This window comes from Ipomoea triloba, chromosome 9, assembly GCF_003576645.1.
Source record: "Ipomoea triloba cultivar NCNSP0323 chromosome 9, ASM357664v1".
Taxonomy (NCBI): domain Eukaryota; kingdom Viridiplantae; phylum Streptophyta; class Magnoliopsida; order Solanales; family Convolvulaceae; genus Ipomoea; species Ipomoea triloba.
The window spans coordinates 24,825,675-24,895,026 of record NC_044924.1 but is presented as its reverse complement, the minus strand read 5'-3'; the positions used below and the strand labels follow the sequence as shown (position 1 = coordinate 24,895,026).

The window sequence follows — 69,352 nt, the reverse complement described above, 5'->3', positions numbered from 1 at the left end:
AATTACAAACTTTTTTTTTTTAATTTAAAAATATATCGTGGGGACAAAGTCCCCCACTTTATGCAAAGTAGCAGCCGAAAGCTGCTGCTACTTTTGCTTTTATTTTTTTTTTTTTTTTTTTTAAATGATAATAAGTTAGTGGGAGCATTGTTCCCCACTATATAATATATACATATAATAATATTATTATTATAATAATAATAATAATGAAGAAGAATAATTATGAAGAAGAGGAAAACAGTTCTGTCATCTTCGTTTTGCTTCTTCACACCAGAGAGAGACGTCGCCGGCGATTGCATATCCTTCCGGTGGTGTCTACCGGCGACCTTGGCTCCTTCCATCTCCTTCTTCATCAAGGGCGTCGGGAGTGGGAGAGCTAGACCGCTCGCGGGAGAGGAGAGGACGTCGCCGGCAGTAGAGAGGGCGGTTGTGGCGGCTAAGATGGCGTTCGCTTATGCTGTTGTCGGACCGGAGAACCATGGCTCGTCGTCGCTGCTCGTCTTCTCATTCTCCGATCTATCATAAGCAGGAGGTCGAGATTGCGAACGGTAGTGAAGGGTATCATAAGCAGGAGGTCGAGATTGCGAACGGTAGTGAAGGGTTGCGGTATGCTGTAATTTCCCTTCGTTTTTCTTCTTCTTTGACTGATAGCTAACCACGATGTCCGACGGTTGATGGCAGTGTCGGCGGAGGCCGGTGGCCGGTGTTAGTGCACTTCTTCTTCTTTTTCATTCTCGCCCGGACTGGAGCTGGAGAGGACAATCTTTCCCCGTGTCGAGCGCATGCATTGGAAAAAGTTTTCGGTCACGGTCGCCGGCGTTTGGTTCGTAATTCGTTTTTGTTGTTGTTGATGGTGCTTGAGGATGGTGATTAGAGGAACACGGCATTTCGTCGCATTCCCCACAGACGGCGCCAATGATGGTGTAAATGTAAACGGGGGTACGGATTTACACCACGTGTGTTTGATTGTGTATGATGTAGTGTATGGAGTGTGTATGCTTGGGGAGGAAAGCTATGGTTTCCTCCCTGGAGAAGATGAGCCAAGAACGAGAGAGAGAGAGTGAAGGATGGACATGATGAAAGGATCAAAGTGATCCATGCATTTTCCCCATCCCAATACAAGGAGGGTCAGGTCCTTTATATAGAAATAGGACCTGACCCTTCAGGAATATAATATTACATTTGACCCTTAACAATTTCTAAGGGACACCCGACCTTTTAAGGGTACAACAATACCCGGACTATACATTATATTTCTACAGTAGTCCCTGGGGTATTTACCCATCACTATCTACTACTCCATATCTACTAAAATACAGAGTATATAAAAGTCGATGAGAGTAGGGCTATACCAAAAATATGAAATATATTAACGTAAGTAAATAGAGAACGAAAGTAAACAGACCCTAAAAGTTGGAAGTAGATTTTGAAAGCACAAGTAGTATTTTCATATCTATCTACTACTTCATATCTACTAAAATACAGAGTATATAAAAGTCAATGAGAGTAGTGCTATATCGGTTGGACGCTTTTTTTGCATGATGCGCACAATCTAGGTAACTTTTTATTTTAATAGAGAATAGAAAACAAAGAACAGAAGTAAACGGACCCTACAAGTTGGGAGTAGATTTTGAAAGCACAAATAGTATTTTCATATCTATCTACTACTCCATATCTACTAAAATACAGAGTATATAAAAGTCAATGAGAGTAGTACAGGTGGGCACTTCGTGATTCGATTCGGTTTTTTTTTTTCGGTATTTCGGTATTACAAAAAATGATATCATTCGGTTTTACAATAAAGTTCGGTTCGGTATGAAACGGTTCGGTTTCGGTTTAGGATGTTCAATTTTCAACATTTACTAATTTTCAACATAATCGAAAGTCTAAAATATAAATATTACATAACAACCAAACAATTCAAACACAAAATTAACATAACAATCCAAATTGTAGAGAAGAGTTGAGGAGAGTTAGACTGAGCAAGAATAGAGCCAGAAACACTCGAGGGGTCGACGTATCACGTATCTGTTTGATTGTTTGCACTTTGCATGCGTTAGGGTTGAGGGGTTATTAATTATTATTATTTAATATTTATTTATTTATTATATATAATAAAAAAAAAACCGAACGGTTTTCGGTTCGATTCAGTAAAAAACCGAACCGTTCGGTTTCTCTACAGTAAGTACCGATCGGTTCTTTCGGTTTATACCGAACCGAAACCACTTCGGTTCGGTTCGGTACGATTCGGTTAGGTAAAACCGAACCGAACTGCCCACCCCTAGAGAGTAGGGCTATACTAGCTGGACGCTTCTGTTTGCCTGATGCGCACCATCTAAGTAACTTTTTTTAAAAATAGAGAATAGAAAACAGAGAACGGAAGTAAACATACCCTAATGGCATGTTTGGTTCATGGAATATGTTATGAATGGAATAGCATTCCTTGGAATGACCTATTCCATTGTTTGTTTTGTTCATTTTATCATGGGAATGACATTCCAAGGAATGAGCTATTACATTTGTAAAGGGAATAGCCATTCCTTGGGGGGGAAGGGGGGGGGGGGTTTGGTATTAGCTATTCCCATGCTCTTGGGAATAGCTTTTATAGTATAAATATCAAAAATACCCTTTGTACATTATTTAATATTTATATTTAATAAATATAATGTATTATATAAATGTATATATTTAATTAATTATAATTTTTAGCTATCAATATATATATATACACACACACACACACAAATAATAATAATAATAATAATAATTATTATTATTATTATTATTATTATTATTATTATTTTGTTTATATATGAGTTGTCCTTTATTATTATTATTATTATTATTATTATTATTATTATTATTATTATTATTGTATAAGGGTATTTATGTCTTTAAAACCTATTACATTTCTATTCCTTTAACCAACTAAACAATGGAATACAATTCCTAAAGTCTATTCATTCAACGAACCAAACAACATTATATAATTCATATTCTATTCCTTATCTATTCCATTGCCTGTGGAATAACATTCCTATTCCCTCCAAATTCATTCCGTGAACCAAACGTGCTGTAAAAATTCGAAGTAGAATTCGAAAGCACAAGTAGTATTTTTAATATCTATCTATTACTCCATATCTACTAAAATATAGAGTATATAAAAGTCAATGATAGCAGGGCTATACAAAAAATATGAAATATATTAACGTAATTATTTACAAGATAAATTTTCACTTTTGGTCCTCTCACTATTATACATTAATCATATTTACTCATTGATTAATAAAATTTTCTAATTAGTTGCATGGCTATGTAATTTGTACCACATCTGGTCATGCTGTCTAATTTTCCTGCCAACTATTGCCGGAAGTGCTCCTTCCGGAAGGAGCACGACATTTGCTTCTTCCGAAATGAGCACTTTCAGCAATAATTGGTCAAAAAATTGAACGACAAGACCAAATGTGATGGAACTTACATACTTATGTACCTAATTAAAAATTTTTAATAATCAATAATCAAATGTGATTCACATATAATAGTTAGGAAACCAAAAGTGAAATTTATTATTATTTGCAATAATAAGTTGTACATTTTTTTGTGTTTCTTAAAATGTTGCTAAGAGCATCCTCAATAGTCTTAAGTTTTATTTTTTTGTGGTTTTGAGATGCCAATTAAGAGAGAGATGATGAGGGAAAAAAAAAAGAAATAAAAAAAAGAAAAAAAGGAATTTGACAACAATTTTTTTTAAAAAAAATAATAAGCATATATTTACATGCCCAGTAGCACACGCCTTCTAAACGCAAATATTGCGCAACACGCGCATATCTGAGCTTCCTTTTCTCCTTTTCTCTTTTCACTTAGACTCAACAAAAAGCCCTAATTTGTAGTAAAAAAATCATCTAAAAATTAACATTCCCATTAATGTAAAAACCATGGCATGGTTTTTTCTTCCTAAAAATTGAGCAAAAATCCTCATTAGTCTAGGTTTTTGGTGGTTTTTATGCTTCCAAATAGGGAAGAGAATGATGAGGTAAGAGGAAAAAAATGGGGGGAAGCAAACTTTAAAAAATTTTTATTTTAAGTTGTTTACACGCCCGGCTGGACGCTTCTGTTCGCCTAGCGCACCGCACCATCTAGGAACTTTTTTTAATTTTTTATATTTTAATGGAGCCCACATCATACTTTATTAGGATATCTCAAATTTCTCTCTTCTTCCCTCACTCTTACTCATGTTTGGCCCCATAAAAAAAATAAATAAACAAAATAAAAACCTAAAAATTACTAATGGAGATGCTCTAAGACTATTTACAATGATTCTCCCATTTTCTCTCCAAAGTGTGAGCACAACTTCTCCACATCACCTTATAATCTCCTCTCATATTTTCTCTACCATCATTCCCCCTTCACTTTTTTTTTGTGGGCCCTACTCATTAAATCTCTAGTTTATTATTTTATTCACTTTTCTATAATTAATAATTTCAACATTATAATTATAATTTTGATTTTAAATAAAAAATAAATTTAAATAACAAAATAAAAGTTTTTAAATACTATATACACTGAAAATAATAAAATTAAAAATTCTAAAAATAAATTTTAATATAGAAATTTACAAAATAAAATTAAAAAAAGTACAAAAAAAATCAAACCAAAACCACTAGATTTCAGTTAGGGGTGTCAATGCGATCTGGCCCGTCCACCGAAGTATTTTTTTTCGCAGGCCGACCCATAAAGCCCGCGGGCTAAGATTATGCAAACCTAACCTGCCTCATGCGGGCTCGCAGCCCCCTTTGGCTAGGCCTAACTTTAAAAATAATTATATTATGGGAAATTGCATTTTTCGTCCCTAAGTTATAGGGTAATTGTAGAATTCGTCCCTAAGTTATGGTAATACTCACTTTTCGTCTCTAACTTCTCATTGACGTTGCACTTTTCGTCCATGGGTTATTCAAATTGCAAATTTCGTCCCTAAGTTATCATTGCGTTACACTTTTCGTCCCTAACTTAAGTTTGCAAACTTCGGTAAACTTTCGTTTTAAAAAAAAATTAATCGAACTTTTTCAGTAAACTTCGTTAAAAAAATTGGCATTGAACCGGAAAAATTCGATTAAAAATTTTTTAAACGAAAATTTACCGAATTAGTTTTCGTCCATAACTTAAGTTTGCAAACTTCGATAAATTTTCGATTTAAAAAATTCTTAATCGAACTTTTTCAGTAAACTTCGTTAAAGAAAATTGGCATTGAACCGAAAAAGTTCGATTAAAAAATTTTTAAACGAAAATTTACCGAAGTAGTTTTCGTCACTAACTTAAGTTTGCAAACTTCGGTAAACTTTAGTTTTAAAAAAATTTTAATCGAACTTTTTCAGTAAACTTCGTTAAAAAAATTGGCATTGAACCGGAAAAGTTCAATTAAAATATTTTTAAAAGAAAATTTACCGAAGTAGTTTTCGTCCCTAACTTAAGTTTGCAAACTTCGGTAAACTTTCGTTTTAAAAAAATTTTAATCGAACTTTTTCAGTAAACTTCGTTAAAAAAATTGGCATTGAACCGGAAAAGTTCGATTAAAATTTTTTTAAACGAAAATTTAACGAAGTTTGCACACTTATGTTAGGGACAAAAAGTGCAACGCAATGATAACTTAGGGACGAAATTTGTAATTTGGATAACTCAGGGACGAAAAGTGCAACGCCAATGAGAACTTAGGGACGAAAAGTGAGTATTACCATAACTTAGGGACGAATTCTACAATTACCCTATAACTTAGGGACGAAAAATGCAATTTTCCTTTATATTATTATTCTATATTCAAATAATTTAATCTAAATAATTTTAAATTTTTTTGTGTTTAAAAATTAAAAAATTTAAAGAGTCATTTCAATTTTTGGTCCTACTGTTATTGGGATATTGCCAATTTTAGTCCATTTTATTAATTTTTGCCACCATGCAGCCAATCTTATTTAGTCATTGCCACTTTTAGTCCTTAAAATTTTCGTCAAATGACAGCCTAAAACAGGGGTATTTTTTGTGTTTTCATGCTTTGGTCATCTCCTTAACCCTTTGCAGTGGGTTTCCTTACACATTTTCATCCAATGAAGAGGTTCGGCGAAAGCCATGTGAGCCACATTACAAAGCCATGACTTTCGCCGAACCTCTTCATTGGATGAAAATGAGTAAGGAAAACCACTACAAAGGATAAAGGAGATGATCAAAGCATAAAAATGCCAAAATACCCCTGTTTTGGACGATTATTTGACAAAAATTTTAACGGTGGACTAAAAGTGGCACTGACTAAATAAGACTGGCCGCAATGTGGCAAAAATTAATGAAGTGGGCTAAATTTGGTAATGCCCCAATAATAGTAGGACAAAAAATTGGAAATGACTCAAATTTAAATATATATATGAAAAGCTCACATGTTACCCTCCAAATCGCGAGACCAGTATTTTCGCGGGTAAAAAATTTTAGGCCCTAACCTGTTCTACCGCGAGGTGGTTTAGTACAGGCCCGCGGATTTAAGCCCACCTTGACACCTCTAATTTTAGTTAAATAAAAAGGAAATTAAGCCGTTTTGCTTGATTTTGGTTCAAAACACGAGTTTTTGTTTTAAATAATGTTGGAAGGTGCTATTTGTGGTACAAATATATGTGAGACGAAAAAATTAATATATTGTATGCTCAAAGCGGATAATGGGTAAATGAAAAATTAATTTTCAAAGTAAACCCATTTATGTTGGAAAATGAAACAATAATGGAATTTGTACCACTATATATACAAGAGCCTTTTAGAAAGATGTTGAATTGTATATCATAGATGCTCTCTCGTGCGTAAGGGAGATGCAAATCAAATTTTAGAATGAGCCTGAAAAAGGCTTGGCTCGTGTATGTCGACACCTGCAGACACGAAAAATTATGTCAATTTTTCAAAAATATTTTCAAATCCTTTTGCCACTGTCCGAGCAGTGACTACTTGACTTATTTGACTATGTGACCAAATAGTCACAAGGCAGGTGCCAAACACTCGGACTTGGGGACCAAATAGTCACAAGGCGAGTAACTATTCGGCCATTTGACCGAAAGGCCAATTCTTGTAACTTTCCGGGTATCTTTTGTAGGTATTGTTCGAAATAGTTACTTCTCAAACTACTGTTTGGATTACCGTTCCTGGTCTATTAATTCGTGATTTTACGGAATTAATTGTAATTTAATTCTAATTTTAAATTTTAGAATTAATTTTTAGGTTAATGGTTGTCTATTATGAATGTTACATTGACTGATTTTAATTATTATCACATGATAAATGTTATTTATCGTCCTTCCTTCTCCTATATAAGCCTTTGGATATACCAGGTGATTTATTCTAAGCTTTCTCCCTCGAAATCCTACTCATCATCTTCCTTCTCTCTGTGTGTTCAAAGTCGTGTTCTAGTTAGCCGAGTTTATTCGTTTGAGTGCACAAACGTTAAACCATAGCTTATTTTATCCTAAAAAACCTAGACTACAACACTCCTAGCACCTAAGTAGAAAATAAGGTTTTAAAGATATTGTGGGTATCGCACGACTCAATCTAACCTCGCCCTTTCTCATTTCGTTTTTTGTGCTTGCTAATTTCGTGAAAATAATCTTTTTCGTAAGATTGTATTCCTAACAAATAATATATAGCAAATGATGGGAAACAAGTTGTCCCCCACCATCTACAAGTATATGTGGCACGTGAGTTCCGTGTGCCACGCTACTAATGTGTGGCTCTCACGCACCATGCGCGCTTGCGCCTTTCTCCCCCTTTCTTCCGAAGAGAACTTTCTTTTCGTGTTCATTCCCTTTCTCCCGCTCTTCTACGCTTTAGTCTCCACCATTAGAGATGCATTAAGAAGAGTTATGGAATCTTATATGCTAACGGTGATTTGACTGATTTCTTAATAATTTAACAGTGTCCATTTTTCGTGCATTAATATTTCCCAAAGGTATTAAAACATCGCATGCATGTGCCATTGTGAGAGTGAAAATGTGGAATCGTACATTTCATTTGCATTTTGCATGCTTTCTTTAAAAAAGTATATAAAACTTTAAATGTAATGCTCCCAACCTCAATATCACATTTTGAACAATTTAATGGACACCAAAATTAAAAGCCTTAAAATTAGGGTTGGTTTGAAAACTTGAAAAATATTTTTCGAAAAATGATTTTAAGAAAATGAATCATTTTCTAAAAAATAGTTTAATTTTCTTATATTTGGTTAGATGTAACAAAACTATCTTTTTCTGTTTGGCTGAAATTAAGAAATTACATTTTTTCTGTTTGGTTCATGTTATAATAATAATAATAACAACAACAACAACAACAACAATAATAATAATAATAATAATAATAATAATAATAATGTGGACATTTGGTAGTGGTGGTGGTGGTATGGTACGGTGGTGGTGGAGATGGTGGTGGTTGTGGTCATGGTTGAAAAAATCGTTAGGCGCTACTCGGGCGCTTGGAGGCGCCTAGGCAGGGATTAATCAGCACCTAGGCGCCCGTGTATTTTTATTTTATTTTTTAATTTTTAAAAGTTTGTATATATATTTTTAAATTTTTAAAAGTTGGAACACTGGTTGTAGTGGTGTTCGTGTTCGTGTTGGTGGTAGTGATGGTGGTGGTAGTAGTGTTGTGGTAGTGGTGGTGATGGTGGCGTTGGTGGTGGTGATGTTGTGGTTGTGTTATGATGTGGAGGTGGTGGTGATGTTGTGGTGGTTTGATGGTTGTGTTGGTGTTAATAATAATAATAATAATTTGGAAACTAACTTAAAATAAGAAGAGAGGAAGAGATATGGAAAATAAAGAATCCGAAAAATGTCTTCTAAACTAAAAACTTGGGAAGATATTTTTTGCCAAATTGGTTGGTCAAAATTACCCCCTCTAGTAAGGCTCGATCTCATGATCTCCCATATAGGAGAGTCACTACATGTGATCTGAGCACAAAGTGCTTGGCGAGATATATGTGTTTTATCATACGACTTTTCTCTTCTTCTTCTCTCTCACTCTTTTTTTTTTAAATAATATTTCGTAAAGGTCTATTGAGAATAAAAATGTATTGGTGTAATCATGGTTGAAAAAATCGTTAGGCGCTCTAGGGTGACTAAGCAGAGATTAATCGGCGGCTTGGCGCCCATGTATTTTTTTATTCTATTTTTTAAAAAAAATTGTTTAACATTTTTTAATTTTTTAAGACTGATAATTATAAACTATTTAATACTTTAATAGTTAATACTAAAATATTAAATATTAACCTAAAAAACATCTAAAGTTTTAATGTTTTAGGGTTATTTCACTCAAAACAACGTCGTTTTGAGTGAAATAACTCATTTCAAAAAGAACGGAACAACAGCTAATCGACCGACTGCGACCTAGTAGGTGTCAAGGTGGCCTAGTCGTCGGTGCCTAGGAGGCCTAGGCAGTCAGCGCTTAGGAGGCCTAGGAGATCAGCGCCTAGGAGGCCGCCTAGACCACCGATTATGGTGATACGCTAGGCGGCCGACTAGCACCTAGCGCCTAGGCGTTGATTAATCAGTGTCTAAGCGGGATTTTTGCGACACTAGATGTAATTAGATGTAGTGTTAACTTATACATTATGTTTTCTCTCTTATACACTTAAAACTTTTTTTCCAATTTTACTCTTTTCAATATATTTGATTAACTTATTTTATGAGTAAGCATGAAAAGAATCTATGGAAAGATTTTATTTTTTGCAACACTTGAAAAACTGCTCATGGGAAGACTAAGAAATTTTGTCCTTTGTCATCCGTTGCAATTTCGATGAGGCAATTCCTCAATCGCTTGCAAAAGCATCTTTCTTCACACCATACAAAGATTGATAAAGTAAAAAATAAGTTGAAATGAACTAAGTCAAAGAGTGTAGTGATTGTTCATGGCATCAATGTCGAAACCCCTTAGCTTGGCCGAAGACTCCACCCTCCCTTTCAGTGTATGAATCTCTCTCAGCCTGCACATTATTCACATTTCAATTGTCTCATCAGATACTAAAACAATCAAGAATTGCAACTCACCAAACAACAGATGGAAGTGAAAGAAGAGGCAATGTTGCAAAATACGTTAGATGCTAGTTGGGCGCTCAGGGCGCCTAGGCAGTTGAGTAATTATTACTACGTAAAAGAAAAGGTAGTGATTGTGAACTATTAACTAAATATGGTAGTTAAACTGTTAGTTGAGTACTTGACTAGAGTAATATGGAAGAGGCCGGAACAAGCTAGGCTAGCAACGACGATTCGGCGACTCAACAACTCAATGTAGCGACTACGGTGATGAGCAGCTAGCGACTCAACAGCTCAACGTATCGACTCAACGCAACAATTGCGACGGCGAGCGGACAAGGAAGCTGAGGAGGAGTGTGGTGACGGCAACTTCAACTACGACGATTGGACAATTAGACGTTTTGGCTTCTTTTTGATTTTTTTTTGGGTTTTAGGGATTCACTATTCTCAGAGAATTTAAATAAAAACAAAAAACAAAAAAAAAAAACACACACACACACACTTGCCCAATCAAGCCGAGTTGGACACTGACTTGATCGAGTTTAACGCTAAGTTGGAAATCGACTTGACTGAATTGGACGCCTAATTGGCCGACCAACTAAAAGTCACCTAGAGCTGAAATCTCTTCAATCTATAGGCGCCTAGAGCTTAGGCTTCTGCTTAGGCTTAGTTTTGCAACAATGAGAAGAGGTGAAAAAGGAACCTTGCAATCTCAGCACGCTTTTTGGCTTCTTCTGCAATAAGGCTGATTTCCTTGAAGGTGGTGCGGTCTGAAAACAATTTGGTCTCCCCCCCATCAAGCCCATGCAGTGTTCTCTGTTCAGCAGCCCACGCCGCCTCTCGAGCTTCTCTTCCAAAGTCCTTTGCGCTCGAGAATGCAGTCTGCACAATGCAATAAATATAATTACACATCAGATGAGTTCTAAATAATCATAGCTGCGCTTTTTAATTAGCTTTACTCACTCTTTTGTTCACTACTAGCCCCCAGGCTCTCCCACTGAGTGCATATCGGACAGCGAGTTTGATTGGATCAAGAAGCATGTACGTCACAATGTTGTACAACCAGATCGCACCAGTCCAACGCCATCCTATGTTTCTGATCCCTGCAAAACCCCAGTCTGCAGTTGCTGATATAACAGTTGCAATCTGCGCCCAAAACATACACAATCATTATATTATTGTCTTCACTTGAGTTCAATCACTTATTGTTGGGCATAGAACGGTAAAGGTTTAAGTCCATCAATTGATAGCTAGGAGATTGTTGAACGGAGGCGGGTAAAAGCACCCCGACTCTGAAAAATGTGATAGTCGCGAATTGTTGGGCGAAGGCCGGTAAATGTCAAGTCTGGCTATAGTTTTTGGCGGAATGGTAAGCTGATCCTAACAATTTGTATATATATAAAGAGTCACGTTCAGGTCTGAACAAGACTTAATTTGCGAACGAAAACTACCGAAGGATTGCACAACAACTACTACATGATTGCACCGTTCTGAACAAGATCTTTCATATCTCCGAATAAGATTGCATAGCAAGGTCTTCCATGTCTTGGACCCGTCGCAATGCAATCATGTAATAGTTGCAGTATAATTCTTCATTAGTTCGCAGGTTCGCAAGTTAAGGTTGGTTTGCATTTGATCTGATATATATATATATATATGGTGCAAGTATATATAGGCATTTAAGTCTTAGTATATATACCAGCTGAGCAATGATGAAGGCTGTAACAAGGAGAAGGCCAGGTCGTTCTGTGAAAGAGAAGCCCCTAGAGCGAGTCACAAAAATTAAGGCCTGGCTAATGGTGCTGACTTGAAGATACACAGCAGATGCCAAATGTTCTTTAAGCCTCTTCGCTACATCCTCATCATTTTCCATATCAAAATGGTGGCTATTAAAATCCTTCACACGAAAAGTTTTCTGCGAAAAAAAAAAAAAAAAAAAAAAAAAACTGGAATTAAAGATAGATAATGTTGGGCCAAAGCTTATAACGGGTCAAGTTCAACAACTGGTTGGTAGGGCCGTAGGGGCAAAGGCCGGTTACGGGTTAAGTTCAACAACTGATAAAGGGCCAAGTCCATTACCCTCCTCTAGAAAATGTGATGGCAGTATAATTAAAGTAAAGTTGCGACTTTACTACGAGCTATAACTTTTAGCGTAGCAATAAGCACTTGATCCTAACAGATATATATATACCCAAAATGCTAGCTGCAGAAACAAATTGCAGTATATATATAGAGAGAGAGAAAGATGAAAGGAGAAGCATTATATTGCCAATTACCTCAAAAAAATTAGTTTCATATGCAAGGTAGAAGAATATGACAGTCATTAAAGCCATATAGGCACCTAGAACAATCCCAGTGGTGAAGATCTCGCTCAGCTTCCAACTGTCTGGCACTGGAGAAGGTTTCACCCTATCTTTCGATATCGTCATGATTGTACCTATAAAACAAACAAGTCGGTCCTTCAGATACCAAATCGAAGCATGCCCTCCATTTCAACTAAGCTGATAGTTCGACTGCACATTTATGTTTATATATTATATATGCTAAACAAACAGCGCCACGCAATAGAATCCATGACACGGCTTCTAAATGATCACTAACCGTCGTTGAGGATTGCAATGACAAGAACCATAAAAGGGGGGAAATCAAATTTCCAAAACACAGTCAGCAGCATGAATCCTAGCTGCATACACGAAAGAGTTGATATATATTATGTTATAAACCTTACGAGACTGGTATATATATTACCAAAATCTCACATTACTTACAACAATACGGATAGTGATGGACACTGCATATATCTGCAGAAATCAACAATGTTATTTTAGGAGATTGCGAAATTCAGAGGTTACCAGAATTGCAGTCTTGTGTTTTAGTTACCGTGTAGTTTTTCATTCTTTGGAAGATCGCCCTGCTGGTTAAGACTGCGCTGATGATGACACTTAAACCGGGCTCGGTTAGGACTATGTCGGATGCGCTACGAGCAGCATCAGTAGAATCTGCGACCGCGATGCCAATGTCAGCAATCTTTAAGGCTGGTGCGTCGTTCACACCATCGCCCGTCATTCCACAAATGTGTTTTCGAGCTTGTAGCTTCTTCACAATCTCATACTTATGCTCTGCAGATAGATAGGGGAGTTAGGATTATGATATCATATCAAGCTGCTTGCACTAATTCCCGAAAAAAATTTAGAAAACGTACCGGGGAAAACACCAGCAAAACCATCAGCCTTCTCGATCAGTTCATCCACTGACAGAGTTGCAACTGCCTCGTCCTTTGTTTGCCCGAGCAATGAAGACGAAGGGTACATATTCGTGCCCATTCCAAGCCTTCGTCCCGTTTCCTTAGCAATTGCCAGTTGGTCACCTGTGATCATCTTGACACTGACACCAAGATCAAGCGCACGCCTGATGGTTTCAGCGCTGTCGTGGCGAGGAGGATCAAAAAGCGGGAGAAGGCCAGTGAACTCCCACGGGCCACCTGGACTCTCTTTCGTGCCCTCGGGTACTGCCTACAGGTTGAAGAATAGCGTAAATATTTACAAATAACACCCGGGGCAACTTATCCAAGAACAACAATTAGTCCATCTATTTGAGCTACCTGGTAAGCAACTCCAAGAGAACGCAGCCCACGTTCTGCAAATTTGTCAATGATAGAGTGCACCTTGCGCTCTATTTCTTTCTTATTATGAGCTAGATTAAGAATCTGTTGAGAGCACGAAAACAAAGTTGGCAATGGCGACACCAAACGAAATGTTGTTCCTAAATTAGACTCACAACTACCTGCTCTGGTGCCCCCTTGCTTACTCGGTGCATTTTCCCAGCTTTATCAGTGTACGTTAGAGCAGTCCTTTTGTCGGTTGGATTGAATGGGAGGAAGTGAACTTCTGTGATCCCAGCTCGAGCCTTAAACAACAATCATCAATCGAAATGAATTAACCTTCAACCCGAAAACTCACAGAAATACGGGAAAATTTGGTTTCTTAAATACCTCCTTGGGATCTGAGAGCATTGAAACGATAGCAGCATCGATGGCATCTTGATTTTCTAGCCTCGACGCCATTGCAGCATACAATACCACTGTATCTTTGTCGACATTTTTGGGAAAAACCTGAAAAAAAAAAAACAGAAACGGTGAGCCTTAACTTTATGTTCCTTTTCCTCTAAAAATATACATTTTTGACAGAATAAAAACAAAATCAAAGGTCTTAACCTCAATCAAGTTCTTATCAACACTAAGCTTGTTGAGTGTGAGAGTGCCTGTTTTATCACTGCACAGCACATCCATCCCGGCCATCTCCTCGATGGCAGTCATTCTCTTTGTTATGGCACCCTGCATAATGATGCCTCCCCGGGCGCTTAGTTAAACCTTCTTCGCTTGTGATCAAAAGCAAGAATTGCGGTTTTGAATCTACTGACCTGCTGTGACAAACGGTGAGAGCCTATAGCCATGGTGACAGAAAGAACAGTTGGCATGGCGATTGGAATGCCACCAATGAGCAAAACGAGTAGGTTATCGATCCCAGTTCTATAGCCTCTTCCTTGAATCCCATATATTGCAATAATTTCTATAACCATCCCGATGGCAATCGAGCAAATGCAGAAGTTTCCTATGGAAGTCAGAACCTGAGAGACAACACATGAAACATAATGAATCCTTAAACAACAATTCTGTCAAATAATTCTCTGAGGTTTAAGAGAGAAACCTGCTGGAAATGCCCAACATGTGTTGTGTTTTCAACAAGATGAGCTGCTTTTCCAAAGAAAGTATGAACTCCAGTTGCAATAACAACTGCTTCGATTTCACCTTGCTTACAGGTCGAACCTGAGTAAACACCATCACCGGGATTCTTGGTTACAGGAAGGGATTCTCCGGTGAGAGCAGACTGCAAAAAGAGTTGAAACGTTAAACGCACAACACTAATCTAATGCATAGGCTCCTCCTCCTCCTCTTCAGGTAAGCGTTTGATCTTAATAGTTATATTTACCTGATCAATCTTTAGTGGATCGCCTTCCAGGAGGCGAGCATCGGCTGGAATAATGTCTCCTAATTTGATACTAACGATGTCACCAGGAACCAACATCGAAGCATCTTCCTCACTCCATTTTCCATCTCGCAAGACCTGGAAACAGTAAGTCGAGATTCAAAACTATTCCATCAAGAATTAAACTTGAAAGGTGCTGATAAGTGAGATTTCACAAGGAATTGAAGAAATTAAACCTTGGCTTTTGGAGCTAAACGAGCCATAAGAGCAGCAGCAGCATTGCCAGCATTGTTTTCCTCGATAAAACTAATGGTGGAGTTGATAATAAGCAATGCTATGATCCCTGCAAAGTCATAAACATCTGGACCCTTCCCCTGCACGCATTATATTCTCGAATTACTTTGTCAAATTCGGAACAAAAGAAGAATCAATGGACTAATAAAACTAGTAAGAAAATGATCATCCAAACATATATCCTTACCCCTCCGTTGGCCAATGCAATGGACATTATAGCCGCTGCCTCCATCACCCATGAAAGCGGGTTCCACATAAACCCCAAAAACTTGAGTATTTTGTTCTCCTGGGGGTGGAAGAACAGCATACTATGAGTAAACAAACAGAGAGACTAAAGGCATAGAAAAATTGTTGGGTAGAGATCAGTAAAGGTCAAGTCCAACACCCAACTTCTCGAAAATGTATGACAGTATAAGGAAATAAAGTTACGCCTTTGTTATTAGCTATAGTTTTTGGCATAAGTGATAAACGCTTATCCTAACAAGTGGTATTAGAGCCAGATAGTTAAGTGGTATCCTAACAAAGATAAAGAAATGTCCAAATTATTAAAGAATCTCCTAACCTTTTTCTCTTCGAGTTTATTGTATCCAAACATAGCCACCCGCTCTTGAACAGCATCTGCACTCAAACCTTCTCTTGTACATTTAAGATGATCAAACACTTCCTCTAGAGGTATGTTTTCCTGCACAACCCAAAATTCTAGTTCAGCTATTGCAACATTGGGTCCTTAAAAGACCATTCTTTATCATGGACACACACATATATTTGTTTGTTCAGCCCTTTTGGGGTGTGGTAAACCTCGCCTTGTGACCTTAGTCAGCAAAGGACTACAAAAAGGTAAATTAGCCTAGGTTATCCATAGCTTACCAGTTCAAACCAAGGAGGCAAGGATTTGAACTCATGACCTTGTAGTTACAAGTGTGGATCTCTTGCCATCTTGGCTGGGGTGACCCTCCACACATATATATATATAGGAAGAGGATCGAGTGAAATATGGATTTCTCCCAAACAGGACTCTATTATAAATAAACATACACTACATACATACCAGATCAACAGCTTCCTTGATAACAGCAGTGAGGGCAATAGACTTATCATCATCTGCCATGGCTACTTATTCTTCACCCTCAAACTTCTTCTAGATAATCTGCAACTTCATATAAATGGTTTAGCAACATTATTACCCTTAGAAATTGTTAAACCGATTTTCATAGAGCGTGCCAAAATGCAAGCAAGCTAGTATAATAGAATGATCAAACATAGTCACACCAAGTATCCATCATAATCAAACATGTAGACAAGAAATATATGACATAGCCTATAATGCATGCATTATCGAGTAGTATTTCTACCCGTATGATGATCGTCCTCTCAAGTTGTATGATGAACCATTCAATGTTACTTGAGGGGGACAGGGTACTACAAGAACAAAGCACAAAATATGACAAGTATATATAGGCACGTGAAATGTGCATAGGAGAAAACAACGGATCAAAACAAAAGGGAAATGGAAAGAAACAGAATATAATGGTCCAAATGTAGACAGAGGATTGGTGAATATTTTGAGGAAATAGCCGGCATATATATATATTATTAAGCTAAGTAGAGTGAAGAACAAAGCCTTAGTTGCCGCCATTGGATACAACGAACAAGTACACACATAGGTGTACGGGCTTATTTGTATTGTATACCATTGTTGTTCCTATCATTCCCATATGTACCTTAGCTTGCCAATTTATTGTCCGTCTTCTAAAAATCCCATTTTTTAGTGTCCATTTCAAAATAAATTTAATTTTTTATCTTCCATCTTGCTTAAAGAAACTCCCACTTACATATTTTATTTTACTTCGAGAGTCTCGAAGAGATTCAATCATTATACCATGAATCATAATTTACCTTACAGGATAGACCATTGACATAAAATTCATTTTTAACATGCTGAAAGTTCACTTTTAGTACATAATTATTTTTTTGAAAGCTCATTTTTTGTATACTGAAAATTCATTTTTTAAATATACCACCAAGAAATTAACTTCCAATACATTAAAAATGGGTATTCAATAAACTAAAAACGAACATTTATTTGCAATCCGCATTACAATGTGAACCAAGATCCATTGTCTAATTTGCCGAAGAGGTTAATTGCAATCTGCAAAATCTAGACTATGAGGCCAGAGCTGAAAAGCATCCGAGAAATTCCATTCATTGGGGAAACTGAAATTTTCGCAGTAAAAATCAAACCATTCCTACATTCATCAAACTAATTTTAGCAACTATATAATGTACTCTGTAATTCAAAGTGATGGATCTAACATATTCCATCATGGCGGTGAGTGAGCGAAAGCACATTGATAGGTATGATAAACTTCAGCCGCTTCGCCGTACTTGATCTTCTTGGGCCAACTTTAAAAAATAAAAAAGTCAATGAGGTTTAAATACAAAAGCTTGTACTGTCAATACTTCAAGTCTAAAATTTGATTTTGTAAGCTCAATTCCAAAGAGGCAACACCATTCTCTAAAGCAGCAAGCAATCACTCGTTGTTGGTATGGCCAATGAACAAAAGGCTGGCTGGTGTGGTAGCCTGACTAAACCTATCCGCCTCGACTTCATCCCTCAACCAATAGGATGCCGTCTTCTGCATGATTTACAAAAGTTCAGCATCGGGAATATAAGGAAACTCAACAATATGAAGTTAGAAGTAGGGATGGCAATTTGCCCCGTCCCCGTCGGGGACAGGGATGGGGAAAATTTGCGGGGAACGGAGACGTGGTCAGGGAATGTGTGTAATTCCCTGTCAGGGATGGGGATAGGGATACCCCTCCCCATCTAGGGATGGCAAAAGGGAAGGGTGGGGGCGGGGAGCATACTCCCCGTCCTGTCCCCTGCGGGGAATTGGAAATATTCCCCATTCCCGTCCCCGGTCAACTACTAGTCAAAGTGTTACATTAGTTCAATTTTTAATAATAAAAAAAAATTAAAAACCTAAGTCCTAATTTCAAAAATTAAAATACTAAGTGTATACACACGCACACACACACATATACATATATTAATTATAATAATTATTTGGGGATGGGGCAGGGAGGAGTATCCCCAGCCCCATCCCTGACGGGGAATTACACACACAGAAGAGCTAGCATTATTTGAGTAATTTGTTCGTAAATAGACCTGTTGTGTTAACAATTCAATAACAGTTCACATTCTGCTGGTAAGGCCAGCTGAAATTTTCAGTAGATATTTGATTGTACATGCAACTACATTGTCAGTGAAGTCCCATTTTAGTTACCTCTTGGGCCGGCTTCGGTCTTCTTCATAATCCATCACTCCACCAGGTTCAGAGTACATCTCCTCGTGCCCTCTGTAGTCGATGTCCGCCTGCTTGTTTGTAACTTCTGCCACAATGTAAGTAAGACACATCGACTAGCATATCCAAATACTTGGATATAAAATAAGTCTCATATCATCAATGTAGGGAGCTAGGAGTACTACGTTGAACACAAAAGCAAATAAACCAGAATTCACTAGGAGAAAGAAAACTAGTTTTCACATGTTCCTTAAACATAAAAGGCATCTCCTATTGACCCCTACTAAATCGGCAATGTCTGACACAGGTAGGGTTTCAACTTTATCCACACAGCACAATTCCAGACACGGGTTAGTTAAGCATACGTTTTAGAGGGAGAAAGTCCACAATGTCTAAAAGAATGTTGCACAGGTGTCTAGCATGACTGGAACTCATTACTTCTATTGTATCTGAAATTAGATAAACTAGCAACTAATGGAATATTCATATAATGAATTGCTAGAGATACTTAGTTTAACTGACCTTGAAGGACAAGGACTTCTTTACGTCTTCAACCTTTTCTTCCATATCCTTCTTGTGCTTCTTGTCCAACTCACTCATTGTATCTGCCCATTTGATCTTCTCTTGAATTGATACGAGAAGATTGTCTGAAGTAGTCAACCTATGGTTAAACAAAATGAAAGTTGATTAAGAAAGAGGCGAGGGGTTCAAGTTCATCTCTAAAAAGTCTAAAGGTCACAGAAAAGATAGAGAAGCCACAATCAAATCTACCATAAAGAACTAAGCACTACATACCAATTAGTTAGTGTATGTATCATACTCCCTAATTGACCAGGCCTGAGATCCCTCCCTGCTGCAAATTGCACCTAAAATAGGTGGTGGTTGTCAAATTTAAGATCAGAGAATAAATAGATAAGTAATAATAAATTTGTTATGGAAATTATACCAACCTCAAAGCATCTACGCAACTGGTCCAGCTTTCCCCTAACTATGCCCTGTTCACATAGTCCACAACAATGGAAAATCAAAGCACATCAGAATAGTCATGGTCAATAAACTGAAAACCTTATTCACCAGTCACCAGCATAAAAGTATACCCAAGTCAAGGATGAAAAAGGAGTACAACAAACAAGTGTAGCAAGAATTTGTTATCTTTGAACTTGTTCCACTAAGAAGAGAATGAATTAACAGAATGTTGGAGAAAGGGGAAGTTCAGTACTCACCACATACATACACTCATTGATGAGGAAATCCTCAAGTTCACGGACATTTGTGATATCCAACTCATGCATAAGTAAATCATATGGCAGCACCTACAAAAGAAGGTAATATGTTCTTGAACATTCAAACAAGTGTTTGTTAAAACAACAATGCAAATGACGTCCACAAGTTTATACCATAGCCCAATGCTTCCCAAATAGTAAAATGAGCATCAGTATGTATAAAACATTTAAGAATGATAACCAACGAACAGAAATAATCCGTAAAATAGAAGAAAGACAGGTAATACAAAAGCACTCGTGTCAACGAGATAATGTTCCTAAGGAATATGTTGTCCCCTTAAAGGACCAAGACAGGTAAGGAATATACCTTGGTAGTTTCAGCCAATGTAAGCACAGTTAGTTGCTTCAACTTGAGCACTTGATCAGGTACCAATTGAGGAACCCTTCCAGCAATATCTGGGAAACCATATAAGCATTGATTAAAGGAGTAAAACAATGACAATCAACAACATAGATTAAACAGAAGTTACAGAATAAGCATATTGAGCATGTTACTCAAGTGCAAAGACATTTGCTTTTCACTTATATACTTATATACATAAAAACATATATATAAACACACACACACCCTTTAAACTTCTGATCAAAACCTTTTCAGGCATCCAAACAAGAAAGGCCTCCCTAACAATAGTTGGAACTATCAGGGAAGTCAAGAGATACATATGAGTTCATGATTGAAATTATTTGGCCATAGAGTATGGAAAAGGTTTGATCATTTCTATCTCATCATTGTTTTATACACTACCAAAAAATCACAGGTATACCGTACATAACAAAAGTATATTGTACCATAAAGCCAAACAAATATGTAGTACTTCCTAAGGTGAACAAATTGAAAGTGCCAGTATCCTACCTGTCATTAAACATGCTGTTCAGGAAAATATGATCCCTTCCAAGGAAGGTATTCAAAAAAAATATAGAATTAAGAATTATTTTAAGTATACTTAAGATGGAAAATAATCATGCTGAAAGAAGTATATTCAAGTCAGAAACAACACAAATCCAGAAATCTTTTTTTTTTATTGACATTATATAACCCTCAGTTGCCTTTTGCCCTTCCCCAATAAATCAAGAAGTTAATCTACCATAAAACAAGTAAATTAGTGGTATGAACTGATGCTAAACTAGAATCAAAAGAAAGAGCACTAACTTTTATACTCAGTCCATGTTCCATGAGCAAACATCCGAAGCAAGTCGAGGTAAATAGAATTCTCAGTTCCTTCAAGCTGCATACATAAATCAACAACTATGAATCAGAAATGAAAAAAAAAAACTAAAATCACCACAACTAAATTATCAACAATTGTGCCAAGGCGCTTCACAAGTTGCAAAACTAAAATAATATGTTATGGATGAATAGTATGTAATCTAAAAATTAAAAAAAAAAAAATACAATTGGTCATATGTCGGGTTGGAAACCTCTAGAACGTTGGGAACGGAGAGAATCTCGGAGAAAGCGAAAAGAGAGGGATGAGAAGTGGCCTCCACGACGACGGTGGCTAAGGCGGAACCGTTGAGGGCTGACGCTTGCTTCACGAAGTAGTCTATATGCTCCGCTTGCCTTTCTTCAATATCCATCTTCCAATTTCCAATCTTCTGCGAACAAATAAAACTAAATCTGTATGCTTACAACACTTTAAGGATGAGAAGGGTTTGATAGGGCAGGTGAGGGAAATTAGGGGTTCGGAATTTAAGGTTTTAGGGTTTATAGGCAACCGAGACTCTGCAATTGGAAATTGGAATCTATAGGCTAGAGAGCGGGCAGATGGATCGGTATGCGTTGGTGCGAACAAGGAAGAAATCGGCCAATTTCTTGACACTTCAAAGCGCAGGTCAATCGTGGACGATGTCTGCATTTCACTTCTTGTTTCATATATATATATATATATATATATATATATATATATATATATATATATATATATGTCTGGTGTCCAATATTAATATTTTATATTAAAATTTTAAATATATTTAGATTTTAGATATTTAGCCAAAGACCTTGTGATCTAGTGGCACCCGGTGTCCTGATTTACACTCCCACATGGATGATGGGAGTTGTAACAGAGTCAGTAGTACTCAAAGCCTTGTAGTCTGAACAGATACTATGTTGTAACAGAGTCAGTAATACTCAAAGCTGTAACAGATTACCTTCATTCACACTTATTATATATATATATATATATATATATATATATATATATATTGATGAAAAGAGAGGGGGACACCCAGAACACTAAGAAGTGGTTTGGTCGTTGACCCTAACAGGGGTCCATCGTTTGAATTTGGCTCCCATTTGATCTTCCCGTACCTTGTCTTGCAGCTCATGCGGAGCTTCTTCAATAATGTAAAAGTCCAAAGGTTGGGAGTGCTTGTTTAGCAAGTGTATCCGCTACCCGGTTTTGCTCTCGGTACACAGAAGTGGTTTGGTCGTTGACCCTAACAGGGGTCCGTTGTTTGAATTTGGCTCCCATTTGATCTTCCCGTACCATGTCTTGCAGCTCATGCGGAGCTTCTTCAAGAATGTAAAAGCCCAAAGGTTGGGAGAGTGCTTGTTTAGCAAGTGTATTCGCTACCCGGTTCTGCTCTCGGTACACATGACGAAATTCGAGCATATTGAACCGCTTAGCCAGCCCCTTGCACCTAGTAATGATGTTGTTTAAATGCCCGTGCACTCTGTTGGTTCCGTTGAGGAGCCCAATTGTGTTCTTAGAGTCGCTCTCGACAACAATGTTCTGAACTCCCCGACGAATGGCCATATGCAAACCTTGCATGATTCCCCAAGCTTCCGCTTCCTCAATCGTACAACACCCTATGTTATGCCTGTAGCCACCGGTCCAACGTCCATGGTGATCTCGCAACACTCCGCCACAGGATGCCGCCCCGGAGCTCAAAGCATAACTCCCGTCCGTATTAAGCTTCATCCAGCCGTAGAGCGGCTTCTCCCATTTCACCTCCACTGCTTCGGTAGTGTCAGTCCAGCTCCCGCTTTTGCCCTGGTTATCAAAAGCTTGTTCAATCTCAGATTCCTTGAGCTTAATCCAACGAAACTTCTGCTCGAGAGGTATGGTCCTGCCATTGAAAACTGCGTCATTCCGCCATCGCCAGATCCACCACAAGCGAACCGCAAATCTCGCCGGCCAATTCCTCTCGAACCCCATCCGAGGATCACCCGTCAGATTGACATTGAGCCAACCGTTCCAGCCCAGCCGCTCCAACCTATTCCTGAGTCTCCTTCCAAGTGCCACCTCCCAAATGGGAGCAGCCTCCTTGCAATGACGAAACAGGTGATTGCAGTCCTCCGGAATCCTGCACAGAAAACACAAAAAATGTTAGTCGTGATCCCACGCCTTTCGCGTTCCACGTTAGTTAGCACCCGCCCGTGCTTCACTAGCCAAGTAAACATGCAAATGCGCATGGGCACTTTAAGAGTCCAGATCCAGCTCCAGTCGAAGGGCCCGGAATTGCAACCAGACGCTGTGATCACGTCATAAGCAGACCGAATAGTGAAATCACCACTAGTACTCCAACGCCAGCCGAAATCATAGCCTTCCTCAACATCCGCGAACAGAACGCAGCTGGCTAGGGTGAGTAGAACTCCAGAGGGGAGCAAATGATTCAAGCGCTCCCAACGCCAGCCCCTACCCTCTTCCCAATAATCAGCAACACTCGCGTACAACTACGGGAGGCTCACCGGAGTTTTCATGCTGTGATAGAGCGGCTGGGCGTTGATCCAATTATCCATCCAGAAACGGGTGTTCAGGTCGTTTCAAACGATCTTGAACAAACCCTCCTCAACAAAAGAATCGGCCCCGACGATTCCTTTCCAGGCATTGGACGAGTTACCGGAACCACTCAGATTCGGGTGCTTATACTTGCATAGCAAGGTTTGCGCCCACAAATTTCCTCTCTCGCGTTTAAGACGCCAAGCCAACTTTGCAATGCACGCCTTATTCAACTCCTGTAACCTGCGTATACCAAGTCCACCACCAACCTTAGGCGTGGTAACAATGTCCCAGTTGATTAAACTTAGCTTCTTGGTGTCATGCTCTGTACTGCCCCAAATGAATCGGCGGGTCTTCTTCTCTATCTCCTGACAGACTCCTTTAGGAAGGACCGTAGTCTGCATAGTGTAAAACGGAATGGCATTCAGAACAGATTTAGCCAAAGTGACTCTTCCAGCTATGGACAACAGTTTGGTCTTCCACCCTTCAAGCCTGTTGTTGACTCTCTCTAATAGGCTGTTGAACGTGCGGCAAGTCACCCGTCCATGTAAAGACGGAACTCCCAGATACTTCCCCAAGTCATCCGTCCTCTCGATATTTAGCGTGGTCGCGATGCTCGCTCCTAATCGGGGATCAGTATTCTTCGAGAAAAAGATAGAGGATTTGTTAAAACTAAACCGTTGGCCTAAAGCCTCACAAAACCTATCAAGACAGTCCCGGATAATAGCCACCTGCTCAATGGAGGCTTTCGTGAACAAGACCATGTCGTCCGCGAAACAGAGGTGAGACAAGGTGGGCCCAGACTGATCCAGCTTGATACCCTTCCAGTCACCCGCGTCCACCTTATGACTGATCATTTGGCTGAGCTTCTTCTCAAGGCACAGCACAAAAAGAGCAGGCGACATGGCGTCACCTTGACGAATGCCCCTCTGGGGTGAGAATTGCTGCAGTTTGTCACCATTCCAGAACACTGACATGCGCGGAGTTTCCACACAATGCATAATTAATCTTTCCCACGAGCTGCTAAAACCGATCTCACAAAGCTTGTGTCGAATAAAACCCCAAGACAAACAGTCGTAGGCTTTCTCAAGATCTAGTTTAATGGCCATATAAGCATACGGACCCCGCTTCACACGCATCATGTGTAAAACCTCCTGGTAGATGAGGACATTATCCGAAATTTGGCGACCAGGAACAAAAGAACTATGGAACGGGCTTACAATCTTGGGCAAGATGATCTTAAGCCTATTTGTAATCGTCTTCGTGATAACCTTATAGATGACATTACACAGACTAATCGGACGGAATTGTTTGATCGTCTCAGGGGAATTGACCTTAGGAATCAGGGCAAGAAGGGTATCATTCATATTTAGAATATCCCCTCAACTCTTTAGGAAGTTTTTTCATGATATGCCATAAACACCACATATGCTTTGTATTTGGAAATACAATCGCAATAGCATTTTGCATGACCTTACATTGATATGGAATAATGGCTTTCAGATGGTGTCTTGACATGCAATTTAACCATGATTGAAATAACCACACAAATGAGTTAGTGTCCTCTGTGCTCAACAACCCACAACCAAACAATACAGATTGTCCATGGTGGTTTACTCCCACAAAAGGAGCAAAAGGCATGTCATACTTATTTGTGAGATAAGTTATATCAAAGGTAATCACATAAGCAAAAGATTCATATGCAACCTTACTCCTCCCATCAACCCAAAACAAGTTTCGTAACCGAGAATCTTCACCAACATCCATCACATAAAAGAAGTTTGGATCGCTCTATTGCATTTTAGCAAAATATTTACAAACGGCTTCTACATCCCTACACCAAGCCTTTTCCTTCTCAATTCATCAATATAATTGCGACAATCCATTTCATTAAACGTCACATTCTCAAAACCTCCTGCGTCTACAACATGAGAGCGAAACTGTTGCTTGATCAATTCATCAATATAATTGCGACAATCCATTTCATTAAACGTCACATCCATATAAATGCTTGATCATTTATATCAAGTTTCCTTTTCACTTGCTCATTTAGCTTCCTATGACATCATCTCAAAGACGTGCTTTCCTCGGACTCATATCATGACCATGACTAAGTTCAACTGTTGTTATCTTAAAACTCTCATCTTCACACCTTTTGAATCTTATTTTAGATTGACATCTTATTTTTGTTGAGAACTTTGACGATAACAAATTTTTACTTGTTGATTTTTTTAGCACATGAAAAAGTGAAGTACTTTAAATTTCCCGATCATCTCTGCGTTTTGAGATTCTCGTTACTACACCAAATCCCTTTTTTCTTTACATAATGTGTATAAAATGTAAAAACTTATTCTTTGTATTGAAATACCATATCAACTTTGGGTTCATTTAACCTTTCTTCATCCTCTATATCTACAAATATAACCAATAATAATACGTAATATTAAAAATCAATAGCATCCTGGAAATGGGAAAAAAAGCATTTTTTTGTTATATAGATATATGTGAATAAACTCAATCTTTGAGCGAATGGAGCGATAGAATGCTTATGGCAGTGTTTTCTATTCTTTCTCAACAAATACATAATTTTAAAATTTAAAATATTTAAAATATAATTCAAATAGCATATACATACCATAAATATACCTAGTACTGAAGCGTTCTTTGATGTTAATAGCTCTCAGCTCTGTTTGATGTTAATTACTTTCACCTCTCAAGCTCTGAAATGAAGAAATGGAGAAAAGCTGTAAACAATGAAATGGCTCTGTTTGCGCGCCAAATCTTCTGAAGGAAGAAACCAAAAAAAAAACTTGATGTGACGCAGACAGCTAAGGGAGCCAGCTTTGGGAGTATAATTCGCACCTTGTAGAACTTTTCTAACGGATATAGGTAATGTCATTTCTTTTTCCCTTTTAAGGAGAATCATCAAATATTGTTAGTCAAATCATCGCAAACAAGACTTGATGTGATTGAGGAATTTTGATCCAAACGAGGAGTTTAAGATGATGCTTTGAAGTAGTGGACTTCTAGTCCTAAATTATCTTTTTAAGTTTAAATAAGTCCTTATCTACTTCGAGATATTTGAACGACAATTAATATATGAAAGAGTGACGGATACAATATATTCAAGACACTTTCAGGTGACTTATAGGAATCCTTCTAGGAAAACAATACTTGAGTTTTCCAATCATACATACCACATCTAGGCTAATTGACATTGCATTTTTCGTCCATTTACTAATAAAACATTAGAGATAAAATTTGCAATTTTATTACAACTCAGGGACGAAAAATGATCACGGAAGGACGAAAAGTGTAACGCCAGTGATAACTTAGGGGCGAAAAGTGAGCATGACTAACACTCATGGACAAAATCTACAATTACCCAAAAAAAGTACAATTTTTTCTTATTTTTAGTACATTTTTTTCTGACTTGACATTATTTGATTTGTTTATTTTTTTTAGTTAGTGGTTTGTTAGCATATTTATGGTCACCCAATCATTAGAAATCACATCATTTGCCAAGTAGCCTGTAGTTCAATGGCACTTCTATGACTCTCTCAAATGAGAAGTCACATGTTCAAACCCTATTGACTCTTTGTGCTTCAATATGTTGAGAAAGTATGTGGACAAATATCACATTGTAATAAAGTTAGTAGTACTAAAACAAAATGTTCGGATTCATATTGTAGTTTAATACTCCATAATAGCACAACAAATACCGAGTAATATTGGCAAAACTTGTGGGAGACCGTCTCACGGATCCATGTCCGTGAGATAGGTCGGTCAAAATGAAATGTAATACTTAGAGCATCCCCATTAGAGCATCCATAGCAATGCATTTTTCTTAGTTTTTGTCAGCCCAACAAACTTGAGATGATTTTTTATTGATGTGGAAGATGGTTTTGGCTTATTTTTCTTCCTACAAAACACAAGATTTTGTCAGAAATAAAAAAAAAGAAAAAGAAAAAGAAACAGACAGCAGCGCACTTGGCGCACATTACCGCCCTAGCTGGCGCGCATTTCCCATGCACCCGCTGGGGCGCTTCAAAGTGGCCGCCAATGCCTTTTTGAAGAAAAATGTCTTTTAATTGTTCTTTTTTTAGTTTGTTAGATTTTTTTTCCTTTTAGTTTTTCTCCTTGTTCGGTCTCCTAGTGGCACATAAAAAGCCACAAAAAATCTTGGACTGATGTGGATGCTCTTAGGCATAATTTTTGAGAAACTTTTACAGAGATAAGTATAAGAGAGAACATATGAGAGAAAAGGGATAGAAGAAAAAGAAATAAAAAAAGGAAAAGGCATAAGAAATTACTCACCCAAATGGACGCTTTAGGTGCGCTTCACGCGTGGAGTACAACAACTTTTATTTTGGTGGGGTCCACTGCAGAGCTAAAACCCAGATCTACCTACAACACCCCCAATTCTTCTCTACCCTCCACATGTGCACTCAAACTCGCAAAAACCACCTAAGATCCACTATTGTGGATGCTCGTATACTAGCAAATGTAATATTAGATCACGAATAAAATGTTTATTACTTATATGAGAAAATGTAATACTTTTGAAGAAAAATATAATACTTTTACATTTTAATATAAAAGTATTACATTTTCCTTTATAAATGCAACATTATTTATAAAGGGAAAATATAATACTTTTAATAAAAAAAAGTAATATTTTTATATTAAAATATAAAAATAATATTTTGTTTTTGTTTATCAATAATAAATATTTTATTTCTTATTTAGTATTACATTGGCTTATGTAAGTATTAAATTTGCATATTGTGTCATGATGTGCTGTGATCTCTTGTTTAAGTCTACAAACTTCACTTAAAATTGGAAAAAGAAAAGAGAAGTAGAAAGTATAATAGTGTAGAGTGTAGAGGTAGGTGCAGTAGAGAGGAAAGCGAAAGTGGTGCCAAAAGTGCTTCCTTTCGAGTTTCGAGTAATGTCAAAGAAGATAGATAACTGTGTGAGCTGAAGTGCTGAGCTCAGAATCAGATTCAGATACATAGATGGGAGTACACAGTATATGTATATCTGTATCTACTCCGCCGCTTTTCTGCTTCTCCGCTAGTCTTCCGAACACGACCTTGCTTTTCACCTTTGTTTCCGGGGATAGATAGATAGATAGGGAAATGGGATGCGCGGCTTCGAAGCTGGATAATGAGGACACGGTGCGGCGGTGCAAGGAGCGGCGGCGGTTTATGAAGGAGGCCGTCTATGCTCGCCACCACCTGGCGTCTGCTCATTCTGATTATTGCCGCTCGCTTCGACTCACTGGCTCTGCTCTCACTTGCTTTGCCTCCGGTGAATCTCTCTCCGTTTCCGACCAAGCTCCGGCAGTGCTCCTACGCGCCTTCAAAACCCCTCCTCCTCCGGTTAAGATCCACGCGCCATCTCCTCCTTCCGGTTCCCCCACCATTGCGTCCTCCAAACTTCCTCATATCCTCTCCGCATCCTCCGTTTCCTCCCACCGCCAACAACCTCCCCTTAAAAAGCCTCTCAAACTCCCTCACATCCTTTCAGAATCGAGCCTCGCGTCCACCCCTAAAGCTCGCAATCTCTTCGAAAACGAAAACTGTACGTACAACGCGAAGGCGAATTCAACTTACTCCAGCACTCCATCGCAGGCCTCCTCTGTTTGGAACTGGGAGAATTTCTACCCTCCGTCGCCCCCGACCTCCGAGTACTTCGAACAGCTTCAGAAAAGCAACGCTCCCTCTCGCGATAATTGGATCGACAACAATGACGACGGTTTTGATGCCGATAAGTCATCTTCTTACTCTCACGACAAGGATTATCGTCAGAATCCGTCCACCAAGCGATTCGATTTCTTCGATAACCAGAGCGTTGATGACGATAAGGCCTCCAATTACTCTTCACATTCTTACTTCTCGAATAGGGATTTGCGGAATCTAAATCCGGCTCAATCGAGAGAGCAGACAAAGCATACTCATCATCTTAATTGCGACAGCGAAGCAGAGAGGGAGGAGGTAGAGTGTAGTGAGTGGGGAGACCATGATCATTACAGTACTACGAGCTCGTCCGACCTTGAAGAAGAAGGGGAGAGAGAGGATTTGAGATCTGAGATTGGGGCGACTCGATCGAATTTCGGGACCGCATCGGTGAAGAATGAGGTTACTACTGCCACTACTGCTCAGCTTAGGTCGAATTCAATCAATCCTTCTGCCACTAAATCCGAGATGGATGACGGAGGGTCCTCCTCGATGAGCTGGGGAAATGGGACTGCCAAAGGGGAAATGATATCCGATAGGAGAATAGTAGTGAGGCACAAGGATCTCGCTGAGATTGTTGCTGCCATCAAGGAATACTTTGACAAGGCTGCTTCTGCTGGAGAGCAAGTGTCTGAGATGCTGGAGACCGGCCGGGCACAATTGGATCGGAGCTTTAAGCAGTTGAAGAGTGAGTTCAATTCTTCAATTTTAGACACATGATTTGTTTAATTGAGGAATTTATGCATATGTGAAATGCAGCTAGTTGAATCTTGCTGTTTCAAAATCTTAGCTGTTCTTTTCGAGTTTGTATTTCAAGCATTCTTTTCGCTGAACCAGAGACAAGTTTTGGAGTTTGACATTAATATTAATACGAAATTGTATTCGCTTGATCTGTTGGTGTTGCAGAGACAGTTTACCATTCGAGTGGAGTTCTAAGTAACTTGAGTTCAAGCTGGAGTTCAAAGCCTCCATTGGCAGTAAAGTACAAGTTTGAACCCAGTTCAACCGATGAATCAGGGGGTACCAAGAGTCTCTGTTCCACCTTGGAGCGACTCTTGGCTTGGGAAAAGAAACTGTATCAGGAGGTTAAGGTACTCATTTGGATCTCACTTTTCTCAACATTTTCTTTTTCTACTGTTTTAATTCTCACATACTTATTTCATTTTATCACCGTATCTATTAGTGATTTTTCTGAATAAAAGTATAGATGTGCTAAGATGTACTTTAATCATAACAAATCTAGAATAGTTTGCACTTACATAGAATGATCTTTTGCTAAAGTAATATTTCTTAATGGCGAAAATTTTCTTGAAAAGTTGGAATCTCAAAAGGAATTATGTCATAGTGGCTGGAGGTGTCTAATTAGAATCACGCGGATGCTTATCCATGAGTGTTTTGTGAGCTTTCATGTAATTTAACTTGTTTGGATCCAATTCAGACAGTTGTAGTGGAATGACAAGATTGCCCATGGTGTGAGGACAATCTTTATTGAGATTCTAATGTTGATTTTGAGCATAGGTGGATCTCCCATCCCATCTAATTAGTCTTTATGTGCCTCTATTGATGTGTGCCTAATGGCAACAAAACCCTTTAAGGAAAAGACAGGTAGGGGTGGGAGTAAGGGTTGATTAATCTTTCTTTTTTTATTTTGTTGGTGACTTGGTGGTGGGCTTTTGAATTGGGAATGCTTTTCTGACAATAACTAGGAAAAAATTGGTTGAGCTAAATAAAAAGTATTAAGGGCTGGCACATTAATATTATTGTACATAGGCTTTGAAGGTTTTAAATAGGGTGGTAGAAAGGACAGGGAAATTGATTAAAATGGGCAACTTTTAACACTTGTGGACTAAAATAGGAAGCTTTTTAAACTTGGACAACTTGAGGAAAAACTACAGTGGGACTTGGATTTTTGGTGTTGATCAAACTAGAAGCTCAAGTCCACTTGCGTTTCTGCCATGTATTTGTGTATAGCAGAAACACAAGTCACACTTGTGTTTGTGGCATTTCGCATTTGTAAGAATTTTTTTTTTCCTGGAGACTCACTTTTGCTGCTTCTTTTAGTTGATACAACACTTCTTCCACCTGTGTCATTGTCATGAAAGGATCAGCTATGGGCAGGGGCACCTCGAATAATACACATGGCTGCAAGCTTATTTTTAGTATGGGGTGTAAATCTAGGATCCTGAATAGTTTCTGTGGGGAAGGGTGACTGCTGGCAATTGCCAGTGTGAAATCTAGGAATGGTGATACACAAGCACTGACTATTCCTATGAGAAGTGCTGCATTGCCATGGCGATCTTTGAAGATTGACTCATAGGTCTGCTTTTCAATGGTAATAAGATCTACACAGAATGCAACTGCTGTCAACCACAGCCCCACAACCTTGTCAAGTGCTTCCCATTCCATCCTCTTCACCTCAGCCACACTTAGTTTCTGAACGCCAAATCGCCTTAAAGTAGCATCGGAAAATGCCAGGCGCTTGGTCTTGTATAGCTGCTTGCAATCTTCAAGATATCCCATGGCACTCAGGCACTGTGCAATGGAGTGAAGATCAGCAAGGATAGTTCCGGTGAGTTTGCTGAAAGAGAGACTAGCGCTACTCACAGAAGTTGAATAATTTGCTGAAACAGAGAAGAAGCAGGATGATTGGTCGTAGGTCGCCGGACGTTTGTAGCTTGCCAGATTATCATCAGTTTCATCAGCTATCTTCCTTGAATGACTTCTATTTTTTCTTACAAATGCAAGTCCCACTTGCGTTTGTGGTATTTTGTACCACAAACGCAAGTGTGACTTGTGTTTCTGCTATACATAAATACATGGCAGAAACGCAAGTGGGACTTGCGTTTCTGGTTTGGTCAACACTAAAAGCACTAGTCCCATTGTAGTTTTTCCTAAGTTTGTCCAAGTTTGAAAAGCTTCCTATTTTTGTCCACAAGTGTTAAGGAAGAGTTGTTCAAGAAAGGACGTATATAAAATAATTTGTTACAGTATTTTATGTGTAGAAACAGAACTGAAGTCCCTTGGACCTTTATGTTCTTTCCTTTTTCCTTTTTTTTTTTTTTTTTTTTTTTTTTTTTTTTCTTTTTCCTTTTTTTTTTTTCTTTTTCCTTTTTTTTTTTTCTTTTTCCTTTTTTTTTTTTCTTTTTCCTTTTTTTTTTTTCTTTTTCCTTTTTTTTTTTTCTTTTTCCTTTTTTTTTTTTCTTTTTCCTTTTTTTTTTTTCTTTTTCCTTTTTTTTTTTTCTTTTTCCTTTTTTTTTTTTCTTTTTCCTTTTTTTTTTTTCTTTTTCCTTTTTTTTTTTTCTTTTTCCTTTTTTTTTTTTCTTTTTCCTTTTTTTTTTTTCTTTTTCCTTTTTTTTTTTTCTTTTTCCTTTTTTTTTTTTCTTTTTCCTTTTTTTTTTTTCTTTTTCCTTTTTTTTTTTTCTTTTTCCTTTTTTTTTTTTCTTTTTCCTTTTTTTTTTTTCTTTTTCCTTTTTTTTTTTTCTTTTTCCTTTTTTTTTTTTCTTTTTCCTTTTTTTTTTTTCTTTTTCCTTTTTTTTTTTTCTTTTTCCTTTTTTTTTTTTCTTTTTCCTTTTTTTTTTTTCTTTTTCCTTTTTTTTTTTTCTTTTTCCTTTTTTTTTTTTCTTTTTCCTTTTTTTTTTTTCTTTTTCCTTTTTTTTTTTTCTTTTTCCTTTTTTTTTTTTCTTTTTCCTTTTTTTTTTTTCTTTTTCCTTTTTTTTTTTTCTTTTTCCTTTTTTTTTTTTCTTTTTCCTTTTTTTTTTTTCTTTTTCCTTTTTTTTTTTTCTTTTTCCTTTTTTTTTTTTCTTTTTCCTTTTTTTTTTTTCTTTTTCCTTTTTTTTTTTTCTTTTTCCTTTTTTTTTTTTCTTTTTCCTTTTTTTTTTTTCTTTTTCCTTTTTTTTTTTTCTTTTTCCTTTTTTTTTTTTCTTTTTCCTTTTTTTTTTTTCTTTTTCCTTTTTTTTTTTTCTTTTTCCTTTTTTTTTTTTCTTTTTCCTTTTTTTTTTTTTTTTTTTTTTTTTTTTTTTTTTTTTTTTTCTTTTGTGAGGTCCTTTCCTCTCTGCTTGTTGCAATTCAGGTGAGTTGAGTAAAGGAAGAGTTGTTCAAGATAAGATTGAACAGCACTCTTCATCGCATTTAACTTGTAACTCCTCTTATTTATATTATTAATGCAAGTTTCGTGAATGTAGGCCAGAGAAGGAGTGAAAATTGAGCATGAAAAGAAATTAGCAACACTACAGAATCAGGAGTACAAAGGGGATGAGGAAGGAAAATTGGACAAGACCAAGGCCTCAATAACAAGACTGCAATCCTTAATTATTGTCACATCTCAGGCTGTCTCTACTACCTCTTCTGCTATTATTGATCTGAGGGACTCTGATCTTGTTCCACAGCTTGTTGAAGTCTGTCATGGGTGAGTATGTGCTCATATTTTGTATCTATTTTTGTAGCACTAAGTTCATTGAGATGTTTTATACAGAAGCAGTCATTTTTTACTGAATTTCACCTTGCTATGTAAAATTGAAACTGGTTTGGAGCCTGTTCCTTTTATTTTTTTAGTTTTTACTTTACTTTTCTTAATTGCAAAATTGTAGGATTCTATCTTCTATGACTATAAATTTCTACCAAGTCTCATGGATTTGATATTTTAAGAATGAACTACTAGCTTGCTTTTGGATAGCTGATGTGGTCTGCATATGAACATTTCTCTTGAAGTTGTTTGAGTCTCCTTGTACTTGGTCAGTTGGTCACGACTCAAGAGTATGCACATTTTATATTATTATTATGACGTTTAAACAAATACGGAGTAATGGCATTAAAAGTAGATCATTGTGTGAGTACATTTCTGCCCAAATAATTCAATTTACCATTTACTTTCTGAAGACTGGAAAAATCATCTTTCATTTCCTCATGTGTGTAACAAATGCAGATTCATGTACATGTGGAGATCCATGAACCAGTTCCATGAAGTTCAGAATGACATTGTTCAGCAGGTTCGGGGCCTTGTCAACAGATCAACAAAAGGTCAATCAACTTCTGATCTACATCGGCAGGCAACACGCGACCTTGAGTCTGCTGTATCTGCATGGCACTCAAGTTTCTGCCGCCTTATAAAGTTCCAAAGGGATTTTATCCGCTCTCTTCATGGCTGGTTCAAGCTCACCCTAGTACCTGTTAATAGTGAGCCTACTAATGGCAACAAGGAGCTTTCAGAGGCATTTTCCTTTTGCGATGAGTGGAAGCTTGCCCTTGACCGTGTCCCAGACACTGTTGCATCAGAAGCCATCAAAAGCTTCATAAATGTTGTCCATTCTATATTTTTGAGACAGACTGAAGAGCTCAAGATCAAGAAGCGAACTGAATCTGCATCAAAAGAGCTTGAGAAAAAAGCATCAAGTCTGAGGAGTATTGAGAAGAAGTATTACAATTCATACTCCATGGTTGGTATTGGCCTTCCTGATAATGGCCCTGATACTGGACATGTGTTGGATGCGCGGGACCCTTTGGCTGAGAAAAAAGCCGAGCTTGCATCTTGCCAGCGTAGGGTGGAGGATGAGATGCTAAAACACTCTAAGGCAGTGGACGTTACCCGGGCAATGACTCTAAATAACATTCAGACTGGCTTGCCAGGAGTGTTCCAGGCCATGACAAGTTTCTCTGCCTTGTTTACACAGGCCCTTGAGGCTGTTTGCACCCGTTCATATTCTATTTAAATGCCTGACTGATATTTAAATGCTGTTACTATTTTATTTCCAGCAAATTTCCCAATTTTTGTGCCAAGTTGGAGAAAGAAAGGGCTGGCAGTTTTTGTTGGTGGGCTCTTTTTTGTCAATTGCCTTTATATTTGTTTATGTAGATATTTGAAATTTTGCACTTTTGGCACCTATTCTGTTGGTGGGAGGATTGTCGATGTACAGGAAATTGTTTGCATTAATGTATTAGACATTACCTTTTAAAGCATATGAATAAATGCATTTCTGTGAGTGTATACACCTGATCTGTGGTTTATAGAACTATTCTCTTTTTGACTTTCTTGTATTACCTTTACCTTTCATGTCTTATTTTCCAGAATCTAAGTCATTTAGCTCTTTGCAGAACTTAATAATGCTCTTCCTGATCACATTTGGTCTAAAGTGGAAACCACACTTCTACCCAGGTAAGTTGACACTCCTTTCGTCCTGTTTTCTTCCGGAAAACTAGCTTGAAGTGGAAAAATTTAGTGGGCTTTACCTCCAAATAAATTATGTAATGTTTGGTTCTTCAAATACATTAAGAATGTAATGTCATTTCGTGGAATAGATCAGTTTGGTTCGATTTTGCAATAAGGAATAAATTTCACAAAATGGGCTATTTCCTTTGCAATGGGATTAGTCATTTCAGGGGCAATTTATATCGTGGATCGGGGTGCACAATGCACCAAAATGACATCGTTTTTGTCATTTTAATTAATGGTTTGGTTTTTTTGGAAATCACGTTTCGCGTTTTGGCCGGTCTGTGTATTTGTGTTAATATTCTGTGTATTCTTTGAAGATATTCTGTGTATTGTAGACTACGATTCTGTGTATTCATGTTAGGGGTAGTTGTGACGTGTTTTGTGTATTCGAATGTTAGGAGGATGATTTCTGTGTAGTTGTATCAATATTCTGTGTATTCCCTCAAGTCATTCTGTGTATTCTAGACAAGGATTCTGTGTATTCATGTTAGTGGTACTTAAATACAGGGGTGATGTGTTTGTGTATTTGGTGTTTTCATATTCTATGTATTCTTTGAAGTCCTTCTGTGTATTGTAGACTACAATTCTGTGTATTCATGTTAGGAGTACTTAAACATAGGTTGTGACGTGTTTTGTGTATTCGAATATTAGGGGATGCTTTTTGTGTAGTTGTGTCAATATTCTGTGTATTCACTCAAGTCATTTTGTGTATTTTAGACAAGGATTCTGTGTATTATAGATAATGAATTTCCTAAAGTCATTCGCATTTGCGTCCACTAATATTGAAACGACGTCGTTTCGAAACTGTGGACCTTGGTCCACGATATAACGATTGATTCTCAAGACCTCATTGTATTAGCTATTCCTAGTTCATTAGGAATAACTATTTTTTTTATTATTTAAAAAAATATCTTTATAAACCTTTCATATAAAATGCATATATTTTCAAGTCTCTTACAAACTTCTAGAATTTATCTTTCATCTTCTTAGAGCATCCTTATCAGTGGAGTTTTTTCGCGGTTATTGAGGAGTTTTTGTAAGTGATTAGGAAAGAGAATATGGAAAGAAGGAAAAAAAAAAGAAAAAGAAAAAGGAAAACAAAAACAAAAGCCTGACATTAAAAAAAAAAAAAAAGTTAATGCTGCGTCAGAGTGGCCGCCGCCACTCTCACTCGCCCAACGGGCGCGTGTTTCACTAGGGACGTGAAGTGCGCCTCACTTGTACACTAACGCACCCCCCCCTCCACCACTTTTTTTTTTTTTTTTTTAAATAATTCTGCAAAACCTGCAAAAAAAAAAACTTTATTTTGCAAGAGTAAAAAATGCATTAAAAATAACTCTCACATGAGTTGAAGTTCAAACAATGGAGTTTCTTTACTGGCATTATCCTTCAATAAACCACTGATATGGTTGCTCTTATTATCTATTTGTGTTTGTTTTTCTCTCTCCAAATTTGTGTATGTATATATGCCTGTGTATACATATACACCTACATATAGTGCACGAACTGAGTACGAACAAGAGAAACTCAGTTTGTGTACGATGTATAGTTTTGTTCTTATTTCTGCATTGTTTTATTTTCTTTATATAAAATTTTAAGTTTGAACTTGTAAATGCATTCACAAATATTGGGAGAACTTTTAAATGAAGTTTGATAATAGTTTGATTTTAAAGGAGTTAATATCCAATTTAATCCTCGACTATAATAGTTTTTCTCAATTTAGTTTTAAACGACTTTTTGTACTTAATTAAATCCTCAACTTTGGTGGTTTCTCAATTGAGTCCTATGTTAAAATAACTTAGTAATTTACCTCTATTAATATTCAATTTAGTCTTCAACTATAGTAGCTTTATCCAAGTTAGTCTTCGATTATAATAATTTTATCTCATTTAGTCATCGACTATACTGATTTTTCTTAATTATTCTTTGATTCTAACAGCCGATGACTCAATTGGGTAAAACCATCAAAATTGAGGACCTAATTAAGCACAAAAAGTCTTTTAGGACTAAATCGCGAAAATTCTCTATAGTTGATGACTTAATTGGGTATTAACTCGATTTAAAGTGTTAAATTTGAGTTGAGCGTGTAAAAATGTATAATAAATGCAATGAGATTTATAATGATTTACAACACGTTTGGTTCACGGAATGAATTTGGAGGGAATAGGAATGTTATTCCACAGGGAATGGAATAGGTAATGAATAGAATATAAATTATATAATATTGTTTGGTTCGTTGAAGGAATAGATTTTAGGAATTGTATTCCAGTGTTTGGTTGGTTAAAGAAATAGAAATGGAATAGGTTTTAAAGACATAAATACACTTATACAAAAAAAAAAAAAAATTAAGGACAACTCATATAAACAAATTAATAATAATAATAATAATAATAATAATAATAATAATAATTATTATTATTATTATTTTTGTGTGTGTGTGTGTGTATATATATATATATATAAATTGATAGGTAAAAATTATAATTAATTAAATATATACATTTATATAATACATTATATTTATTAAATATAAATATTAAATAATGTACAAATGGCATTTTTGGTATTTATACTATAAAAGCTATTCCCAAGAGCATGGGAATAGCTAATACCAAAGCCTCCCAAGAAATGACTATTCCCTTTGCAAAGGTAATAACTCATTCCTTGGAATGTCATTCCATGATAAAATGAACAAAACAAACAATGGAATAAGTCATTCCAAGGAATGCTATTCCATTCCTAACCTATTTCATGAACCAAACATGCCATTAGTGATGGTTTAATAATCCTAATATACAGTTTTCATATCAAAGGGGGAAATGCATTGCGTATTGGTTTTGTACAAACACTTCTGACTGCACACTCCTATCCTTCTCCAAAAGAAGAAAACCCTCCAACTTCACAAGTTGCATGAATAATCTCTCTTCAAAAGAAGATATCCTTAAAGTCTTAAGGAATTAAACTTTAGAGCATTGAGTAATCAATGCAAAATATTTGGTTTACTTCTTTGGTTGCACTATTACACATGAGTGATGTTTACTCAGTACATACAATGTAACAGTGGATGCGAATTTTTCTCGTCATCAAATTATTATTATTATTATTATTTAAAAGGTTAGTGAGAGGTTTGCTGGATTTGCACTAAGAGTGTGTGCCAGGCGGGTTCGGATGGTTCAATTATGCGAGCACTAAACCCGTTTGGTTTTCGGTTTGATATTTTAATATCTATATCCATTCTTTTGAAATAATATCCAATCCATTTTAAAACTCTTGTAGACCCATTCAGTTTTAACATTTCGATTTTGATGGATTACTTTAGATTTTGGGTTAAAAGACAAAATAATAATTTACAAATTACAAATTTACAATAACTCAATAACCCCATCTTGCAAAATACTAAGGGTACTATGTACTAAGAAAATTAAACATTTACAAACTATAAAATATAAATTACATATTTACAAATTATACATATCATGATGGTTCTATAAGAACTCTCTCTCACATGAGAACATGAGAACTAATTTAAGCCGTATAAAACAAAAGATCAATGACCATCATTAATCCCATGTAATTAGCATTTAAAAAGGGAAAAGATTAGCATTTAGGGGTGATGGAATATTGGACGTTGGGCTTGGCACACCTAATATTATATGTGTGTTGGGATGTGAGGGCGGTTGAATCGGGTAAGGGGTGTGGCGGTTGGATCGGGTAGGGGGTATGGCGATTGGATAAGGTAGGGGGTATGGCGGTTGGATAAGGTAGGGGGTATGACAGTTGGATCGGGTAGGGTGTGTGGTGGCTAGACCGGGTAGGGCGTGTGGCGGCTGGACCGGGTGGGTTAGCGAGGGATCACCCGGGCCGGCGGTGTGTCACGGGGCCTCGATAGGCGGTGGCGATCAGTATGGTGTTGACAGATGCAGTTTTGCGTAGGTGAGGATTGTCGAAATAATGTGTGAATGTTTGTAAGGATAAAACGAAGAGTCTATGACTCCCCGAGTGTTGGTCTCGAAGGAAGGACGTGGAGGTGTGTCAAGTGTTGGCATGTTCAATTGATTGAGTCATGGGATAGATTTGAGTGTGGTTGTGGTCATGGTGAATAGAGATTTGAAGATGCAGAGATTCATAAGGTTGTGCAAAGTGAAAGTAAAACAAATATGAGTAAATGAATGTAAGAAAGTAAGAGATTGGATAGTGTTCATCTATGTTGCATCCTAGTGTGTCTAAAGCAATGGATAAACGGAGCAAAGTTGTTGGCTATTTAGGAGTGTGTCTTCTTAGTCCTCTTCCACCTCTGTGTACTAGGGCTTCTTGGACTTAGGAGTGCCTTTAAGCAACCAAAGTCCTAAGAGACATTTTATCAAACACCTTAGCTACACACTTTCCTACTATTCTTAAGAAGTCCATAGGATCTATGATTGTCACAAAGCTTTCAATCCCAACTCTAATCAAAGACATGAAAGAGTCAAGAGCTCAATCTCTCATCTAGATTGGCCAAATCCAAACAAGATATCATCAAAACAACAATCAATAGACAAGAATAGAAATTCCAACAATCTAAGCAATTAAATCCAAAATAAGACATAAGATCATCACACTAGCATCATATCTTCACACAATCCAAACCCTAGATTAAACTAGCAACTCATATTCAAGAATTCAAAGACAATAGCTAATTTAATCCAAGAACAAAATAATGAAAATAAAATAGATTAAGATGTAATAGAGATCACCTAGTATTGAAGTGTTTCTTCAATCCAAGCTTGTTGTCTTTCTTACAAGGAGAAATTGCAAGACTAAACTATCCTAAAAACTAAGAAATGAAAAGGGAACTTTCTAAAAATGAAAGAAGGGAGGAACTCCCCTGAAATTCTATCAAGGGGCCTTAAATAGTCTCTGAAATTTCGCCCTAGAATTATTTCGCGCAGTGTTCCATCCACGCCTCCCACACGCGTGGTTGCGTGCGTGGTTGGCTACTGGAATGCTACCACGCCACTCAACACGTGTGTGGGCTTCATTCCGGGTCCTTCGGGGCTCCTGACTTGCTTGGTTTGCTTCTTTAGCTCATTCTTTGTTCCTAATAGCTCCCGGGACCTCTGTAATGTCTCAATTCATGCCAAAGGTAGCTTTGTGTGCGGTTAACGAATTTAAAGCACAAATTCTCTCAAAATTATCACTTAAGGATACAGAAAACTCTATAAAGCACCCTAGTTTATATTCAAATAATGGGTATCTTGAGAGCTTATCAAGTTTCCACACTTTACTTCTTGCTTGCCCTCAAGCAAGACAATATACTTTAAGCACATAAGCTTCCGAGATACCAACTCATACAAAACAGAACTCTTGGTCAATCAAAATGGTGGGTGTTTAAGACTATCGAAAAGGGAGAAATCTTTTGTGTTATCTACAAAGGATGTTGGTCAGATGCCATATAACTCAAGGAATATTTCCGAGAAGTAAAAACCTTTCGTAGATAAACAATTAAAACAAAGGAATACACTTCTCACACCAAGCGCAAGCATGCAATTCCAAAATTTGAATTCACCTTTCATTTAATCAGGGCCTCTAGTCGATCCCACTAGTGGGAACGATGTGCACTAGTTAATCAACCCTTCCGTCCAAAACGCCAAAGCCCAACGATAAAATAAGTGAGGGTAGGGGCATGGACCACTCACCGCTTATGGCTTAGTGCGGTCTCTCTTTTCTTCTCACTTCCTAGGATAACACCATCGAGCAACCCGACTTCACATAGAACTCCATGTTTTTTCAAAGACAGTGCAATGGGTACCCGAATCCTAGCGAAGCGGCTCACCTCATCTCTACTTTCTCAATTCCTGGGATCATTTTATGTGGACAACCGACTCCAGATAAAGCTTTTGCTTACCGAAGACTATGGTTGAACGCAACCCAGCGAAATGGCTTTCCTCAACTTTTAATCTCGGTGATTGGCCTTTTTGCCTTTTCAACTTTTTCTCCATGCAACCCCTCATGCCTTTTTCTTTTGGGATTAAGCGATTTTTCACTCTTAAGCTTACCAATAGGCTCACCTTTTGCCCCATGCCTTACCAAAATTAGTTCAATTCCGGGCCTCGCTAAAAATTATCTTTCTCAAATTAAAAAGTGCACACTCTCACTTCGAGAGATCTTTGACTAAGGTCCTACGTAAATAAGAGGCGAATATGAACATCATGCAAGCAGGCAAGAATATAAACTTATTTGGCTCTAAACACTTTCATGGGTGCGAAAAGTAACTTCCTCAAAGATATTTCAAGAATAAAAATTTTTGGGCATCTAGTCAAAATTCTCTCTAGATAACACAAACAATAACTCTCTTTTCAAATTGCAAATACACCCGTTTATCATTCCCAAGAGACCAACTTTCCAATTGTAAGCAAATAAGCATGTTAAGCACAAAGTGCGTCATTTCCACACTTTAAAATAAACATCGTCCTCGATGTTACCTTATAACATAGGGTAAAGGAAAAATGGGTTTCAACGGATTTTTCAAATAAGAAATCCCTTTCCAAACTTTGGAAATTGCTCTGAGATATAGAGTATATTCTAATGATCCTCTATTGATAGAATAACATGGTAAGCTCAAACAAACACATACAAAGCTATATAAACAATTTCCCACACTTTCGATTCAAAAACGGGGCTTAAAATAGAAAAGGGATAAGAGGGTTAAACCAAGTATGCATCCTTCTTTCCACACTTTAGCTTTCAACATCGGTCGGCCTCCGTTATTGATGCTCTATTCAAAAGATGGTAACAAGATATACAATTGCGATTCAAGAGAACTATTCAATTGTTATAAACTTGATAGAATAGTTTATAGCAAAATAAATAAAAACATAAAACATAGATAATTAAATATTAGAACTACGTAATAGAGTAAAATTATTCAATTAGACTAGCAAATATAAAAGTGCATAAAGGTAAAGCAATTAAACATAAAAGCATTAAAAATAAGCGAAAAGCAAATAAAAGTAAATAAAGAAATAAAGGTCGGAACCCCATGCATAGGGAACCTAATGTTTTCAATGGGATAACCACTCAGTATCAATGCTTTAGGGACTGTCATTTCAAGAATCAACATACCGGGAGGATGAGTATCACATCACTAATCACCAAACGAAGGAGGATTGAATTGTCGGGTAAATTGAGCTTGAAGCTCCTGGATCATCCATGCATTTTCCTGCACTTGTCTCCTTGTCAGGAGAATCTCCTCATTCTGGCCGCGTAAGTATGCCATCTGCTCATCATGGAGCTGCTTGTGGAAAGCTTGAGAAGCCTCCCAATCCATCGAAGTCGGGCCATCGTGCGGCGCACTTGGCTCGCCTTGCTCCGAAGACTATGGTTGAACGCAACCCAGCGAAATGGCTTTCCTCAATTTTTAATCTCGGTGATTGGCCTTTTTGCCTTTTCAACTTTTTCTCCATGCAAACCCTCATGCTTTTTTCTTTTGGGATTAAGCGATTTTTCACTCTTAAGCTTACCAATAGGCTCACCTTTTGCCCCATGCCCTACCAAGATTAGTTCAATTCCGGGCATCGCTAAAAATTATCTTTCTCAAATTAAAAAGTGCACTCCCACTAGTCTTGAGTACAATGCACAAGACTAATGATGCACATGTCCTTGCAATAAAAAACACACGAAAGACACTAGTAGTGCACACAAGGTCCCTAAATAGTCCAGACAAAGGCTCAGGACAAAAATCCAAGTTTTTAGGAATAAAAAGTTATACAACAATTAAAAATATGACAAAGAGCAACCTACTACTCAACCACTAATCATTAAACGTTGGTGATATGGATTAATTCTCCCATATACTCCATGTACAAAATATGTAGAAGAATGTATGTAAAGTATAATGTAAAATCCATAAATGAGCTCTCAATCTCTTCTTTATTGATGTTCTTGAGTCAAATAGAGAGAAAGTAGAGAGCCTTGGTCATGTTTAGACAGAGAGAGTCAAGAGCAAAAACCAAAAAAACCCTTCCATGAAGGGTTAGAGTCCTTTTTTATAGGCTAATACCTATACCCGTACTCGTACCGATCATACATACAAAAATACGTATGGCCGTATACCCGAGGTCCGGTATGTCCACGCGCTCGTTTCACGTCGGGTCGAGGTCAAACGGTTCAGGTCAAGGTCAAACGGCTCGGGTTAGCTTCTAAGGTGCCCACTACGGGAGCAAGGTACCCGTTTATGGTCCTCGGACTTATCTTTGTGGGAGCAAGGTTCCCGTTTATGGTCTTCGGACCGATCTTTGTGGGAGCAAGGTGCTGACTACAGGAGCAAGGTGCCCGTTTATGGTCCTAGGACCGATCTTTGTGGGAGCAAGGTTCCCACTACGGGAGCAAGGTACCCGTTTATGGTCCTCGGACCGATCTTTGTGGGAGCAAGGTGCCCATTACGGGAGCAAGGTGCCCGTTTATGGTCCTCGGACCGATCTTTGTGGGAGTAAGGTGCCCACTATGGGAGTAAGGTGCCCGTTTATTTTCCCATTTATAGGGCGTTGGGAGTAAGGTGCCCATTTACGATCGTTAAGATCGATTACGACCAAAAAGTCAGAAAAAACTACAGTCTTTATATCGACGAGGAAGAATTACCCTCGTTTACTTTGCTTTGTAAATTGTAAATGACTATGTATATATATTAGTCGTGTACTAAGCCTGGTTAGGTCGGCATTACCACCATCGGCGCTATAAGCCCGATTAGGTCGGCATGGCCACCATCGGCACTATGAGCTCGAGACCATATCTTAGCGTAAGCCCTACGTTGTAGGCAACTGAGCCTGGTTAGGTCGGCATTACCACCACCGGTGTTATAAGCCCGATTAGGTCGGCATTGTCACCATCGGCACGATGAATATATCCCGCTTCTCAGCGATGCCGCTCCTTAGCGATGGATATATCCTGCTCCTCAGCGATGCCGCTTCTTAGCGATGAATATATCCCGCTCCTCAGCGATGCCACTTCTTAGTGATGAATATATCCCGCTCCTCAGCGATGAATATATCGCGCTTCTCAGCGATGAATATATCGCGCTTCTCAGCGATGCCGCTTCTTAGCAATGAATATATCTCGCTTCTTAGCGTTGCCGATTTCTTGATCGCTTTGCCCGACCATGGGCCTTATGCCTGATCTCCAAGATCAGTGCCGATCTCTCGATCTCTTGCCTGACCATGGGCCTTATGTTTGAAATCCGATCGCTCGATCTCATTTAAAAATCCAATCCCCCGATTGGTAAAACCCGATCCTTATATCGGTAAAGCTTGGTCTCTTAAATCATGTTAGAGACTCAGTCTATAGATCGCGAGTAAATCCAATCTCTTTATTGGAAAATTTGATTCTCAAAATCGAGATTAGGTTCAACTTCCCGACCATCCGGTCGTGAGATCGGTAAAATTCAATCTCTCAATCGTATCGCAGATTCGATCCCTAGATCGGTAGAGTTCAGTCGACCCTTATAGTCCAAAAGACTGTGCCTAAGATTGTGCTCTTTTTTCCTTGGCTATGATTTTTTTCCATTGGGTTTTTCTTAGCCCGAGGTTTTTTAACGAGGTAATTGGCGTAAGTTGCGGACTATACAGTTAGTTTTCCAGCCCGAACTCTTCTTCATTGGCGCTTAAAATTGTGCTCTTTTTTCCTTGGTTAGGATTGTTTCCCACTGGGTTTTTCCTGCCCAAGGTTTTTAACGAGGCAACTAACGTGAGTCGCGGATCGTAAGGCCAGTCTTCCAGCCCGAACCCTTCCTCATTGACTCGATGTCAGGGCACGGAATGGGGGGGCTACTTGATAGGGAATATTCCCCGGTTCTACCTCTCGATAAGTCCATGCGCTCGTTTCACGTCAGGTCGAGGTCAAACGGTTCGGGTCAAGGTCAAATGGCTCAGGTTAGCTTCTAGACCTATATAAAGTGCCTTGGTCCTTCACTTTAGGGGACTTTTGGCTTTTGCTCTTGACTCTCTCTCTCTAAACATGACCAAGGCTCTCCACTTTCTCTCTATTTGACTCAAGAACATCAATAAAGAAGAGATTGAGAGCTCATTTATGGATTTTACATTATACTTTACATACATTCTTCTACATATTTTGTACATGGAATATATGGAAGAATTAATCCATATCAGTTGGATAAAGACATTAAATTTGAATTTTGTATCCCTCCAACGGATAAATTCAAGTACGTCTATAAAATACCTCCATTCAAATCTGAATGAGGTGCTGGTAATTTTTAAGAGAAGTTACAAAAAGTGTTGAAAATGTTTTTTTCAGTGTAAATCAAGCTGACTAGTGAGAGAAGATTAGAACAATTCAACATCAAGTCAAGACTTTGGCAAATCAAGAAGAATTCAACGTCAAGCCATTAGTTGAAGAAGAACAAACATTTGTGCTCAAACCAACACCTCTACTCGTCATAGTAGAAAGAGGAGGAGTGGCAAGTTTAGCTTGTGAAAACCATGAGGCTTGTGGTTGACTTTATGATCAAAGTTGTTAACATTGATTGTACTGAATCTATAAGTTGAATCTAAATGTAGATTGTAAATTTTGATGATGTCTTAGTATAGTCTTTAGGAATCTCCCCATTGCCTTTGTAATAGTTGTTCCTGTTAATCGGTTGAAAGAACCCAACTAATTTAGTACTTAGTTGATCTTAACATGGACAAGCAATAGAACAGCAGAAGAGAAGACAAGAAGTGTAACCATTCCAGCTGAAATGAGGAATCAACATAACTTGGAGCAACCAAAAGTCAAGCAGAAAAACAGAAGCAAAACGAATAGTAGAGAATTCTTCAAGAAACGACTAACCAGTAAAAAAGGCTTATAACAGACTAAGGAGTAGACAATAAATATATTAGAAGCAAGTAGCAAATAAACAACAGATCTACCAATCAACTTAGCCGAGGTTTATAGAAGACACGAGCTACAGCAGACTTGAGACCAATTGTTTACCAACCATATCTCAAGAAATCAGAAATTGTTTTAAGTCATCCTTACAGCCTAACGAGTCATCTTTTGGAAACCTTATAGAAGGTGACACATGGGATTTTTTTTAGAGGCTGATAAGAAGAAAACAAATTTGCAGCACATTCTTCTTTCAAATTTGCACAACACTCAAGAAGAAGGATAAGGTTGTTACACAAGAAGACAATGACGTACAATTGCATTATCGTGAAGTTTTTGGTAGCATGGACACCTATCAAAACGGGGTGCAATGAACAAATTCTAATCAAGGTTGTTTTACCAACCTGCCCCCACCTCTATCCTATAAATAGAGGGCCCTGAAGCTTAGAGAAAAAAAAAAAAGAAATATGAAGAAGTGTGTTTAAGGAGAAGAATGTGAACAAAGATATAGAAGAACATATACTGAATATACTGGAGAAATATGAGAGAATTTGAAAGTGTGCCTAAAAAAAGGTGGAACAACGAAGCTATAACCTGACACCTCTAAAGCTTTCGACCCAACACTAAAAAACAAAACAACCTCCATTGCAGTCTCATTAACGATCTTGCTCAAGGTGACTTGGTGAATGATCCTTGGAGTGAAGATCAGGTGTTGAAGATTTGGTGGGCATAGCCAGGTTAATTGAGTACCATACTCAATCACAGTACTTGGTGCATGATCTGTGGTTAAATCACTTTGTATTTGAGGCCAAAATACTTAGTGGAATTCTCATTTGAGTTTAAGGAGAAGAGTGGACGTAGGCTGAGTTGCCGAACCACTTAAAAAAAAAATCTCTTGTGCATTTTCTTACTGGTTTACATTTCATATTCACCTGCTTTATATTTGCTCGAATCAGCTAATCATACACACTGAGCACATTTCAACATTCAAAACCAAAGCAACATTACATTCATCTTAACGCTTCCACAATGCTTTTCATAAGCTAACCGATTGATCTCTTTTGAGAGAAAAAGATTTTTGATACAAATGCTTAAATATGAGAAAGCCTATTCAACCCCCCCCCCCCTTATACTTTCTTACCTATTGGTTACTTTCGGGATCAACAAAAGAACAAGTGTTCTTCACTTGTATAGGAGTGATATACTAGTGAAAACCTTCTAAGATGTTCTAGGAAAAGAGTGGATTAGGTCAACTTGGCTGAACCATTATAAAAATCTCTTTCTCTATCTTTTACTTTACATATCAAGTATATTCACCCTTCCCCCTCTAGACTTGATCCTCAATTCTTTGGGACCAAGAAGTAGTACCAGAGTATTGACTTTACTAGGTCAACTCTCTAATTGCTAGGTGGATCACTTTTTAAAAATTTTACAAATTTTATTTTTGGCATGTTATTCTTATTAAAAATGTAAGGTTTTCTCTCAAAGCATCTTATGTTTAGTGTTGACCAATTTGATGACTGGAAAATACATATTTCAGCTTATCTCTCTACCCTCCACGATGAAATCTAAAAGGTTATCACATGCGGCCTGTGGAAATCATGATGGTCAATATGGCTTTCGTCCAAACTTTTGAAACTCCTACGCACATTCTGAAGCTAAGACCAGAATGAACCACAGAGGACCAGAATAGAAGAAACCAAGATAACATAGCATATGACGTCTTCTTTAAGAAAGTCGATGACATAATCTTCCCTAGGATTTGCAAATGCCAGTCGGCCATGCAAATATGGGAAATTCTACTTCTGATTGGTGAGGGAGATGAACAAGAAAAGGTGAACAAGCTAACAATCACCATGAAGAAGTTTGAAGACTTCAAAATTGCCAATGGTGAAAACGTCACTGAGATGGAAACTGGATTCATGAAGCTATTAAGCAAAATCATTGAACTTGGTTGTGAGATCAACCAGAAGGAAATAAGCCTCAAAATCTTACAAGGATTGCCAAAGGCTTAGGAAATGAAGGTCACGACCATGTGTGACCATAAAGACCTCAAGACATGACTACTCTACATATGTTTAGACACTTAAAAGCATATGAATTCGAGATGAAGACCAATGATGATGATAAGGAAGTGGATAAACCCAAACATGTAGCACTTTATGCAAACTAGCCATCCACGTCATCAAGGTCAATTACCCATTTTTGGGAATTCTTAACTAACAGACAATTTTCTTTGTTTGTTAGAAAATTAAAAAGGTTCATATGCAAGAACAACTATCGAGGGAACCCTTCCTCCTCGACCAAAAAGTTGGCACTGACTCCTCCTTTTCTATGAAAGGAAGACCCGACCCCTTGCTTAGAAAAAAAAACTTAATGGAATTTGTGAACAAATTGTTGAAAGATTAAGAGAGAAATTGCTAAGTGCTTATTCTAAGCTAAAAAAGAATCATCTTGATTCTTAAAAGTTGAGCACTCAATAATAACAACCATCTTTCTGCGTTAAGGGAAATTGGATGATCTACCTAGTAATTAAGGTGACTTTGTGATTGAGCATTGGCTAGTGCATGATCAGGCAGTGAAAGACAAGTCGACAAGGTGTTCATGACCTATCTCAAGGATTGTCACCAGAAGAAGCAAGTAGCGGTACACGAGAAAGGCTTCGGTGCACTTTGTATTTTGTACAACAAATACTTAGTGAAATCCTCCTTAGAGTTTAAGGAGGATAGTGGAGTATGAAATTTTTTTGAACCATTCTAAAAATCTATTTCTCTCTCTCTCTCTCTCTCTCTCTCTCTCTCTCTCTCTCATTATCATTATTATCATTGTTTATTATCGTGCAAACTAACACCATGCTTGATTTGACACAAATACACGACTAGACAAAAACTTAGCTACAAATTAAACCTTTTTTTTTTAAAGTTCAAGACTTCCGCTATAAGGAAATTTCAATTCTTTCACTCTGTTTTCAAAAGTCTTTAAAGTCTATTCAACCCCTTCCCTGCCACCTCCTTCGCCCTCCACTTCCCTTCTAGATTTTAACCTATCCAAGGCCAACATACAATATAAATATTTGATCGAATAATGGTATTTAACCAATTGTATTTGGCCAACCCTAACTAATAATAGTTTTTCAGCTTTCATTTCCATCTAAAAGATTAAATTTTATAAATATATCGAAGTTAGAAGACATCAATGAAATATAATGACAAAAAACCACTCAATCTAATTCCAAGGCAATACATATGTTGGGAAGAAAGAAAATAAATATGTTCACCTCATTAATGTTGTATGTGATTTATTACACTACTAGTTTTACACGCGCATTGCACGAATTTGTTAATATCCAATGTTTATATTTAAATAAATATTTAAGAGTATAACAATGCAAGATTATATAGGAGAAGTTCATACATATGTAATTGAATGTCGAATTTGTTTATTTAAATATGTCACTCAAAGTATATGAATGCAATATAATATAGGAAATTCATTATAACTGTCACTAAAATAAATGTTTGCAACTTTGTAAAATCGATAGTCTAAATACTTGGTCTAAAAACGATAATCTAAATAAATATTACTTTTGCTTTGAATTTTTCTAAGTATTCTTAATTCTCTTTTGAGTAACATTGACATTGTCTTCATATTCACTATTTGTCTTCTTCCTTTTTGTTGGTAGTGTGCTATTTGTAATTGGTTTACTGTTGGTAGCATAGATGACAACGTTATGCAATGAGATTATGGTGTATGAAGCTGTGGATTTTCCTTGTTGTGTATATGACTGGCTTGGAATCTTAGTTATACTATGAATTCTTGATCTTGCAAGGCCTATTGATATTTTGCAGTGGTAGTTTGTTCTCCTACATGTTTCATTTTGAAGTATTGAATAAAATATTAATATTTATTATATTTGTATAAGGTTCATAAGTAGTACCTCTTGTTCTATTTTCATAACTTGTTTACTTGATAGTAACAACAATAACTTTGCAGGTAGTTTGAATACTGATGTTGCAACGTGTTCAGTTTCATCAATAATTTCCACATCCATTTTGCACCTTTTCATTTTCAAGTTCATATTTTTAGAATTAGTATGAATGAGTGGAGTACTTAATTTTGTGTGTGTGTGTGAGTGTGTTTTTAATTTTTTTTTTATTGAATTGATATTAAATTTTTTGTTAAATTTTTTTCCACTTTGTGCATAAACATTTTTTAAATAGAGACTGCATCCTATATACCAAGTTTTTTTTGTTGTGAAGGTTGATGTTGATTTTGCCTATAATCTAAGTAGGTTGAGTCTAGAAGATAAAATGATTGTAAAGTTATATTAGTTCTAATATATATATTTAATGAATGCACAATAAGTATTTTACATAAAGGATAAATGAATGAATCAACGGTGGTTATTTTGAAATTTCTTCATTTTTAGGTTTGCCAAATTGATTGCAACATTGTTGTAGTCTCGATTTCTTTTCAATGCATCAAGTGTGTTACAATATTCTATTGCCTTAAATTGATAATTTTAATAATGAGTTGTAAATGTAGCTACGTAAGATAATGATATAATTAACATTTACATATTATTATCAACATAAAAGCATACCAGTAATTTAGGTGTTGTTATGAAATATTACTACGAAAATAATATTTTTGGAAAATAACAAGCACAAAAATACGAAAGAATTTTTCGGAGGGTGGTTAGCTTGAGTCGTGTACTCACTACACTATCCTTAAAACCTTATTTGCTACCTCCCTTGGTGCTAAGAGCATTGTAGCCTAGGCTTCTCAAGATAAAACAAGCTACGACTTCAAATTTGAGCACTTAAACTATGAAACCCTTCGAACAAGAACACGGCTTTGATCACAATTGGTTAGAAAGGAGTAGAAGCATAGTTTTCGAGAGAGAAAATGATATTTCGTTATGTTGTGTGCTTTTTAAATATGCTGCTTCTACTATCAACTTATATAGGAGTTGAAGGATTAAATAGCATTTAATCTGATAATGATAACAAGCTTATAACCCCTGTAACAACAAACCACAGATGAATCAAGACTCTAAAATGGCACTATCCGAATCGTACACGAGACGAGACAATGAGGGGTTAAACCTGAGTGGACAACCACCCCCACCCGTGGTGACCATGAAAGGCCAATTTTATTTTTGGGAATGACATTCGTGCCAACAAGTGCCCACACGAGTCAAGCCTTGTCAGGCTCATTTTGGGATTTGATTTGCACCCCCTGCGTGCGAGAGAGAGCCTTTATGCTATACAATTCACTAAGCCTAAGAAAGACTCATGTATAAATAGTGGTGCAAACCCACTTCCCAAACCTATGTGGGATAAAGGCTTACTTTAAAGCTTTCCCCCATTTTTCCAACTCAAATGGGTTAACTTTGAGAACCAATTTCTCATTCACCCATTATCCATTTTGTGCATACAATATATCAATCTCTTCGCCTAACTACGAAGAACCTGAATCCACTTTGACCCGACCGACCCGAATCGGAAGTGGACCCCACATATATTTGTACCACAAAAATAGCCACTAAAATTGCCATTTTATGTTATTTTTTCAACAGGCGTTCTGCTCGGGGTTCATTTGGTTCAACCATTATTGTTGAATAAGTTATTGTGGTTGAAGATTAGATAAAGTAGTAAAAATTTAAACTTTTTAAATATGGTGTAGTCTAAAGATATTACGAGGTAGCTTCCTATTTTAATTTGTTGGGTTATTTAAATACTCTATTTGTTAACAAATCACCCAAGAAGTTTATATGATTGGTTTCAAACTAATATTTTTAATTTTTTTTTTCATGGTATTAATAAAATACTTGGTAAATAAATATATAACATTATTTTGTATTATAACTTTGAAATTTAATTACAAGATAGTGTAAAAAGAAGATAATGGACAATGTAATGAATATCAATTGATGAATTTTAATATAAAGAATCTTTACATTGGAGAAAGTAAAGACAATATAACTAATGAAATTATTTCTCATATTTAATTTATTGATAATGAATATTTTTTTTAAAATAAAGACATTATAGACACATAATTCTAAATTAAAGAAATGCATATGTACCATTTTTTGTTGTAGTTACTAATTTATTTTTAATTTAATAAGAGTAAAATAGAGTGAGGAACTTAATTATATATGCCAACTTTGATTGGTATGAGGTTCGAAACTAAGACTTTTCTTATTGAAATCAATGAGTAAGTTAATAATTAAGGATAAATTAGAAAAAGGAAAAATAAAAATCTAAACAACTTGAACCATTCATTTGATTTAATAATTTGATCATCATTTTTTCTATGCATTATATGCCTAACTTTTTTTTTTTTTCTTTTCGCTCTTATTGTAGTAAATTTAATATGATTTTTGTACCACCTATGACCCCTACCAATATAAAGTAAAACATCTCCCATGTTGATTTGTTATAGTGCCAAATTCTAAAAATAGTAAGGTAGTCATTTAATGAGTTGTGATGTTTAGTTCCAATATAATTCTAGTTAACAAAGAGTATTCAATTATTACAAAGAAACATGTAAATAATGAATTGTTGGTTGTAATACGGACTCTTAATTATTTTATTTGTCAATTTAGTTCGAGACTCAACGCTAAATTGTACATTTTTATGCATAAGAAGTCCATTCTAAATTCAAACCCCCAATGTTTGTGGCATGGATCAAACCTCCATCCTGCCGCTAGAAGCAAGTGTTAAGTGACCTTTTATCCATAAGATCAATTGCCATAGGGCAGGAGTCTTAATTATTATTTCAAAGATTATTAGTGGTTGATAGATTTTAAAATTTATTTAGAATTTTAATTTTAATAAATTAATATTTTTTCCCTTAAATTTGGTTTAAATTAAAATTACTTTTCTCTTTTCCTTTTTTACAAAAAAAACATATAAGAAATATATCATAAAAAAACTTGAATTCAAATCTTTTAAAAGACACTCATATTCGGGTTTTCGATCTTTTCATTGGCTAAAATGGTTGTTAAATAGTGTAGAGCCCATGTTTATAGGTATTTTTTGTGAATAAATCTGTTTAGTAAATTTGGTTTGGTGAAGCAAAATGCAAAATCATTAGTTTATGGTATATTCAAATTATACCATAGAACATGGATGGTACTGCATTTTTTTTTGGTATGTTCACGGGTTCTTTCTCGATTCTCGGAGCAGGAGTTGGCCCAAGTCACTTATAGGAATCAAACCCAGGTTCTCCCAAAATTCTTCCCCACAAAGAGAGCTCACTTGACACTTGAGCTACTCCATTAGGTTGGTTGGTACTGCATTATATATAGAACTAGGTTCATGAAATTACTTCGTGGATCTTGAGTGCAAGACTTTAAGGGTTCAGAAATTATTTAACGTTTTTAAAAGTTATTAGTCCAGATTAGATAATACTAAAAGACAAACAAATCTAAAAATAAAAGTAAAAGAAATGAACCCGGACACAAGAAATGATCACGCAGTTCGGAGCTAAAACTCCTACGTCTGCGGGGCTACTCAGCTTTCGCCCAATCCACTAGATGATCACCAAGGTTACAACAGTTGGAATATATGCCCAAACATACAATGGTCCTAAACTAACACAACCTTCAACATCTACACTTGAATTGGCAAAACTGCAAGCCGGAAATTCTTCAATTCATCACCACGACTCAGCATCAACGTCAGTATCAAAGATAGCAGCAAAACGCCATTAATTCACCAAATTAATTCACTTAGAATTCACGAGTGAAGCTCTGAATATTTAATGTGTAAAAGGATGATCTTAGAGCTTCAAGTGCCTTCATATTTATAGCTTGGAAAACCCCTTAACAAACCTCACAAAAATAGAGCTGAATAAGTCTTGATTAAATAAGAGCCACAATCCTTTAAAAAACTGTTAGCCACATAAAATAAATATGTGGACTAATTCCTTGTTGAAAGCTTGCTAAGTGTATTTTTGACAAATATAGGCTAAGTGTATTTTTGACAAATAATATAGCCAATTAAAAAGGACAGATTTACGTAGAACTCGTCAATCAGCTGATGTTCTGAATAGTCTGGAGTAGATCCTAGTCTTTGAGTAGAGTGATGATGGTGCAATGCTTCATAATGTCATTCAGATCAATATCCTTCTAAACCAACAACCCTCTTTGACTATGAGATTTCCATAAATCCATCAGCTTCGAAACTCGCGATATAGGTTTGAAATTTTCAACTTTGGTGCTTTTAAGGGGTGAGACAGAATCTACAACAAGGTTGACAGAACCAGCAACAGAACTAGCAACAGAACTAGTAGGCGTTTTGGATCGAGTCAAGAGAGGTGTTGGAGTAGTCATGACTTTCTTTCCTTTCCTCTTTTAACCAATAATAATCAGATCATCTGATTCAGCTAATTTTTTTTTCCTGAAGCTGCAACAGGTGCTCTGCCTTTGGCTTTTTGAAACGCTTGATCAATGGGCACCTGGATAAGAGAAACAAACACAGACATACCAGAGCAAGGAACAGGTAAAAAAAAGATTAATTCAGATAATAATTCGGCAGTACTGATAGACAAAGATACTGAACCACTAGAGCTTGGAACAGTGATAGACGCAGAGACAAGCATAGAGCATGTAGAAATAGAGACCGAAACATGGCACGCTAGAGTAGAGACAACAATAGAGCTAGAGACTACTGGAATATACAATGAGATAGAACAAGTTAATCCAGATTCAGAAACAGAGTATGAAACATCAGGAGTAGATCAATATAGGAATAGAAACAGTGTCAGGTACTACTGAATCAGAAACCGATAAAGATAGAGCATGTAATGCAGCAGATATACTCAAAATATCATAATAATCAGTAGAAGGCATAATCAAAAGACAGATTTAGGAGCCGATAATGAAAGCATAAATAACGGTTAAATTAAACAAAATTCAGATATTGAGAAAATACCAACTAAAGAATATGAATTTAGAAGGTACCAATACTCTCAAAGAAAGTTTTTCCGCAGCTTCTAATGACGCAAGGATTTCGAGAGAGATTTAGGGTTTGAGATTCCACCTCTAAACACAGTTCTGGATTTGTACTAAAGAACAAAAATTTATTAAGAAAAAATAACGTATTGAATCATAAAATACCTGGTTTAATTCAATGTTGACCCTTCAATCTTGAATTTCCAGATTCTCTACACCTTCCACTAGTTCTTGAGTACCACTTTTTCCTTGCGGTGTGTTTGGCATTTTCTGGGTTATAATATCCGCTTTCCTGACCCAAACTTGTTTTACAAATGGTGCAATGTGCTTATGAATGTATTTCTCAACCCTTTGAGCCTTGTAGAAATAGTAGCATTCAGGTCTGGTGTGGCCGCACATCCTGCAATAATGACAGACAGGGTTATATCTCATGCGATTAATGTTTGAGTGCAATACATTACCATAGCCTTGTCTAGTTGCACTAGATTTTGAAATGACACGATCTAATTCAGATCCTGTAACACGGCGTTGTTGAGCTGATCTTGATTCAAGCATGTTATGAACTGGTTTAGATTCTGTAACACGGCATTGTTGAGCTGAGCTTGATTCAGGCATGTTGTGAACTGGTTCAGATTCTTTAACAAAGACAGTATCTTTGTTCTTGCCACCGGTGAAGCCAAGCCCAAATTTGATAGTAGTTTGTCTTCCTGAATCGAGTATTTCATCAAGTTCAAGACTGGCATTCATGAGGATTTCTTTTTCAGCAGCTTGATTTTTGTACACTTTTCTAGCATTTTCTAATATACCAATTTGACTAGACAAAGAGCAATGAACTTTAGGTAAAACCTCCCATTTGGAGTACAATTTTTTGTATTCTAATTGGTAAGACATAGGAGGCAACTCGCGATCTTCAGCTGAATTATATTCTCCACTGTCTGAACCAACAAGCTCTTCTGCGTCAGGATTAGCGTCAGCTGTTGCGGTGAATGCCACAAAATTACCAGAAATTTCGTCAGAATCTGACACAGCTGTTTCTGATTCAGGTTCGTCGTCGCTCCAGGTTAGGGTCGTCATGGACTTCTTTCTTCATAAGTATGTTGCACATTCGGCCTGAACATGTCCAAATCCTACGCATTCATAGCATCAGATGCCCTTGTTCACTTTGTCTTTGGGTTTAACAGTACGTGAGCTAGATGATCTTGATGTTGATACTCTGGATTTTGCCACACCTTTTGAACCACTTGGGTTGATCCCTTTCTGATTTTGTACCCTAGCATTTTGAGTGTAATTTCTTTGCTTAACTTGTTTCAAAATTTTAGAAAAGTGTTTAGATAATAAAACAACAGGATCATCAGACAGCTCATCTGTATCAGGTAATTCGAAATCTTGTCCTTCAGTGTTGAATGCAACAGACTTTTGTTTCTTTGTATGATTAGTCAGGATCTCCATTTCGTACGTCTTGAGGCTTCCCATCAGCGCTGCAACAATTTTATTTTCCCAACCTGTGTTTTCTTGGATAACAGTCACTTTCATTCGAAAGCGAGGTGGTAGAGAACGTAAGATCTTCTTGACCAGCTTTTGTTGGGAAAATGGCTCGCCTAGCACAGCAGCCCGATTTGCAAGTTCTTGAACTCGTTCATTGAAACTTACAATATTTTCGTTCTCGTTCATCCTTAGATATTCAAAGTCCGAGTGAACCAGTTCTAACTTTGATTGTCTTACTGAGTTAGTGCCTTCATAGGTAGTTTCTAGTATTTCCCACGCAGTTTTCGTAGAGTCACATCCTGTAACCAAAGTGAATTGGCTTTCATGCATTAGTGAATATATTATATCTAAAGCTTTATTATTATATCCAGCAAGGGTCCTTTCAGCTGCATCCCATTCAACTTCTGGTTTGAGCACTTTGGGGTCATTTGCTGTTTCAGCCGCTTGTGTAGGATGTTCTCAACCAGTTAGGACGGCTTTCCAAATAAGTTCACCATGTGCTTTGATATGCACCCTTGTACGTGCTTTCCAGTAAGCATAGTTGTCACCATTTAGTTCAGGAGGTTGTTTATTCATTCTGAAACACTTAACAAACGATAAGACAGAACAAAACAACCCAAACAGTAACAAAAGGAAAACACGCCTAAGTCCTGTGTTCAAGAAACACGATATAGCCTGATCGATTAGACTAATAAATTAAGTCTCCGGGCTCTGATACCAATTGAAATTACTTCTTGGATCTTGGATGCAAGACTTTAAGGGTTCAGAAATTATTTAACGTTTTTATAGTTATTAGTCCAGATTAGATAATACTAAAAGACAAACAAATCTAAAAATAAAAGTAAAAGAAATGAACCCGGACACAAGAAATGATCACGCAGTTCGGAGCTAAAACTCCTACGTCTGCAGGGCTACTCAGCTTTCGCCCAATCCACTAGATGATCACCAAGGTTACAACAGTTGGAATATATGCCCAAACATACAATGGTCCTAAACTAACACAACCTTCAACATCTACACTTGAATTGGCAAAACTGCAAGCCGGAAATTCTTCAATTCATCACCACGACTCAGCATCAACGTCAGTATCAAAGATAGCAGCAAAACGCCATTAATTCACCAAATTAATTCACTTAGAATTCACGAGTGAAGCTCTGAATATTTAATGTGTAAAAGGATGATCTTAGAGCTTCAAGTGCCTTCATATTTATAGCTTGGAAAACCCCTTAACAAACCTCACAAAAATAGAGCTGAATAAGTCTTGATTAAATGAGAGCCACAATCCCTTAAAAAATTGTTAGCCACATAAAATAAATATATGGACTAATTACTTGTTGAAAGCTTGCTGTCTGAGACAACACACGCTGACATAGCCTCCCTTTCAGCACTGGCGGACAATCTAACTGACGGTCCAAAAACTATAATAACAAGATATAGACTAAGTGTATTTTTGACAAATAATATAGCCAATTAAAAAGGACCGTGTATCATTTGTACACTTACAGTTCATAACAATAACTTGCAGCAGGTAGTAATTTAATGTAATTATAGATTCAATAATTTTTTTGTTGAAAAATATCAACACGTAAGAGTGCCATTTAAAAGATTTCAATTAGAGCTCTTTAATAATATATTTTTATACGTTAGTTTCATTTATACAAAAGGAAAACGAAAAAAGTAAATTTAAATTTTAAAAAATTGGAAAAAATATTAATTTAATAAATTAAAATTCTAAATAAATTTAAAAATCTGTCAACCAATCATCTTTCAACACTTTTTGTTAAAATCAACAATTAAATCCTATATATATATATATATGGGTCACACTTGTATGAGGCCGTCTCACGGATCCTTATTCGTGAGACGGGTCGGGTCGGGTCAAAGCACCATGCAAATGTCATACTTATATGTGCAAATGTCATACTTATATGCTCAAATATAACACTAATCAATAATACAATTTTTGTTACTTATAAGAGAAAAAGTAACACATTTTTCATAATAAGTAATGTTGACAAGTGCCCCTTACTTATAAGGGCAAATATAATAATTTTGAGGAAAAATGTAATACTTTTAAATCAAAATGTAAAAGTATTGTATTTTCCCTTAAAAGTATTACATTTACCCTTATAAGTAACAAAAATTTTATTCATGATTAGTATTACATTTGAGCATATAAGTATGACATTTGTGCATATAAGTGTCACATTTGCGGCTTGACCCGACCCGTCTCATGGTGAGACGGTCTCACACAAGTTTTTGCCTATATATATATATATATATATTAACAAATTAAAACTCAATGTTAAACAAGCTACATTGAAATTATAAATCACAAGTATCTACTCATTAAATGATTTTTTCACAATTGAAGCATGTGTTTCATCTCGACTAAAATTCTAAGCTGATTTGTATGCTCAACACGTCTGCTCACATTTGCGGACTGATTGCTTTTTATGAGCTCCAAGTGATTCTGGTGGTATGTACTGGATTCCATCTAGGATAGCCTCCGCATAGCATTCAGTGAAAAAAGGCAAAAATATGATGACTCTGATACGAAACTAAAATATGTATTTCAACTCAACTAAAAGTCTAAACTGATAGTTGGATTACAAGTTTATATATTATATATATGCTAAAGAGTCACTGTTTTTTGAATTCCACACCATACTAATTAACCAGCACTGTAGAATTTTTCAAATATAAATAATCCGCAGTATGTTGTCACTCTATGCTTCCACTTTCTCTATGGATCACTATCAGAATCCACACTCTCACATCCTTTTGAAAACAAGGAATCTATAACGAGAGATATTATATTCGGAATTGAAAATTTTGATGTGGAATCTATAGCTTGAGATCTCCAGCTCCATCGTATAATAAATACTAGCATATGCCCACATAATTAAGAAGCAAAATATGCATGCGAGTTTATTATTGTTCAAAAGAAGTGAAATTCTCCGTATAATGGATAATACTAATGTAGGAAATTCTACTACTGCTAAGCGGAAGTTAGAATGGACGCTTGAACTCCACTCCAGATTCATGGATGCCATCATAATTCTAGGCGGCATTCAGAGTTAAATTCTTCCACAATTTTTTTTTTTCTTTTTCGTTATTATTTTCTGCATACTACTTCATCAATAGGAACTCTAATATATTTTTATTGCAATATTTATTAGGCTCAGATGCTGTGCCAAGTCAAATTTTGGAGCTCATGAATATGCCGGGATTAACGAGGGAAAATGTTGCAAGCCATTTGCAGGTAATTAATTCACTGGTAATTATAGTGTTTATTTTTATCTGAAGATTAAAATTTATATACTCAACATATAATTATTAAAATTTGAATTGCATTTAAGTTATGTATACTCAATACCTACTTAATACATTTATTTGAAAATTTGTAGAAATATCGGAAACTCAAGACAACGGAGCCAAAAAGGAACAACAAACTTGCCAGACTTGATAAGCAATACAGTATCCAACAACAACGTGAACTAGATGCTTCGTCATCCTATAATGGATACGACCATGGTATATCCTCATGGGATGATATATGAATCAACGTTTTACTCAAAAAATCGTCCATTTGATAGTGAAGAGCGCCGAGGTCGAGCTCCACGTGGACGACCTAACTGAGGTAGAAGGGATTGAGTTATGACTTGTGCTGCTTAAGATCTAGCACTATGGACCAATGACAATAATAATGTTTAATTTGTTGGATATTTATGTAGTAAATGTGTGTTTGGAGATTATTTCAAATATAATACTAAACTTAAATAATATTTGGGAGTTGTGAAGTTAAATATTATTTTAAGTTTAGAGGAATTTATTAAATGTTAGTATTTAATTTTTGAAAAATGAGGAGAGTGAAAATTTTCTAAAATTTACTTTGCATAAAATCTTGAGGAGAGAAAAGAATCTCCTCATTTAACTATTCGGAATATTTACTAAGAATTAAAAACGCAGAATAAAAAGCAAGAAGTGATCTCCGCGAAGCATAAACTGGAAACTTGAAACCAATGGTCAATTACTCTGTCTTCGATCATTTGCAAATAGAATTCCTCAACTTGCTGACAGATTGTATTTGTATAGTTGTGCATGTGATTTACGATTATATATAGCTAGGGACAAAGACAAAAATGGGACCAAAAGTAAAAAAAACTTGACAAAAATATGACATTTTTAAAATTGGGACAAAAATGTGAAAAACTCAGTTCTCAAATGTTGCTTGTCAGAACCGCAAATTATATCGTGGACCGTGGTCCACAATGCATTATGGACCGCGCATCAAAACGACGTCGTTTTGATTAATGAAAACAGACGGATGAATTCGTGTCACTCACTTTCAGTTCATATACACTGCAGTTACATTTCAACAAAACTGCAGTTACATTTCAACACAACTACAGTTACATTTTGATATAACTACAGTTTCATTCGATAATATAAAAACACAAATGTGAAACTGTTATTCAGTATCAATTCATATACAATGCAGTTATGCAGTTACATTTCAACACAACTACAGTTACATTTCGATATAACTACAGTTTCATTCGATAATATAAAACACAAATGTGAAACTGTTATTCAGTATCAGTTCATATACACTGCAGTTACATTTCAACACAGCTACAGTTACATTTCGATATAACTATAGTTTCATTCGATAATATCAAAACAAATGTAATGCAGTATCTTTTGAGATGAACTGTAGTGTCAATTACGGACTCTGTCTCCCACTTACTAAAACAACGTCGTTTTGGGACCACTGTCCACGATATAACGACTCTGTCAGAACGGGTCAAACACAAATGCAAATGGGAGTTGCGTTTTTTCGGAAAACGCAAATCCCACTTGCTTTAATTTTTGTTAATTGTTTTTTTTTTGTTCCATTATTGTCTTCGCCCATTATATATAACTTAACCCTGACATGGTTTCTGTGTATGCACATGCATTCATGCATGTATGTATGTGTGTGTATGTATGTGTATATATATATATATATGTATGTATGTATGTGTATGTATACGTATGTATGTATGTATATGTATATATATGTATGTATGTATGTGTATGTATACGTATGTATGTATGTATGTATATACACACACATATATATATATCTACTATACTAATAAGAGCCAAAGAGGGTTATGCCTAAAATGGGTAGAAAAATGGCGGTCAAATTATTTAATCAAAAGGATGGTTCAGATTGTTTATATTTATATTTTTCCTTGAAATTTCCTAATTTATCCTTAATTGTATGATTATCCGTTAAGTTTTCCGTTAAATATTCTCTTCTCCGTTAATATTCCGTTAACTTTTAACTTACCCATTAATTTCTATAAGAAATGTTTTAGGTTCGAACCTCATCACAATCAAGTTTGGCATAATTAAGTTCCTCACTCTATTTTACTCTTATTAAATTAAATAAATTAGTAGCTACAACAAAAAATGATACATATGTATTTCTTTAATTTAGAATTATCCGTGTACAATACCTTTATTTGAAAAAATTATTCATATCAAAAAATTAAATTAAATAAGCAAAATAATTTCATTAGTTATATTGTCTTATTTTCTCGCATGCAAAGATTCTTTACATTCAAATTTATCAATTGATATTCATTACATTGTCAATTATCTTATTTTTACAATATCTTGTAATTAAATATCAAAGTTATAATACAAAATAGTGTTATATATTTATTTACCAAGTATGTTATTAATATTATGAAAAAAAAATTGAAGCTAATTATATTAACTACTTGGGGATTTGTTGACAAAGAGAGTACGTACTCAAATAACCCAACAAATTGAAGTGGAATCGGTCTATTTTACTCTTATTGAATTAAATAAATTAGTAGTTACAACAAAAAATGATACATGCGGATTTCTTTAATTTAGAATTATGTGTCTACAATGCCTTTATTTAAAAAAAATATTCATTATCAATAAATTAAATAAGAAAAATAATTTCATTAGTTATATTGTCTTTATTTTCTCTAATGCAAACATTCTGTACATTCAAATTCATCAATTAATATTTATTACATTGTCCATTATGTTCTTTTTACACTATCTTGTAATTAAATATCAAAGTTATAATACAAAATAATTTTATATATTTATTTACCAAGTATTTTATTAATACCATGAAAAAAAAAGAATAAAACCAATCATACGAACTACTTGGGGATGAAAGTACTCAAATAACCCATTACCCAGCAAATTGAAGCGAGAAACTACATTTTAATATCTTTGGAATACATCATATTTAAAATTTTCAAATCTTTACTAATTTATTTAATCTTTTTCCTTAAACTAGGAATTTCTTAATTCACAATAACTCATTCAATAATAATGGTTGAACAAAATGAACCCGAGCAGAACACCTAAAGGAAAGTTCATAGCTCATATATCATAATCTCATTGCATGACGTTGTCATCTATGCTACCAACAATAACCCAATTGCAAATAACACACTACCAACAAAAAGGAAGAGAACAAATAGTAAAGATGAAGACAATGACAATGTTACTCAAAAAAAGAATTAAGAATACTTAGAAAAATTCAAACTAAAAGTAGTATTTATTTAGACTATCATTTCTAGACCAAATATTTAGACTATCGGTTTTACAAAGTTGTAAACATTTATTTTAGTGACAATTATAATGAATTTCCTATATTATCTTGGATTTATATACTTTGAGCTACATATTTAAATAAAAAAATTTGACATTCAATTACCTATGTATAAATTTCTCATATATAATCTTGCATTAATATACTTTCAAATATTTATTTAAATATATATATTGGGCATTAACCCATTCGCGCAATGTGCGTGTAAAACTAGTTATACAGTATACTAATCAGAGCCAAAGAGAGTTAGGCCTAAAATGGGTAGAAAAAATGGCGGTCAAATTATTTAATCAAATGGATGGTTCAGATGAATTATTTAATCAAATAGATAGTTAAGATAATTCAGATTAATATTATTAATAGAGATTACCTAATTTAACCTTACTTTTATGATTATCCGTTAAGTTTTTCGTTAAATATTCTCTTCTCCGTTAATATTCCGTTAACTTTTAACTTACCCATTAATTTCCATAAGAAAGATCTTAGGTTCGAACCTCATCTCAATCAAATTTGACATAATTAAATTTCTCACTCTATTTACTCTTATTAAATTAAATAAATTAGTAGCTACAACAAAAAATGATACATATGTATTTCTTTAATTTAGAATTATGTGTCTACAATACCTTTATTTGAAAAAATTATTCATTATCAAAAAATTAAATTAAATAAGAGAAATAATTTCATTAGTTATATTGTCTTTATTTTTCTCTCATGCAAAGATTCTTTACATTCAAATTTATCAATTGATATTCATTACATTGTCCATTATCTTATTTTTACAATATTTTGTAATTAAATATCAAAGTTATATAGTACAAAATAATGTTATATATTTATTTACCAAGTATTTTATTAATACTATGAAAAAAAAATTTAAAATAATTTGAAGCTAATTATATTAACTACTTGGGAATTGGTTGACAAAGAGAGTACTCAAATAACCCAACAAATTGAAGCAGAATCGCTCTATTTTACTCTTATTGAATTAAATAAATTAGTAGTTACACAAAAAAATGATACATATGTATTTCTTTAATACCATGAAAAAATAAAAAAGAATAGTTTGAAACCAATCTATTAACTACTTGGGGGATTTGTTGACAATGAAAGTACTCAAATAACCCATTACCCAGCAAATTGAAGCGAGAAACTACTTTTTAATATCTTTTGAATATATAATATTTTAAATTTTCAAATTTTTATTAATTTATTTAATATTTTTTTCTTAAACTAGGGATTTCTTTATCCAATAACTCATTCAACAATAATGGTTGAACCAAATGAACCCCATGCAGAACACCTAAAGGAAAGTTCATAGCTCCTATATCAAAATCTCATTGCATGACGTTGTCATCTATGCTACCAACAAAAAGGAAGAGAACAAATAGTAAAGATGAAGACAATGACAATGTTACTCAAAAGAGAATTAAGAACACTTAGAAAAATTCAAATGAAAAGTAGTATTTATTTAGACTATCATTTTTAGATCAAATATTTACACTATCGATTTTACAAGGTTGCAAACATTTATTTTACTAATAATTATAATGAATTTTCTTTATTATCTTGGATTCATATACTTTGAGTTAGATATTTAAATAAAAAAAATTCGTCATTCAATTACCCATGTATAAACTTTTCTTATATAATCTTGCATTGATATACTTTCAAATATTTATTTAAATATAAACATTGGGCATTAACCCATACGTGCAATGCACGTATAAAACTAGTATATATTTATTTATTTATTTATTTATTTATTGTAGGGACACAAAATCTTGAACAATCAGAAAGTAATCTCAAAAAACTCAGACAAGTTCTTGTGCTCTGAGTGAGGTCTGACATGAAAAGTATTACACTGATAAAAGTCTAAGAGATGAAAGGCTAATTTCATCGCTACCATATTTTCTTGTGTTATCTGTAGTAAACACTTGAGAATATATTTTGGATAGAATTCTCAATTACACAACTTAACAGAGAAATTCCTGGCAGGACGACCTGAGATTTTTATATATCTTGTTGTATCTCATAAGTCTTAATCGGGTATTCTTGTTGCTTGTAAAGGGATATTAAAGACTTGTAGGAAAGTAAGTACACGCTTGAATATGTCAAATGATCATGTTTTTATTCCCTTATTTTCTTCTATATTTTTTGTTGTATCTAAAAAATATAACAGAATACAAGTATTTTTTCCAACAATGTTATGGGGACCAGTTGTTGCTTTTGTAGGTTACTTTTTATACCCACATGGGAACCATTGGTAGTGTACTGATTGTGTTTTTATTTTACTATGAATGGACCATATTTTCTTTCTGCAAAACTGTAAAATTGACATCTCAATTACTACTTTATATATATATATATATATATATATATGTTGGTGAGGAATCCTCTATGTTTACCATAAGACTGCAAGGAGGATGGTAAAACAATTAAGGTTTTGTGATAAAAATGTCCAATTTTGGGTTAAGGTTAAGTGCTGAAAAAAAAATCAAAAAAAAAAAAAACAAATACAAAAACAAAAAATAGAAGTGCGGAAACTTAGCACTGATTCAGACATTGTAAGTCTTAGTTTAGAGGTTCAAACAAACAAAGAGTTAGATATATATGTTGAACATTTCTATGTTGATCAATGAGATTATGAAGAAGAGATATCTAGGTCTTTGGGAGATGATGCGCTGTTGAATGATGTCCTAGACTAAACAAATGAAGAACATTCTGAGAGGGAAGTTAATGTTCCAGAGACTGTGTTCCAAGAAGTTAATGGTCCTAGTTCTAAGTAGGTGAAAAATGGTGTTGAGAAAAGTTAATAGTCCTGAGACTGGATTGCAAGAAAGAAACCTGAAAATCAACAAAAGTCAAGTATTGTTGATTGAAGAGCTGCCCCACTGTTCGTCCGTTTGTATTGCAAGAAAGAAACCTGAAAATCAACAAAAGTCAAGTATTGTTGATTGAAAAGTTGCCCCACTGTTCGTCAAATGGGACTCGCAAGGGGGTTTAGTTCCAGAACCTGCACTTGGAAATATCGTACTTTCTCAACTAGTTAAAGCACAAAAAGTCTGAGACTCGAACTCATGACCTCCCGCATGAAGGAGACCACTACATGCCATTTGAGCACAAAGTGCTTGGCAAAAAAAAGAAGAAGAAGGGTTTAAGTTTGTTTTAGGAATGATTTTTAAATCTGCATCTTAGTTTAAGAAACCTATGGTACATGATGTTCCGCCTTAATCCCCATGGCCATACAATAATTTTTAAAAGTTGATGAGGTAAACTCACCAGCATGATCCATCCTTATGTTTTTAATAGAATAATCGAGGAATTGAGCATTTAACTTAATGATTTGACTCATAAATTTTGCAAATGCCATATTACGAGTGGATAACAAACACACATGTGTCCAACGGGTCGAAGCATCTATGAGGACCATAAAATATTGAAATGGTCTAGATGAAAGATGAATTGGTCCACAAATATCACCCTGTAACCGTTTCAAGAAAACAGGAGACTCAAAACCAACTTTTGGACGAGAGGGCTTAATAATAAGCTTCTCCTTCGCACAGGGAATACACATATAGTCTTGTGGAGACATAGGGGTTGTTTAGTAACTTGGAAAAATGGAGGATTTTCCAAAAAAAAATGGAGAATTGGGGAAGTGGAAGAATGGAAAATGGAAAACTTGTTTACTAAAACGAATTCTCCAAACCAATTCTCCATCTCCATTCTTCCATTTCTATACAATTTTGGAGAGAGCCAAAATTGACTTCTTCATTATTCCAAATGAAAAATGCACGGGTGAACAGTGCTATTTTTCACCCCGAGGTCTCAGGTTCAAATCTTGCTGGGAGCCGTTTCTTTAGCTTGAATTCCTTTTGTCCCCTTGCAGCTAATTCCTGTTATTATTTTTATTATTGTTGTTGTTATTATTATTATTATTATCTTATTATTATTATTATTATTATCTTTGTTTATTATTATTATTATTATTATTATTATTATTATTATTATTATTATTATTATTATTATTATCTTTGTTGTATAAATATACAAATGTTATATGGGATGATTGTATTTAATGAAGTTTTTAGTATTTTGTTTTGTAATCAAACTATGTACTAAAACTAAAGAAATGAAGAAATTGGAGAAATGGAGAAGGAAAAATGGAAAATTGGAGAAATGGAGAAGGAAAAATGGAAAACTGGAGAAATGGAAAATTGGAAATGGAAAAACAGAAAAATGAACTAAATGACCCCATAATGTTCATCCTAAGAAGGTTATGGCCAGTCCAGTTCGTAAGTATCTGGCTTATCATAGTTTGCCAGGGTGACTTAAGCGATCATGCCATAGACGGAAAGAATGTGAATTTTTAAGCTTTATTGCAAATGTACTGCAGGATATTATGGGCTTAATATAGGAATAATATAAGCCTGTAGAAAATGAAGGGAGTTCTTCGATTTCCTTTTTCTGGTTATTAACCGTTTTGGTCATGACAAGGAATTCAGTATTGTTTTTAGTTTGCGTTTTGATGTGGAAACCATTGGACCGAATATCCTTGAAACTAAGCAAAGATCTTTTCGATTGAGGGTATAAGAGGGCTCTTTCGATTGTTAAACAAGTATCCCTCGATAATATAAGTGAGCTCTTCTGGAGCCCACGATGGGAATACTATCCTCAGCAATAGTCGATATATTGTCGGTGTGAGGTTTAAGATTTTGAAAGAATATCCTATCTGCCAAGATAGAATGGGTGGTCGCACTATCAACCAAGGATAAGGTTGATCTATCTCCCATATTTCTAAAAACAAATGAAGGGGAGTTGGTATCAATAAAAAATCCATGAGGTAAATTTATTCAGAGAAAAAAATTGTTGGAATGTGTTTAAACCCAAGTATGCTCGCAAGCATGGAAAAAAAAACTGAGAAAGAGTTCGTAAGGAAAAAAATTTTGAGAATCACTGCTGTTATTTCCCATTCTGCCACCTCTTTTCAGGCCCTTGCCACGACATCTCCCTCTTCTCCTGCCCCAACGCCTCCGAGTGTTGTTCTGCTGAGCAACAGTGTGTGCTTCAGGCACATGTGCATTACCGGCTGGACACGTATTATGATTACGCATCAATAACTGTTTATTCTTTTCAGCTACCAGTAAAGCTAGTATGAGCTCTGATGCAGGGTATAATTCTTAGCCCTGTACTGCTGCTGGAGCACAGGGTTGTTCACATGGAACGTGGACAGAGTTTTCTCAATCAAATCATCGTCTGAGACATTTTGCTTACAGAGCTTAAGTTGTGACAAAATTTTGTGTAAGGCGGAGTTGTATTCAGTCACGGACTTAAAGTCCTGGAATCGAAGGTTGAGCCAATCATATTAGGCTTGGGGTAAGACCAATGATGTTTGTTGGTCAAAACGATCATTTAGAGACATAAGGGTCTTTTTCGGTCAGGTACTCAATTTTTGAGATCGTGGTTGAGGTGATGGCAGAGAAAAATCAGTGCCTTTGCCTTTCGGGTCGTATTCCACGTAGAGGTTTCTTTGATAGTGTCTTGCAGCTCGGTAGATGTGAGATGGATCTTAACATCCAACGCCCAAGTAAGAAAATTACTTCCATCGAGGGCGAGTTAAGTGAATTCTCGTTTGTGAGAGCAACCATATTTTACAATAATTATTAGAAATATTTTATTATTCCAAAACTAGCCCATATATGATTCATGAGAGTGCAAAATAATAGACCTAAGAGTATGGTATATGAGGTCCAAATTTAAATAACCCTCCTTCCTATCTTTGTAATGTGTTGTCTATCTAATTTATCCCATTTGCTTT

The 69,352-nt window shown here is 35.9% G+C and overlaps 3 protein-coding genes across 5 annotated transcripts; 1 reads left to right on the top strand and 2 right to left on the bottom strand.

Annotated features, from left to right (window-relative positions):
* Nucleotides 1-9,704: 9,704 nt before the first annotated feature.
* On the bottom strand, nt 9,705-16,727 carry LOC116030275 (plasma membrane ATPase 1-like). The gene is made up of 21 exons (XM_031272474.1): nt 16,672-16,727; nt 16,368-16,466; nt 15,882-16,001; nt 15,507-15,605; nt 15,262-15,399; nt 15,029-15,163; nt 14,747-14,926; nt 14,460-14,666; nt 14,254-14,373; nt 14,032-14,151; nt 13,824-13,946; nt 13,642-13,746; nt 13,243-13,552; nt 12,921-13,159; nt 12,809-12,841; nt 12,642-12,723; nt 12,317-12,477; nt 11,740-11,955; nt 11,004-11,186; nt 10,744-10,922; nt 9,705-9,991 (listed from the first exon to the last, which is right to left on the bottom strand). The coding sequence occupies exons 2-21, from the start codon at nt 16,425-16,427 to the stop codon at nt 9,895-9,897; spliced, it is 2,907 nt and encodes a 968-aa protein (XP_031128334.1). The 5' UTR covers nt 16,428-16,466; nt 16,672-16,727; the 3' UTR covers nt 9,705-9,894.
* Nucleotides 16,728-17,497: 770 nt separating this feature from the next.
* LOC116030700 (COP9 signalosome complex subunit 7-like) lies at nt 17,498-21,764 on the bottom strand. Of its 3 annotated transcripts, none has more exons than XM_031273014.1 (9): nt 21,327-21,764; nt 21,058-21,133; nt 20,215-20,303; nt 19,848-19,937; nt 19,575-19,619; nt 19,420-19,490; nt 19,147-19,285; nt 18,607-18,712; nt 17,498-17,955 (listed from the first exon to the last, which is right to left on the bottom strand). In XM_031273014.1, the coding sequence occupies exons 1-8, from the start codon at nt 21,483-21,485 to the stop codon at nt 18,641-18,643; spliced, it is 741 nt and encodes a 246-aa protein (XP_031128874.1). In that variant the 5' UTR covers nt 21,486-21,764; the 3' UTR covers nt 17,498-17,955; nt 18,607-18,640. The 3 variants fall into 3 exon arrangements, with proteins under 3 accessions (XP_031128874.1, XP_031128875.1, XP_031128873.1); XM_031273015.1 differs by having other exon boundaries at nt 18,607-18,709; XM_031273013.1 differs by having other exon boundaries at nt 18,607-18,695.
* A 6,716-nt stretch (nt 21,765-28,480) lies between these two features.
* On the top strand, nt 28,481-35,354 carry LOC116029414 (nitrate regulatory gene2 protein). The gene is made up of 4 exons (XM_031271410.1): nt 28,481-30,058; nt 30,277-30,461; nt 33,552-33,775; nt 34,292-35,354. The coding sequence occupies exons 1-4, from the start codon at nt 28,771-28,773 to the stop codon at nt 35,073-35,075; spliced, it is 2,481 nt and encodes an 826-aa protein (XP_031127270.1). The 5' UTR covers nt 28,481-28,770; the 3' UTR covers nt 35,076-35,354.
* Nucleotides 35,355-69,352: the final 33,998 nt, after the last annotated feature.

Bases quoted from the DNA above. Each gene is read 5' to 3' on its own strand.
- LOC116029414 (XM_031271410.1), top strand. From the start codon at position 28,771: ATGGGATGCGCGGCTTCGAAGCTGGATAATGAGGACACGGTGCGGCGG. The intron at 30,462-33,551 runs GTACTCATTTGG...TCGTGAATGTAG, and splicing joins AACTGTATCAGGAGGTTAAG to GCCAGAGAAGGAGTGAAAAT. The intron at 33,776-34,291 runs GTGAGTATGTGC...TAACAAATGCAG, and splicing joins CTTGTTGAAGTCTGTCATGG to ATTCATGTACATGTGGAGAT.
- LOC116030275 (XM_031272474.1), bottom strand. From the start codon at position 16,427: ATGGCAGATGATGATAAGTCTATTGCCCTCACTGCTGTTATCAAGGAA. The intron at 16,002-16,367 runs GTATGTATGTAG...TGGGTTGTGCAG, and splicing joins TCAAGGAAGCTGTTGATCTG to GAAAACATACCTCTAGAGGA. The intron at 11,187-11,739 runs GTATATATACTA...TTTTGGGCGCAG, and splicing joins CCTTCATCATTGCTCAGCTG to ATTGCAACTGTTATATCAGC.
- LOC116030700 (XM_031273013.1), bottom strand. From the start codon at position 21,485: ATGGATATTGAAGAAAGGCAAGCGGAGCATATAGACTACTTCGTGAAG. The intron at 19,620-19,847 runs GTGAGTACTGAA...CTATGTGAACAG, and splicing joins TCAATGAGTGTATGTATGTG to GGCATAGTTAGGGGAAAGCT. The intron at 19,491-19,574 runs GTTGGTATAATT...CACCTATTTTAG, and splicing joins AGTTGCGTAGATGCTTTGAG to GTGCAATTTGCAGCAGGGAG.